This window comes from Protomyctophum bolini (genome assembly GCF_963924005.1).
Source record: "Protomyctophum bolini genome assembly, chromosome: 14".
NCBI lineage: Eukaryota > Metazoa > Chordata > Actinopteri > Myctophiformes > Myctophidae > Protomyctophum > Protomyctophum bolini.
In genome coordinates this window covers 17,245,442-17,306,389 of record NC_137875.1, presented here as the reverse complement: position 1 = coordinate 17,306,389, position 60,948 = coordinate 17,245,442, and the positions used below count along the sequence as shown (strand labels likewise).

General features: G+C 41.3%; 5 protein-coding genes across 6 annotated transcripts; 3 read left to right on the top strand and 2 right to left on the bottom strand.

Annotated features, from left to right (window-relative positions):
• Positions 1-212: 212 nt before the first annotated feature.
• pla2g12b (phospholipase A2, group XIIB) lies at positions 213-22,564 on the bottom strand. The gene is made up of 4 exons (XM_080782609.1): positions 22,484-22,564; positions 1,882-1,958; positions 1,045-1,210; positions 213-522 (listed from the first exon to the last, which is right to left on the bottom strand). The coding sequence occupies exons 2-4, from the start codon at positions 1,924-1,926 to the stop codon at positions 404-406; spliced, it is 330 nt and encodes a 109-aa protein (XP_080638735.1). The 5' UTR covers positions 1,927-1,958; positions 22,484-22,564; the 3' UTR covers positions 213-403.
• LOC308328633 (nectin-4-like) lies at positions 16,331-24,195 on the top strand. Its single transcript, XM_080782608.1, has 7 exons — positions 16,331-16,423; positions 18,728-19,075; positions 20,350-20,655; positions 20,861-20,954; positions 21,269-21,423; positions 23,356-23,467; positions 23,568-24,195. The coding sequence occupies exons 1-7, from the start codon at positions 16,402-16,404 to the stop codon at positions 23,611-23,613; spliced, it is 1,083 nt and encodes a 360-aa protein (XP_080638734.1). The 5' UTR covers positions 16,331-16,401; the 3' UTR covers positions 23,614-24,195.
• Positions 24,196-25,961: 1,766 nt separating this feature from the next.
• On the bottom strand, positions 25,962-29,111 carry LOC308328179 (uncharacterized protein). Of its 2 annotated transcripts, none has more exons than XM_080781910.1 (4): positions 28,993-29,111; positions 28,296-28,389; positions 27,103-27,190; positions 25,962-26,524 (listed from the first exon to the last, which is right to left on the bottom strand). In XM_080781910.1, the coding sequence occupies exons 1-4, from the start codon at positions 29,036-29,038 to the stop codon at positions 26,069-26,071; spliced, it is 684 nt and encodes a 227-aa protein (XP_080638036.1). In that variant the 5' UTR covers positions 29,039-29,111; the 3' UTR covers positions 25,962-26,068. The 2 variants fall into 2 exon arrangements, with proteins under 2 accessions (XP_080638036.1, XP_080638037.1); XM_080781911.1 differs by having other exon boundaries at positions 28,296-28,414; positions 28,987-29,060.
• A 991-nt stretch (positions 29,112-30,102) lies between these two features.
• sft2d1 (SFT2 domain containing 1) lies at positions 30,103-51,026 on the top strand. The gene is made up of 8 exons (XM_080782432.1): positions 30,103-30,315; positions 32,411-32,497; positions 34,136-34,221; positions 42,507-42,588; positions 44,250-44,285; positions 44,709-44,767; positions 47,614-47,643; positions 50,311-51,026. The coding sequence occupies exons 1-8, from the start codon at positions 30,250-30,252 to the stop codon at positions 50,348-50,350; spliced, it is 486 nt and encodes a 161-aa protein (XP_080638558.1). The 5' UTR covers positions 30,103-30,249; the 3' UTR covers positions 50,351-51,026.
• A 2,527-nt stretch (positions 51,027-53,553) lies between these two features.
• Positions 53,554-55,490, top strand: prr18 (proline rich 18). The gene has a single exon (XM_080781855.1). The coding sequence runs from the start codon at positions 53,836-53,838 to the stop codon at positions 54,712-54,714; it is 879 nt and encodes a 292-aa protein (XP_080637981.1). The 5' UTR covers positions 53,554-53,835; the 3' UTR covers positions 54,715-55,490.
• The last annotated feature ends 5,458 nt before the right edge of the window (positions 55,491-60,948 follow it).

The following is a 60,948-nucleotide window of genomic DNA, read 5'->3' as shown; positions in this document are numbered from 1 at the left end:
TGGTATCGGTCCGATTAATCGGTCTGTCTTTACAGACAAACAAGCCCAAAGTAACAGCTTGAACAGATCTACAAGCTCACAATATTAAATATAAAGGTATTAAAGTTAAATCTGACTTGCCTAAGCCTGCAGTGCAGATATACTGTTACATGTATTTTTCAGAATGGACAAAGTTTGTATAATTTTTCAATACAGAATGAGATACACATATCGACATCGGTAATATCGGTTATCGGCCATAACAGCAATTAATTATCGGATATCGATATCGGCCAAAATGTCTCATCGGCACATCCCTAGTACGTATGGAACCAAATGGACCTGTCAGGGTCCATTTGTACACTGTCAGAGTTAAAGGGAGACTTTGAAATTCAAACATTTGAGGAATACTGGTTTTCAGTCTCTACAGCTCTTCCCTCGTCTCTTCTTCACAGTAGCATGCTGCCCTCTGGCTGTTCATGTAGGGGTTGCAGCCCAGGGTTGACACTGTCTTGTATAAGACATCGGCCATCGACTCGCAGGCTGATAACAGACACAAGGGAAGGGAGGGGGAACAGGGTTTAATGTCAATATTTGGTATTTTTTTAAACATTTTATTTTTTAGACAATCACAGTGGTTCTCAAAATAGGGACTCAAGGGGGTCCCCAGCTAAATGAAGAACAATTTATACCCTATTTGATACTTTGTACAGGTTTGAAAACAACCTATATACAGGCTCACCAAAGTGTTTCAAGTGTTGCATGTTATGAGCTTGCTATTTTTTTTAAACATCTTGAATACTGTGGAGAACATTTTGATAATGTACTATATCTTCCCTCACGGGGGAGTGACCCTGTCACAAAATCTTTTCAGAATGTTGGTCTGCGGCCAAAATAGGCCACATATCAATGTGGTGGTCCTTTACATGAAAACGTTTGAGAACCACTGTTTTAACTTTTAAAGGCATTTATACTTTATTTGAAGTCACATTCCCACCATGCAGTCTTGACTAAATGATAATACCTATGGCTAACTTAGTGGGAAACATTGTGAGAACATCTTACCTTGGACCTTTGAAACAAAGCCCAGACTCTGCTCGAGGTCAGAGCAGATTCCATGCATACACCAACGGAACTTGGAGTCACAGCGGATCTTGCTTGTGCCACATGTGTCATAGCAAATGTCAAGCATGTCACAGCACTTGGTCATCGCAGGGACTCCCAGATCAATCTGTTTCAAGAAAACATTGTCTCAGTAGAATCCAGCACATATATTCAAGGCTGGAGCAGCATTTCCTAAGCATAATATCAGAGCTTTGTCTCCCCCCGTCCCCCCCAATTTTAACAAGCAAGCAATTAATGTACCCTTCTTGGGGTGCATACCGGTACTTAGTTTACACTAGTCATTGGTTAGACATGGGTTAAGGTTAGGTTTAGCCGGTGTGCTGCCCCGTGGGAGGTTAGTCAGAAGGACACATGGACCTGAAACCCATTGGTTGTCAAATAATTGTCAAAACATTAATCTTAAGTAAACCTTGACAAATAATGCTAATACATAATACATACATGCATGCAATTTATACAGTGCTTAGTAAGTACTCCAAATTGCTTTACAGAAACAAAATAAAAGCAACTTTGCTAGTAAAAACTTGTCTAAAAAGGTTAAAAACTAAGAATTCAAAGACAAAATAAAAAAATAAAAGGTAGAAAGGGGGGATTAGAATTAGGCAGGGAATGTGAGTCTGAAAAGGTAGGTTTTGAGTGTGGAAATTTTTGTTTTCAATCTGATAAAAAGGAACTTAAAAGTATACACTACGTTTTACGTATTAAACATTCATCAAGTAATTGTCCTGATAGTGTTAGTAGATTGTGTTTAGTTAGTTCACATACATTGTCGTATACCTGGAATCCCATTAGAGAGTTAGTGCAGCCATCAGGCTCTGGCATCTGGAAGTCAGGGCGAGGCTGAGGTGTTTCACCTGTGGAAACAGCAAGGCTCCATTTAGTTTAGTTAGTAAAGGGGCAGAATACCTGAGGTGCATTAATGAAGTAATCCTCATAGCCTCAGGCCTCTTTAACCCATTTTGACCTGGGAACGATTCTACAAATGTCTTCTAAATCCAGATAAATAAATAAAAACCCTACATTTTCATGTGAAGGACTCCAAAGATTATATGTAATTGGCCGCCGACCCCCATCTGAAAATATGTTGTTCCATGGGACCCCCCCCCCCCCCCCCCAGAAGCAAAGATTTGAGTTAAAAACACACTTGAAAACACATTTTCACGATTTTTCAAAAACACATGGACCTGAAACCCATTGGTTGTCAAATAATTGTCAAAACATTAATCTTGTGTTAAAAACCTACAAGCTTGTGGCTAACAATGCTTAAAACACCCCGCCCAAAATGGGTTAAGATTGTCCTCAATCGATTTTGATTACGTTCACACAGGGTGTTACAATGCCACGTACACAGTGTATTCATAGATAAAGATGTACCCATCTTTATCTATAGACTATAACCCCTGTTAGAGCAGCTTTGTGTGAATTGTGTAACTTCTAGCAATGTGTTCACAGAGCTGCCTCCCTGACTGATAACCACAATGTATGTAACATGTAATCTCAGAAGCCATGTGGCCTTATCAATTATCTCAGACCATGGTTTTAAAGGGATCAATCACAGATAAACAGCCATCACAGGAAAAAAAGGAAAAACCCTCAAGCAGGGTTGGTGTGTCAAGAACATTAGGCCTAACTTATTTTCATGACAAAGGCCATCTATAGATTTAACAATTTAGCAATAAGAAACACCGTACTGCAATTACTATGTGACAATGACAAGGCACTATAACAAAGTTACAGCTGTTGAAGAACATCCACAGTCAACTGGCTCGAACATACTGTACCATCTTTGCAGCGGTACTGACATACTCCGTCCTGCCCTCCAACCATCTCCACCAGAGAGTTAAAGTATCCGTTGAGAGCCTGAAAACCACTTCTGACTGAACCGAAGCCCCAGCTGGATTCCTCTTCCTCTTCGTCCCCAAAGGAGTGTTCCATCTCCTCCAGAGCCTGCATCATCTGAGCCAGCTCTTCATCAGTCACATCTGGTTCAGGGACATCCGATTCTAGGACTTCTGCAATGGGGACATATTCTTCTGGGACATCTGGTTCAGGGACTTCTGGGACGGGTACATCTGCTTCAGGGACATTATCTACTGGAACATCTGCAGCTGGGACATCTGCGGCGGGGACATCTGCAGCAAGGTCATCAGCGGCAGCTGGGATGTCTACTTCAGGGACAACTGCTTCGGGGACAACTGTTGCAGGGACATCCGGTTCAGGGACATCTGCAGCAACTGGCTCATCTGCAGCAGGCATATCCTCCATCATAGCATCAGTGTCGGGCCCTACCAGAGGGCTGTTCATCTCAGGTTCCTCAGCCACTGCATGGTCATCGGCTGCAGGCTCAACAGCTACCTTCTCGTCAGAAGGCTCCTCGGCAGCAGGAACGACAGCTTCTGGCACGTCCTCAGTCTGGACATCGGGCTCAGCTACATGCTCTGCAGCTACAGCCTCCTCAGCCCCTGGCCCGCCATCGACAAGGGCTTCTGCTACAGGTGCGTCTGCTACGGCACCGTTGCTCTCCACGGTTTCTACGGCAGCAGCATCCACAACCAGGGCCTCCACAGCAATACTTTCCCGCTCCTCGGGGGCTACTTGAGGCCTGTAGAGCACGGCACACATGGACGCCGACAGGCAGAGGATCAGCAGGGTGGCAATCTGGAGCTTCATTTTCAGGGTCCGAGCAGAGGAAGCAGTCCACTGGACAAGGTATTGTTAACGCGACGAGACGAGCTCGGGTAGTAGTGAACGAAAACAAACTGCTCATTGTGACTCCACTGAGAGCCACAGTGCAGACTTTAACCTCTGATTAGTTCAGCCATACAGCGAGGCAGTCTGTGACGCTGAGGCCAAAGGGCATCCAATATCTCCAACAGAAAAGGGATGGCTCCTAACATATAGGTGCACAGTAAAATACTGTTAACATAACACAGAGAGTTTACAAATGTGACCAAATTGTCCGTTGGGTCCACTTGGTTGCATTTGTACACTCTCTCTCTCTGACAAATGGATAACTCCTGAAATCAACTCCAGCATGCAGTTTTAATTTGAACACCTACAGTAGCAACTCTAATCCTGGAATTTCAGTCTGTGACTTTCTTAAGACATAATGAACTCCATTGTGTTTTGATAAAAGTCATGCTGCATTTGTGCATGTGTGTTGATTTCTGAGTTAAGTAGACGTTACATTTATTAGTATGCTACAAGTTGTGGCAGAGCATTGGTGGGATTTTATACCTAAAGGGGAAATTGAATGTTAACATTTTTATTTATTTATTCACATTTGGCATAGAAAACAAATTGGGCTGTGTCCAAAACCACAAACTATCACACAACCTATTTACTATTTAGCACCTATACGCAGTAGGGTTTTACAATTTGGCATACTAAATAGTATATTATAGTGATGGGAGATTAGTCGGCAAACACATCGGTATTGGCCGATTTGAGTTATTTTTAGATTAATCGGCATCAGTTTGATTAATCAATCAGACCGATTAATTAATCGGTCAAATTAATCGGTCTGTCTTTACAGATAAACAAGCCCAAAGTAACAGCTTGAACAGATCTACAAGCTCACAATATTAAATATAAAGGTATTAAAGTTAAATGTGACTTGCCTAAGCCTGCAGTGCAGATATACTGTTACATGTATTTTTCAGATTTCTTTTAAATAATCTTTCAATACAGAATGAGATCATATCGACATTGGTTATCGGCCATAACAGCAATTAATTATATCGGATATCTATTTCGGCCAAAATGTCTCATCGGCACATCCCTAGTATATTAGTATGCAATTTTGGATGGGGCCAAAGTCTGAAATCAAATCACAACATACTGTTTATACTTCTTAGTTCTTAGTACTGTAACCCTACTGCTTAGTAGATGTATAAAGTTTTGCAGCTAACGTTTCATTCGGAGAAAACATGGAGATAAGAATCCATTCAGCCAAGCCTGGCATATTTTATTAGAAGGGCTGCACTCATCAGTCTCACGGTGACAGCGTCCACTGAAGTGAACTGTTTCACACATATATGAATGTGATTAGGACATCTGCACATAGGAGGCAGGCATGCATTCTATACCTTGTGTCTTGACGCCTCACAGTGGCACAATCATAACATTACACATTATAACAGTATTGCATACAAATGAGGACATTATATGCCATCAAATCTTAACAAACAGTAGCCTGAAAATAGCATACCGGTACATTCATTCCAACCTATGAAATTATGTGAATATTGGGAACCACATACTGTTGAAACAATGTGGATCTCTTTTTGATTGAGTCTATAGACTCTGGGCTTTTTCGTCACCGCTAAAGCCCTTATCCCTAAACTTCTTTGCCTTTTTTTTTTTTACCTATTTTGAAAACATTTTTGAATAGTTCAACTAGCCAAAATGTTTAGCAAAATAGTAAAAAAAGGCAAAGAAGTTTAGGGATAAGGGGTTTAGCAGTGACAATAATGGAGCCCTTTATGCTTATTAGAGGATAAAGCTCACATGTTACCCAAATAGTTGAATACACAAAAGCTAAGGCACTGGTGTCGTACTTCTGGTTTACCGGAACGGGGTTCAACTCCCTGCAGTGCCCTGCTCAATGTGTTGTATTTACCGGAAAAATTGAGTGTTGTGGAGGATGAGAAACATTAGCAAATTACGGAGTGTTGCGGAGGATGAGAAACATTATCAAAATGCGGAAATTGCGGAAAATTGCGGGAAATTGGAAATTGGGGAAATTGTGGAAATTGCGGAAATTGCGGAAATCCGCAATTTCTCCCCAATTCCTCCGCAACACCGCAATTTTTTTCGGTAAATACAACACATTGAGCAGGGCACTGCAGGGAGTTGAACCCCGTTCCGGTAAACCAGAAGTACCAGTACCAGTGCCTTAGCTTTTGTGTATTCAACTATTTGGGTAACATGTGAGCTTTATCCTCTAATTCATGGGCCTGGATTTTTTTTCTCCAAAAATTCAACGATGGGCTATAACCCATCGTTTTTTAATTCACATTGCACATTGTTGTACTTCGCCCAGCAGATATGGGAGTTTTTTGTCATTGGTCATGTTTTCAAAATCTCCGTGTGTGGTTGTAATCTGTGGGAAGTATGTGTCTCTGATGTCTTGGTACAATGGACAGATGGTTAGGAAGTGTAGCTCGGTTGCACTCATGCACTATCCATTCCATGCACATTATTAGTCGCCTATATTTACTACAGTAGACTATGCCTACACGCTGGCCCCAGTGTGTGTGTGTGTGTGTGTGTGTGTGTGTGTGTGTGTGTGTGTGTGTGTGTGTGTGTGTGTGTGTGTGTGTGCCCCTCCACCCTCCCCCATGGCGCTGGCGCTGTGGAATGTCCATCTAAAAAGGAACAGTGAACCTCACGACAGCCATTTACACAAAGCACGCCAATTGTTGCAGCCTACACAGATCTATTCAGGCCCATTCAATTAATCAATCACTACATTAGTTGCCTGTTCAATCTATCATCTTTTGTTTTACTGCCCATTATATGAAGCATTAACACATGTATTATTTTGTAAAATGACAACCATCTGTGCAGACTTTTTCTGGTTGGAGGACTATGAAAAACTGGAATTATGTTTTAGGAAAGGTACTTTTGCTTTGGCAGACTTTTTATGCAGGGCGTGGGAACGGACCAGGCTAACAGCCAGGTTTAACCTAATCCTGATGTCTTTACTGTTCATTAAGCAGTCAAACTGATCACAAACCAATGATGTTTTCCAGATTTATTAAATTATTATGGGTTTATGTTGCCTTATTTGTATCGGTCTGCATTAAAGGACTAATTTAAGCACTATATAAAATCAAATAACCAAAATATATAGGCTGCACAACATCATGACAGCTTGTGAGCTTGTAGATCAGCTGCTTTTGGTGAATGTTCCCCATGAATAGGTTTGCTGTCGTGCAAGTGCACGGTTAAGAAGAATTATTATATTTTTATAAAAGTGAAAACCACTAAATATTACCATTACTCATTGTTTTACAACATATTACCATTATAACGTTTCACCCATAGTCCTACATACTTACACCTAGAAACCCCATTCAAACCTATTTAGGTTCATCCTACGGTGGACATGTGTGCCTGAAAAGGAATCTTTGAAATGTTTCATAGTTTTAGAAATATAGTGCTTTCAAATTTGAGACATTTATAGGCAGATAGTGGCACTTCGAAAAATCACTTTCACCTAGAAACTCCATTCACACTTTGTAAAATGCAGCTTACTGTGGAGACACATGCTGGAACTTTTTACTTTGAAATGTTTTGTAGTTTCTGAGTTATTTAACTTAAACGCCCAATGTATTCTCAATGGCAATAGCACAAATTTTGGCATGCTACATGAACCCATGACCCTCACCAGTCTGGCCCCTGTCTGGACAACAACCCCCTTCCCCAAAGGTAGCTCCCTCAGAGGAGGGAGTTATGGCCAAATATCACAATGCGACAATATCATTATGCTTACAATATTAAGAATTCTGTTTTAAGTTAATAGTAGTGGTAAAATGTAAACTATATTTTTGGCCAGGCTTGCTGATCGCGGCTCGCCAAATCCGCCAATTCTGAGCCTCGCTTGGCTTTAGTGGAACGGAATAAACCAGGCTGTAAAGATCAGGATTTAAAAAGCCTGGTTTTGGCCTATATCCTGGATTAGTTAATCCAATATTCGTGAAATAGGCCCCTGATACATATATAGTGTGGTACGATGCGTCAAAAAAACAGCTCCCGTAGGATTTTTGTGCTAAAATTGATTTTTTGCAGATCTTGGTTCTATAGAGTCCAAACTATGAGAAAATGATGGGGTTCAAATTTTCCCGACCCCCACCCCGTTTCTGGGGGGTCATCTATATTTGGGACCTCCCAGAACACTATGCCAGCCAGTTAATGTCCGATTTTCATTATATTAGAATGGTTTTGTATGTTTTAAAACATTCTGAGTTGATTTCTTAAACTTTTAAAGTGGTCAGAAGAATCTTTTTTGACTTTTGGTAGGGGTGTTTCCTCACCTGGGGCCTCCCGGACTGACCCCTGGGCCTATCCCAGTTCTCATAACATTCCTTGCTCTGCTCCTGCTACAGAATATTGTCAAATTAGATCATAAATTAAGCATAAAAGTATTTGTAGCTGGGCTCTGATATAAAAAAAAATAGTAGTAGCCTATACCAGGGGTCTTCCACAGGGGGCAAATGACCCCTAGGGGGTCCTCAGAGTTAATACAGGGGCCCACCAATTCATTGTGGGATAGGAACTTTTTTTTTTACATTAAACCACTTAAACCATCACCCCCCCCAACAATAGCTGATGGTTGTAGTTTGAGCTTGTAGATCAGCTATTTTCAAAGTAAGGTGCCTCAGACCCAAGTGTAACAAATATTGCTGCTAAATAAAGATCCGTTTCTCCTGTCTCATAGATTAGTGTAATTAGTGTAAGATCTGCAGGATGCATTCAACAAACGCATCAAAACGATGATGGCTGGCTATAATGAGGGACGCATTGTCTTTGATCGGTACATGGATCAGTCTTTAAAGAATAAGACTCGACAGAAGAGAGCAACTTCATCTGTAGAATACGAAATCCATCCAGAGATGAAGCTCACCATGTCCATCAAGGAAATCCTGTCTGCATCATCAACCAAGAGGAAGCTGACATGTGTGTTAAGCCAGGGACAGCTTGAGTATTTCTCAAGGGACAGCTCTTTCACGCTGGTTGTCATAATGTTAACTTAATCAAGGGACGTGATTTTGAGGAGGTGCACACACATGAAGAGGCTGATACCCTGATTCCTCATCAAGTCCTTGCCTCTGCTGCTAATGGTGCTTTGCGAGACATATATGTTTGGTCACCCTTTACTGATGTTCTCCTGCTGTTACTTGACTTGGTGTCTTGTGATTGCATTGCAGCTCCAACTTCTCTGACATTTTCAACAGGCAAAGGTACAAACAAAAGGGAAATAAATATATTTTAACGAGTTCAAGTTCTTGGACGTCACAAAAGTCAAGGATTCCTGGGCCTACACAATTTTTCTGGTGCTGACTGGGGAAGAAAATTTGTTGGAATCTCAAAGAAGACATGGGTCAATGCCTACTTGAGGCTTGATGATGATGATCCTGCCATTAACTGCTTCAAGGACCTTGGAAAGGGTTCCATTCCTCCTGAGCTTGTTAACGGCAAGCTTCCATCACCATTGGAGTCATTGGAGCATTTTGCATGCCGTGTTTACAGTCCAAAAGGTCCAACAACCTTGCCATTACTCAGATGGGAACTATTTCGGTCAAAGAACTTGGAGGGTGAGATGCTACCTCCAACTCGTGCTGTACTGCTACCACATTATCCTCCGTGCCAACTACATCACAATGCAGTATAAGTCATACCTGACAAATTGCCCTGAGCTATAGCTTCCACCAATCGAACAAAATGGATGGAATTCAGATAGTGGAGGGTATGTTCCAGTCAGGTTTCTTGCCCTCCCTGCTCCAAAGGCAGTACTTGAGCTCATCGTATGTGCATGCAAAGCAGGTTGCAAGGGACGGTGCAGCTGCTCAAACAATAACCTGCCTTGCACTTGACTGTGTCAACACTATCAGGGAGGACATTCAAGATGATGATGACGAAGATGAATAGATCCTGCAAATAATGTATTGTAGGCATAATTGACCATGGGCTCTTTAAAGGACAACTTTAGTTTTTTTCAACCAAGGTTCATGTTTTAGGTTGTTATTAGAGAAAGTAAAAGATGAGTGTTATTTTTTTCCATTTGCTGCTTTCTTTCGTTTTAGGGATTTTAGCTGTTTTGTACAGGGGGGGCGGGGGCATTCGAGCATGGTGCTAAATATGTATTTTTTTTTACAAAATATTACAGAGATTTATTTTTTTATTATTTACTATAGCCCTAATAAACCCCAGGAAATTACATCTCATCTTTTAGTTTCTCTAATAACAACCTAAAACATGAACCTTGGTTGAAAAAAACTAAAGTTGTCCTTTAAGAGGATAGGTGTGCGTGTTGTGTTGTTAGTGTGAGTGCAGTGTGTGAAATTAATGGACACTTTCTGCATGCATAAAGTGAGAAGTTGCAATACTTTTATTCCCTGCAGTAACATCTGTCAACCATAATGGTAGAATACTAATACACTATCAAAGTAGCCTACTTTACATAAACGCAAGATATTCTAATTATATTCTAAATACTTGCAAAACACATACATGGGTGCAAGAATAGGGGCAAAACTGGTCCCGGACCCCCTGTGGAAGACCCCTGGTATTAGCTACTACTCATTTTTGTAATCAGTGGATTCAGTGCCCAGCTACAAAAACTTTTAATGCTTATATTATTATCTAATTTGACCCGGGTGAAGAAAGACCCCAACCAAAAGTCAGAAAATATTATTCTGGCTACTTTCAAAGTGTAAGAAATCAACTCAGAATATAAAAAAAAACTATAAAACAACACTAATATTATGAAAATCGGACATTCATTGTCTGGCGTAGCTACTATTATGGGAGGTCCCAAAATATATGACCCTCCAAATAAGGGGTCGGGGTCGGGAAAATTTTAACCCCATCATTTTCTGACAGTTTGGTCCCTATGAAAGCCAAAAAAGGAAAAAAATATCCTACGGAAATACGCATCGTACCACACTAATAGGCTATCTCTGTGTTGTTGTTTTGTATTTACTGTCATGTTTTTCCCTGTTGTTTGTATATGGACCCATTGTGTGTCCAGAGCGGGACAAAGACTAGGTTTCAGTTTGACGCTCGTTTCAATTTCGTTTTCTGTCAAGGCTTGGCTTACCTTAGGTTTCGATGAGACAACCGTTTTGGTTTCGTTTATTTCCATGTACCCCTGAATGCAGCCCGCAGATCGGGGCGGGGCTTCTCCTAGGAGGAGTGGGCGGGGTTATGGAGGAGGAGTGGGTGGGGTTTTGAGAGGAGTGGGTGGGGTTACACCCAGCCCCTTGAGTGAAGGGTACAATACTTATTCATTATCAATGTTTATAAGTTAAATACCGAAATTAAACTAAAAATAATTATGTATAAATTAGCCTATATTTTATTTAAGACATAGTAAAAATCGCTAATCAAAAAATCATAGGCTACTACTGATTAAAAGTCTTAGTAATAATGAATGTTTATAGTTTAATATAATATAATAATACCGAAATTCTTTATAGGCCTAAATGGTAAATGGTGAATTTATATAGTGCCTTTATCTAAATAAATCTAAATCTATCTAATCTAAATCCTGATATAAAAAGCTTGTTTCATGGTAGGCCTACAATGTCTTATAACAATGGAATCAGCATGATATAACGTAATAATGGAAAATTCCATACAGATTATGACATCAATAGTCCAATAATAATAATACTAATACTACTACTACTAATAATAATAATAATAATAATAATAAAGTTGTGCAATTGCTATAGTCTGGCAACCAGATTATTGCCCACTCACAATATGTTGCGTATTGAGATAAACACACACGCACACACACACACACACACACACACACACACACACACACACACACACACACACACAAGCTGTGCCTATTGTAGAGCAGCTGTATATCAAGGTGAGTTACTGTACCAGTGCCAGTGTCTGTTTACTATGACAAATGAAACACTATAGTCTGTCTGTATACACTATGTACACTAATGTTTTTAATGCGACTGTACATTTTTTTATTGTGTTGTGTTATGAATACAAGGGACCTCAGACATCTTGGCACCTTTTTTGGGATGACTGGATCCTTACAATTACAATTTACAATTTAGGCATTTAGCAGACGCTCTTAATCCAGAGCGACTTACATTAAGCAAGAACAAAAGCATGGGAATACATCACATAAAAACATTCATCATGAAACATGCGTAAGCTAAGAAAGTAACAGTGGAATATCTATATAATGAAATTTATACGTATAAACTTTACATATATACTACTATGCTATACATATGTACTATGGCGTGCTATGACTATATACAATGCAATTCTAGTGCTGTCTACATAACATGCTATAAGTCTGTTTCAAATGCTATCTAAGTCTACAGAAGTGCTATCTAGGGTAGAGTAAGTGCTATGGGCCATGATGGAGTCTGAAAAGGTGGGTTTTCAGACTACGGCGGAAGATTGGGAGTGATGCTGCAGTTCTGACTGCCATGGGAAGTGCATTCCACAGTTTTGGAGCCAGAAGGGAGAAGAGTTTGGGACGTGTGGAGCGTTGTCCCGGCGTTTTTAGTGAGGGTACTTCCAGCTTCCCTGCGTTAGCTGATCTGAGTGCGCGGGAGGGTTTGTAGGGTTCAATCATACTTGCAAGATATGGGGGAGCCATACCTTTGGTTGCTTTGAATGCCAGCATCAGAGTTTTGTATTCTGTGCGGGCAGCGACCGGGAGCCAGTGGAGGGAGCGGAGCAGGGGGGAGACATGTGAGAATTTTGGCTGGTTGAAGACCAAGCGAGCTGCGGCATTTTGGATCAGCTGGAGAGGCTTAAGTGCACATGCTGGTAGGCCAGTAAGGAGGGAGTTACAATAGTCAAGTTTTGACAAGACTGTTGTCTGGATTAGGAGCTGGGCTGATTCCTGGGTGAGGAACGGTCTAATTCGTCGTATGTTATAGAGTGTGAACCTACAGGATCGAGTGACAGCTGTGATGTGAGCTTTGAACGAGAGCTGACTGTCCAGGACAACACCAAGATTCCTGGCTGTTGGGACAGACGTTACCAGGGCGTTGTCTACGGAAATAGTTAACTCCCGCATAGGGCAGGACTTAGCTGGGAAGAAGAGAAGCTCAGTCTTGTCTGGGTTCAGCTTCAGGTGGTTGGAGGACATCCACTGTGAGATGTCAGCCAGGCATGCCGTGATGCGCTCTTCCACCTGAGTGGCAGAAGGGGGGAAGGATAGAAACAGTTGTGTGTCATCGGCGTAGCAGTGATAGGATATATTGTGGGCAGAGATGATAGTGCCAAGGGATTTAGTGTACAGTGAGAAAAGGAGGGGACCAAGTACAGATCCCTGTGGGACCCCAGTTTGGAGGGTTCGGGGGGATGATAACAGACCTTTCCAGGAAACCCGGTAGGTCCGTTCGGTGAGGTAGGAGGAGAACCACTTTAGTGCCGTTCCACCGATGCCTAGATCCGCTAGGGTGTCTAGGAGCAGCTGGTGGTTCACTGTGTCAAATGCTGCCGATAGGTCTAGGAGAATCAGTACTGCAGAGTGGGAAGCAGCTTGGGCAGCATGTAGTGCTTCTGTGACTGCCAGCAGGGCAGTTTCTGTGGAGTGGGCCTTCTTGAATCCGGACTGGTTGGGATCCAGCAGGTTGTTCTGTGAGAGATGGAGAGAGAGCTGGTTGGAGACAACACGTTCAATGGTTTTAGAAATAAATGAGAGGAGTGATACCGGTCTGTAGTTCTTGACATCTGAGGGGTCAAGAGTTGGTTTCTTGAGGAGTGGTGTTACTCTGGCTGACTTGAGGGCAGATGGGACGCAGCCTGAGGTTACTGAGGTGTTGATGATGGAGGTGATGAAGGGGAGCAGATCAGGTGCGATGGTCTGGAAGATTGGAGACGGGACAGGGTCAAGAGGACAAGTGGTAGGTCTAGAGGATGTTACTAGTTGTAAGACCTCGTCTGGGGAAAGAGGAGAGAAGGAGGACATGCATGGTATGTTGGGGTTAGTGTTGGTTGAGTCAGATGCCACTTTATGTGGGAGGGGAGGAAAGGAGCTGCTGATATCATCAACCTTCTTCTCGAAGTAGTTGACAAAAACATCAGCAGTGAGGGATGATGGTTGAGTGGGGGGAGGGGGTTTAAGGAGGGAGGAGAAAGTGGAGAAGAGCTTCCTTGGGTTAGAAGTACAGGATTGGATTTTGGTGTGGTAGAAAGAGGTTTTAGCAGTGGTTAGTGAGAGGGCGAAGGCAGAGAGGAGTGAGTGAAAGTGGGAAAGGTCATCTGGTAGCATTGTCTTGTGCCACTTTCTTTCGGCTGCCCTTAGAGGTGTTCTTTCAGATCTGAGAGTTTCAGATAGCCAGGGAGCCGGTGGACATGAGCGAGCTGGCCTGGATGAGAGCGGGCAGTGTTGGTCGAATGCAGATGAGATAGAGGAGAGGAAGGATGAGGTTGCAGTGTCAGGTGAGAGGGAGAGGAAGGACTCCAGGGAGGGTAGAGAGGAGAGAATGGAGGATGAGAGGGAGGAGGGGTTTAGGGACTTGAGATTGCGTCGGGAGGTGACGTTCGGAGGGTTAATAGGTTTAGGCGGGAGGGTGGAGAGAGAGAGGGAGAAGGTTATGAAGTGGTGGTCAGACCTAATTAAGGGGGTAACAGAGAGTGTGGAGGGAGAGCAGGCTCTGGAGAACACAAGGTCCAAAACATTACCAGCCTTGTGAGTGGGAGGGGAGGGAGATAGGGAGAGGTCAAATGAGGCCAGAAGGGATGTAACGGGAAGATACTTCTCTGCGGTAGGAAGGTTGAAGTCACCCAGTAGAATCAGAGGGGTGCCATCTTCCGGAAACGAGCTCATCAGAGAGTCTAGTTCTTCCAGGAAGTTCCCGAGAGTTCCAGGAGGGCGGTAGAGCACAATGAGGATGAGGGGGACTGGCTGTGATATTGAGATAGCATGAAATTCACATGTGGACAGAGAAAGGTGAGAGAGATTTAAGACACGGAGATTCCATTTGGGGGATGTTAGTAGCCCTGTACCACCCCCTGTACCTGTTTGGCGAGGGGTGTGGGTGAACTTGTGTGAAGTAGAGAGGGCGGCGGGAGTTGCAGTGTTATCTGGGGTGATCCAGGTTTCAGTCAGAGCAAGGAAATGCAGAGACTTGAGGGAGGCGTGGCCTGAAATGAATTCAGGCATGTTCTTTTTGGTAGCTGCGTGGCAGTTCCATAGGCCTCCCTCCACCACAATGTGGTGACTGGGTGAACGAGCTGGATAGATGAGATTTGAGGGATCTCTGTGACTGGAGAGGTAGTGTCTAGGGCGGCATGAGGAGGACAGTATAGGGACGGTGGGAAAGCACATTCTAAACAGATATAAGAGATAATAATAATAAAGTAATAATAATAATAAAGTACAACTAATAATTATAACATAATAATATTAATAATAGGAAGTAGGAAGTAAGTTGATACAGAACCCCTAGGACGGCCTCCCTCGCTGTGTCTGGATGTCCGGGTCTTTGGATTGGACACTAGGCTATATTAGTCAGCCTGTGTGATGTTTTGGATTTGAAATTGGAACGATACAGCGAAGACAAAAGACAAAAAGAAAGAAAGGAAATGGATAGAAAAAGTTCGGAGTATGTGTCCTGCACTCACTGTGTAGCAAAGGTTAGCAGGCAGCAGATGCAGAGTGAGACCGCTAGTCTCCTTGATGAGTACCTTCTAATTCTAATCTTCAATATGATTTAATTTATAGCACTCTGAGAGTCCCTGTGAGTGACAAGTGCAATACAAATAAAATATGAACAACAAACAACAAATTACGCAACAAACACGCACGCGCGCGCGCGTGCGTGTTTATCTCAATACGCAACATATTGTGAGTGGGCAATAATCTGGTTGCCAGACTATAGCAATTGCACAACTTTATTATTATTATTAGTAGTAGTAGTAGTAGTATTAGTATTATTATTATTGGACTATTGATGTCATCTGTATGGAATTTTCCATTATTACGTTATATCATGCTGATTCCATTGTTATAAGACATTGTAGGCCTACCATGAAACAAGCTTTTTATATCAGGATTTAGATTAGATAGATTTAGATTTATTTAGATAAAGGCACTATATAAATGCACCATTTACCATTTAGGCCTATAAAGAATTTCGGTATTGTTATATTATATTAAACTATAAACATTCATTATTACTAAGAATTTTAATCAGTAGTAGCCTATGATTTTTTGATTAGCGATTTTTACTATGTCTTAAATAAAATATAGGCTAATTTATACATAATTATTTTTAGTTTAATTTCGGTATTTAACTTATAAACATTGATAATGTAATAAGTATTGTACCCTTCACTCAAGGGGCTGGGTGTAACCATAGGGGGTGACCCCACCCACTCCTCTCAAAACCCCACCCACTCCTCCTCCATAACCCCGCCCACTCCTCCTAGGAGAAGCCCCGCCCCGATCTGCGGGCTGCAATCAGGGGCTTCTCTTTATTTCGGACAACTAAAATGTCGGACGCAGCAAGTCAAGACAAAGCGACACCATGTCGTGGACGTGGAAAAACTGCACTGCTACTGTGGCTGATGTGGACGAATACAGTTCAGAGTAAGTTTTTTTGATTGATTGATTGAAATATTTACTAACAGTTTGCAGAATTACAGTAGCCTACATTTAAAGCACAACTCAATACAAAGACTGTTAACTGTGAGTGGACGACCCAATAAAGCATTACACTTGTTTACAAGAGGGTCCACCTCGTTCAAATCATCAAAACATTTATTTTAGAGACATACGTTTCTATTCTTCATTGCTAACATTATGGTCTTTCGACTCTTTCCCTATGGCCGAAATATATTATTATGACCAAAAAACATTGTCATCGTCATTGTAGCCTGGACGGGGGAGGACTCAAGGGGAAACCGTGCCTACTTCGGACTGGAGATAATTTGTAGGATTTTAGTCCATTGCGCACTCTAGTGGCTCCAATGAAGTTCGTAGTTTCGTACATCTTAGACAATCTAGGCCAGCCAGAGGCCAGAGCCTTAGATAGGGGGCGCGTTCGGAATTCAGATTTTACGGTGGCCAGTTTCGAATTGCAGCCGTCTGTAGGTGCCCTTTGAGAGCTGTTTTGAAAGAGTCAAGGGATTCACATGTCTTAATGACTGTTGGTAGGGCGTTACACATTTTGGTGGTATAGGAGTGAAAATAATTTAGTCCCTTGTTTGTGCCTAAAACGAAAGAAAGCAGCAAATGAAAAAAAATGAACACACATCTTTTACTTTCTCTAATAACAACCTAAAACATGAACCTTGGTTGAAAAAAACTAAAGTTGTCCTTTAAGGAAGTATTTAGACAGGTACATGGGTATCTTGGTGTTGTATCGAATCTTGTGGACCAGACCCATTGCAAGATGCTGTACTCTGTCGTCGACCCTAAGCCATTCCAGCCTGTCAAATTGGGCAGGGGTGAGGTGGGTTCGGGGAGTGAGGCCAAGTAGGAGCCTTTGTTTTGGGAAGTCTGGAGCCTAGTTTTAAGGGCCTGAGGTGCTGTGGTACCAGGAGGTGCATGCATAGTCAAAGAAACCTTGTATACGAGGGCTCCTGGTAAGGTCTTCAAGGTGTTTTTGTTGACCAGTGAGGAGATCCTGTAAAGGAATCTTGTTCTTTGGTTGACTTTTTTTATTACGTTGGTGGCCATTTTATCACCGGAAAGATTAGTCTCCAGGATGGAACCTAGGTAGGTAATTTCATCTTTACGTTTGATAACATTGTCACCCATTCTAACCAATAAGCCATTTGTCTTGCTGAGATTACTATTAGATCCAAAGAGAATGGATTCAGTTTTTCCCAGGTGTAAAGATAGTTTGTTATCAGCGAGCCAAGTGCAGATTCTACCGAGTTCAGAGCTGAGGGCCTTTTCAACCTGCAGTTTGTTTCTGTCTGAGACTAGCAGTGCCGAGTCATCTGCAAACAGGAACAAGTTGCAGTCACAAGCTGATGTCATGTCGTTTACATATAATATATGTAAACGACATGACATCAGCTTGTGACTTTTTTCCATCACTTTCGAGATGGAGCTTAGAATAGAAATAGGGTGATAGTTGCCGGGGTCTAATTTGTTCCCTTTCTTGTGCAAGGGGGTTACTTTGGCCAGTTTGAAATCTTGGTGGACCTGTCCCTGTTTGATGGAGAGGTTTACTATGTGGGTGATGATTGGAGCTATAGAGATGGCTGAGTCTCTGAGAAATTTGGAGGGAATATTGTCATGGCCAGTGGCCTTGTGGGGTGGGGGTGTGCATTTCCGAACGCACCCTTAAACTGAACAGAGCAAATGGAATAGCGCACGGCATAGCAGCACTGATCGATGTCTTTTAAAAGTCTATCATCTTATAAAAAACACAATCTACACAATTAATTGAGAGTTGAGACTGTCATGTCTGCTGATTGCAATCGTAGAGTCATCTGCGTGCACGGCTGCACGCGTGCACACACACACACACACACACACACACACACACACACACACACACAGTCACAGTCACACACAAACGTAGGTGAAACCGTTTGTTAATAATAAATAATACATTATAATGTAATGCATTTAAGGACTATCTGTACCAAGTTGACTGCTAGAACTACTATGTGCACACACACACACACACACTCACACACACACACACACACACACACACACACACACACACACACACACACACACACACACACACACACACACACACACACACACACACACACACACAAGTAGGAGTTGCATGGAGGAGTCAAATAAATTAGTAATTATGCTAGAGGTGTAGTTGTTAGATGTGAAATAAGATCTCATCTGCTGTTTGTCTATCAGATCTTGCACTTTATAAGTTACCTACTGTAACTTGTAAATTGTGTTGTCCAGGTATCAAGGTGATTGGAGGAACACAAACGGCAGTACAAGGACAGGATGTCTCCCTTCCCTGCATACTGACTGAGAAACCTGCAACTGAAGAAATTGCTCAGTTGTTTTGGAAGAAGACAACCCGAAACAACACCAAAGTTCATGATTTCTTCACCGTTTCGCCTGAATACGGCCCAGAGCTCGTCAACGATCATGACAGTAGATTCAAGTTCATCGGGAGCTTAAAAGAAAACGATGGATCTATCCATGTCTCTAATGTCACACTGTTGGATGAAGGAGTCTACACCTGCATCTTCACTCTCTTCCCAAGTGGATCATACAGGACAGAGATAACTCTGACTGTGCTTGGTAAAATATACCTTTTTTATATTGTAGTATTGTATAATGGAGATAACTCATGTCTATGTTATGTTTTAGTTAGCAACAGGTGTTTAAGGCACAATACACTTTAGTGTATATAATTGTGGGGTCGCTGTAAGCGAACCCCACGTATGATATCGTCAAGAGAAAACTTTGGCTCCTAACTCGTCCTACAGACTTAACTCACTTAACTCCATTTAAACTTGTTTATGTTCAACTTACTGTGGAATCGTGTAGAGTCTCTTGAGTATTTGAAATGTTTTGTAGTTTCCGAGATATTTTACTTTTCAATGGGGGATTTTGATACGTCAAAACGTCTTCATACCTGGAGACACCATTCCCAATTTAAAAACATCTCCTTACTGTGGACACACAGGCCTGAACCTTTTACTTTTAAATGTTTTGTTTAACTTTTAAAACTCAAGTGATAAAACGTTGGACCCTCCATATTCCTTCATACTCACGTCACAGTTTAAAAAATCCGCCTCACTGTGGAGTCATGCACACTTGAGATTATTACTTTGAATTTGAAATATATGGCATAATATAACTTCAAGCACCCAATGCATTGTCAATGGCCATGGCATTTATGCGCTCTGACACACAATGATTGACAGGTGCGGCTGTGCTCCCATTCCCTTTTGCAGTGTACGTGTGACGTGTGCCTCTCCAGTCAGAATAACTCAGAGACGAGAGTATTGTTTTTAATTCTTTGAAATGGGAACGCTTCCTCCTCCTCTCTCTCTCTCTTTCTCTCTCTCTCCTTTTAATTGAGATATAAACTTTTTTATTACACATTTAAAATACAGTTAAAATCTTCAAGTCTTCAAGAACCCTGCCGACCCTGTCACAGTTACACGTTGTATGGCCTTCTTTTTCTCAAGTTCAGTCTTCCATGTTTCTATGGCTTATTGTGCATGTTGTTCTTATTGCCTTCTTGCTTTGTCCCGCTTGCAGCTATATTTTGTCTACTTGTTTGTGCCAATAGAGCGCCGCAGGCCCGCCCCTTTCAGAAAAGCGAGTGGCCCAGGAAATGAAACCCCAATGCATTCTTCCATCGGCACTTCTAATATAATTTATTTAAAGACGGTTACGCCGGACATTATCATGATTCGTCACGATCCGAATTGGCTTTGTCCGCGGCGTAACCGTCTTTAAATAAATTATATTAGAAGTGCCGATGGAAGACTGCATTGGGGTTTAATTTCCTGGGCCACTCGCTTTTCTGAAAGGCGGCGGACCTGCGGCACTCTATTGCTTAGTCCCTCCAGTTACCAGCCTGAATGTTGAAGTTCCCGCTCTTGTTGAGAGGGAGGATTTAGTCGCATATGCAAGCTGCATAGCGTCTGGTGCCAAACCCCCTGCAGATGTGACCTGGGACACTGGGTCTTCTCAAGATTTGAGAGTTGTGACCAACTCCACTCAACATGTGAACGGCACCACCACCACAGTTAGCCATTTGGCTGGCATATCAACCCGAAATATCAACCACCTCATCGTCCAGTGCGTGGTCAAGCAACAAGCCCTGGCAACAGAGGAAACCCTACCCTTCACCATTGAGGTCCACTGTGAGTTATACCTTGCCCTAACAGCTAATACACTGTCATATTTGTAACAACAGGGAGTCACTTGTTGAACCACACTATACCACTTAGCGGAACAAAGTGTATGTTGTCTCAATGTGTAGTGCATGTTTTCCCGAAAGAGATCACAGACAGGTAATTTGTCTTTTATATAATTTATAGCAAGTCCATTTCATCTGCTTTCCTACAGATGCACCTCTGCCAGTGGACATCCGTGAAACATCCAAAGACGTGTTTGAATGTATGTCTGACTCCAGTCCAAAAGCTACGTATACCTGGAGCAGGTACAGTAGTTTCCAACAAACGGGTTTAAATACTGCATGTCTTCCCCCCATCTCTCTCCCCATTTCCTGTCAGCCTACTGTCTGTCCCTCCATAAAAAATAAAAAAAATAAAAAAAATGAATGAATGTCATTGGACCGAAACTACATTTGAATCCTGGATATACATTTTTGGAATAGTATACTATGGCCACTCAATACGGGGGTTTCTCCAAACATAGATGTTGTTGTCCATTTTATCAAGCATTTCATTTCAAAACATAACACTGTGTGAGATACGGCGCTCTGACGCGAGTGTTGGTGTGTGTCTGTTCTAGAGTGAACCAGTCATGGCCCAGGGCTGGGATCAGTGCAGAGGGAGGCAGGCTGCAGTTCACCAGCCTCACCTCTGACCTGGGAGGTCTCTACGCCTGTGAAGCTTCTAACCCTTATGGACAACAACATGTCTCTCTCTATGTGTACCATGCCACTGGTGAGAAATGTGCCTGCACTCTGTCCATCAACATGCCTATGGTTTTTCTGTGTGGAGTTCTCCCCGTGTCCCCTAGGGTACGTACCCTCACAAAAAACATGCTGGTCTGGTCCTGGTCTCTAAACTGCCAGGCGGGGCGCCTGATGGAGGGGAAAGGGACTGGTTGGAATAACGTGTTCCTTCCACATGCTACGTCCAACCGGGGAAACTGGCATGTTAGGTGAAAAGAAGTGGCTTGGACTCTTCATGCATTGAAGGAAACGTGAGATCAGACCGTTGCTCTCCCCAGGTTGGCAGAGGGAGTGTAGAGCCCAGGAAAACATGACTAAAGTTCACTAGACCAGTGGTTCCCATGAACTGGGGGTCGGTCTGGACAATTTGTTTTGGCATCTATTAAGTATGACCTCGTTATAACCACTATGTTCTAAAAGTTTGGAAAACATTTAATTTCATTATGCCTTTAATAAACAGTAATAACACATGAGTAAGTAAGTAAGTAAATCGCCATGCTCAAAAGACTAACTTGTGCAAAACTTGTGTGTCGTCATAGTTTATACACAACATCGAAACTGCTGTCATAAATGGAAACTAATGTTATCTTTGATTATGCATTTTTATTTATACACTATTCTGCATTGTATAAGTCTGACCATTAGCATGATGCACAATATGCACACTGTCAATACCGTGATCTAGAGTTACATACTGTATAGCTAAAAGATAGTAATATTAACAGTAATAGTAACAATAGCTAAAACAATGTTAACATCCTAACTATAGACTGACTGACAATGCAGGGGGACAAAGCTAAGCAATATACAAGCATAAGGCCACAAACAGTATAACAATATTAGAGATCATTTCAATGCTGATAGACAATGGTAAGCCTAAGAAGAATCAGCTACTGTATGTTAGCCATCTAACATAGCTGACAAGTTCTGACTCGAAGAGAGAAACAACAGAGTAAACATAGTCTCCAGAGTACGTTGTAGTGATGAAACAATAGCACACACCTAGACATATTGTAAATACTCTAATTAGAATTACGTAAGGCACTTACCTATGTGTCCTTGACACAAAGCTTCCCTGAATGGAAGAAAGTAATCAATGCTCCACAGTAAGCAGACCCGTCCAGGACAGACTGAGAAGTGCGTGTCAGAACAGGAGTCTCATAAACAGAGGGCGGTGTCGTAGCAGTCATAAGTCAAACAGGAAATACCAGCAATTTAAATGAGAGTTTGCCTACACCGACTACACGCAGTAGTGTGAGAAGCAGTTGTGTTACATTCCAGTTGTGGTTATGATTGTCACTCTAAAGGTGGTTGGTCATGGAGCCCTTGTTGCAATTTACAATCAATTTACTATTTAGGCATTTAGCAGACGCTCTTAATCCAGAGCGATTTACATTAAGCAAGAACAAAAAGCATGGCAATACATCACATGCAGCATCACTTTTTAAAACAGAAGTTACAGAGTGCTTTACACTGTAAAAATCTCTATAAATGCATGGATACACTGATTGCATATCTGTTATGTGTGAATCTTGAGAACTATGTGACCCATCGACTTCAAACTTAGCATGTGTAACTTAAAAAGTTCATATAGCAAAGACGTTTACAGAAAAGCCAATCCAGCATGTGCTAAAGGTACAGAATCAGCTAATCTGAGCTCTTCAGGAAGTACTGTACATTCCATAGTTTAGGGGCCCTGAGAGCAAATGTTCAATCTCCACTTGACATTTTGATGTAGGAACTGCTAGATGATACGTTACTGCCGACCTCATATAGGCACCTTGTGCCTCATATAGGCACAAGGTTGGAAATGTAGCTTGTGGCCTGTCCAAGATGTGCTTTAAAAATAAGTAAAAATCATTACTCATGTCATTTTGTCCTTTTGTGTCGTGGTCTTTTATCTCTGTCTTCTGTTCTTTAGGAGTCTGCATGACCTGCTGGACTTTATTCATTCTTCATAACAGCATCGTTGCTGTTACTGTTGCTGTTGGTACCTTCTTGTACTACAAGCGTAATCGCAGAACTTTCTCCTGGTAACTATGAGTAGCATATATTATTTAAATTTTTAGATTTAGATATTCGGAATATTGCAAAATAATTGTATTTTTCTAAAGCTGATGATTCCTAAACCAGGAATCTCAAGAAGTTTCAGAGGGCTCAGTCAGACCCAAACACCTAATGATGAGGACCTCAGACAAGAAGAAAGAGAGACATGATCATGTAAGCCATTGTCTTCTTAAAAATGTCCCACCAGACAGTCCTCCGAGACGCGTTACTCCGTGGTGGGAAAGTACAGCTTGCCAGCTTTAGCCTGGCTAATAAGCCAGACTCAAATCACACTGTCGTGTACCGGCAGGCAATTGTTTTTTGCCAACGGCTGATTCGCGTCTGGCTTTAGCCAGGCTATGCCAGCTTGGCAAACTAATATTGTTTATGCCGTTTGCTTTGATTGAATGATTGATTGAACGCATATTTGTATGATTTATTTGGGTGTGTTCTAAATTAAAGTGTTAGTGTTGATTATCTTATCGTATATTAATCTAATTATAGTAAACTAATAAAAAAAGATAAAGATCAAGGGAAAATGCCTTGTCCAAGGGCACCTCAGCGGTGGTAATTTTAACGTGCCGGTCCGAGGATACGAACTAGCGACCTTCTGATATCAAGACCGCTCCGCAAACCGTTCGGCCACCGCTGCATACACTGCTAAGGCAGTGTCAGTAGGCCAATCAGAGGCAGGCGGGGCGTTACCATGACTATGCTCGGACGTAGAATAGATATACGCTTTGAGAAGCGTATATGACCCTTTCATGGGAGCCAAACTCACACCACAATTAATTGAGACCTTTGTCATATAATCGGTTCAGGAATATAAACTAAGAGATATCACAGAGTGCACAGTAAATCATTTTATCTGAGGATCTAAACAGCAGCAGGAATTGTTTCTGGCTCGGAGGTATCGCAAGATTTGGCCTCGCGATATTTGGTACATTCAGAAAGGTACATTGTGCTCTTTAGATACCATACCTCTATAAAAATGACATAGTGTACACATCGAAAAGCAACACAGCAGACAATAATGTGTTATATGTCTTTAGTTGTTTTCCAGAAGCGATTACTTTACAAAAGGTCTCAGTCATTCAGAAATAGTGTTTGTTCATGAGCTGGTCACTGAGCTCTCATTGACTCCAATGAATTCTGCCGAACCTCCGGGTGTAGTTTGGCTCCCATGAAAGCATCCATGAAAGTGTCATGGCGCAGCCCAGTCACGTGACCATGTCCGTCCCAGAGATACAATATTTGATCGGAGGGGTCCATCCATGGTCTAATCTATATCAAATTGGGTGTCCTTGATTTTCGAAAGGTTGAGAATCACTGACTGGCTCAGTCATACTGGGAATTTGGCTTCCTATGCAAGTGTTCTGTACTGTACACCCTGTTCTTCAGTTTTGTATCACTACATTTATTATATTGTTAAAATGATTATGTATGTATCAACATAAAGCATTTCACTGCTACAGATACATTTGGGATGGCAATCTACCTCTAAATAGGGAAGTGCATTGTTCAGTTTTTCAATGATGAAAGCACAGGTGAATGTTATTGGTATTGTCTTGTCTACTATAATTGAAGCCTGCTGTTATTTATAACTACTGTACACCCTGTTCTTCAGTTTTGTAACACTACATTTATTATATTGTTAAAATTATTATGTATGTATCAACATGAAGGATTTCACTGCTACACATTTCTCCCATATTTTGTCCTGTAGTAACGTTAATTTTATTTATTTATTTAATAGCCTTTTTTTTGTTGCACCAAATCATTTGTGATTAAACATGCACTATAGTAGCTCACTATACCTCAGTAGGTTTTGTATGTTAGTTGTGTGCTTGCACTATGGTAGCTTACACTGGTTTTGTATATTAGTTGTGTGCTGTTAGGGTGCTTAAAGACTGGGTGCGTTTTTCTGACAAATGCCACGAAAAATGCACCAGTCTTACTTTTCAAGGACCTTCCTTAAGTGTTTGACTGTCCTCACTTGTGCTTTTGTTGTGATCCAGGACCCCCACTGGCTACTACTATGTTTTAACTAAGTACAGCATTTATTTAAATAGTTTGTTATTGATCACACCATTTTCAGATGCATATTTGTTGCTGTACCGTTTATTTTTTTAGTTTTACAATTTAAAAATCCTACATTGACAAAGGCCTGCGTGCCGAAATGCATCTGTTTGTTTTAATATTCCTTTACTCTTTTTTTTTAAAGGTAATGTTACCAAATAAAATCAATCAATCAATCATGACTTTCAGTGGAAAATTCAGTGAGTCTTGTACTGTAGTCATTCTACTCAATGTTTCATATACATTTCCACAAGTGTTTTTCATGGATTTTCTTAAGAAATGAGCCATACTTTTAATTGCCCACAATAGTGTGAAGATATCACTGTCATTCAATCGTGATGTGAAAGGGGGCTGCTATATATCACTACTACCAATAATTTAGCTGGGGAACCCCCTCAACACTGCAATATACTGTATAATAACTTGCAAGTTAATGTTCTTCCATTTTGAAAGAAATGAAACGCAAAACTATATAAATGTTGGGATCATAATCAAAGGTTAAAGAGATCTCAGCTTTTCTTTACTAGATCCTCAAAAAGTTCCAGGAAGCGTTTGGTGCTCTCCTGTGTGGCCTGAAAGCGTTCCTCTTCCCTGGCCGCCTCTGCCTCCAGGAACTGCAACACGCTCTTCTCTTCTTCTTTTCTTCTTCTCCTTTCTCTTTTGCAAGGTGGAGGACCGGTAGAGGTGGACGGCTCACTGTCCTCCTGTGTGAGGTTACTTGAGCCAGGCTCCTCCACATATGTCTGGCTACTAGTGGCCTTCACAGGTGTAGGAGGAGGTGACACTCTGCTACCCGAGTCCATGTCAGGAGACCGTTTATTCACCACACACAAGGAGTCCATCACGACAGGATACTCAATGGCTGACCCATCCCCGACAGCCTCGTGCATGATTTTAAAATATGCCCAAGTGGTTGGTGTGGCCTCTTTGTCAGTCCCTGCTCCAGAAGGGGCGAATCTGATTTCCTGCAAGAAAATAAGCGTGGGTGAAGATGAGTTGTAAGCCTGCCTGTTAATATGATTATTTTTTCCTCCCGTAAAAATGTATTAAGTAGAGAAAATAGTCGATCACTTGTAGAGTTTGGGTCCTGGCCTGGGCAAAAATCTCTTTTGGTTCTCGACCTGAAAAGTTTGGGAACCACTGCTCTAACGTCTGGTTGAACCTGAGTGCAGACATTTAATACCTGAACACTCCATGTCGGTTTGTTGTTAATTGCGTATAGGAGTGAACTTGGATTATGTTCTGGACGGTCATGGATATCCACTGGAGAGTGGTTTGAGTGGTCTCCCTCCCAATAGAGGCCGAAAACCATCTCCTCTGAAGAGTTCTGAATTTCATGTTTGCACACAAATGTACAGTATCTGCTGTGTTAAACACGAAACCTAGAATGGCTGTGTCATTCTTTATCATGTAGTCAACAGTACAGCATGCTAGTGCAGATGCCAGTACTGATGGTCAACGGTTCAGATAAGGTCCCGTTCACCTTGAATTTGTTACTTTCAACAACATGATGCACGAAATATTAAGCACATTTTAACCACACCTTATATTTTCTCTTTAAGTTGTCCCACTTCTTGGACAGTTGAGTTGCGGTCACAGTGTCATCTATGGCCATTTTCTTAAGCATCTCCCTGTGGAATGCAAGACAAGTTAGTTCATACATATCAAACTCAAGTGGTCTCAAATAATTACTAATAAAAAACTGCCAGCACTCACAAACAAGTACTTCTGGTCATTTTAATTAACCACTTGAATCCAACCATTGCTATTCTGGGGAGAACATTCATGTCACAGACGTGTTGTGAGCTTGTGTGAACTTGTAGATCGGCTAGATGCACCAAAGAGATTTGGTGTATCGGGAAAAATCGGTCCAATTACAGAGCCAACTTTAAAGCAGTCAAATTTACTGTTCGATTGATCAAATACTTTATTAGTCAAACATTGTTGGCAGGAGTACAGTAAAACATTTAGGCTAAAAGTATAGAACAAAACGAGTTGGGGACTCGTTTTCATTGTGGTCCTATATGTAAGACAATTCATTAACAGAGCATTGAATATGAATACATTGATACACGTCATCAACAATAGATTTACAGAGGAGAAAACAGAAAAACAGTGGCATTATGACCCATTTCATTGGGAATTAATATCTAACTCCTACTGATAGTTTAGGTGATTAAATGTGTGCCTGCCCACCCGTGCCATGTACATTTAATAGAAATTACCAGAAGGACTTGTTATTACTTGTTTTTGATTGAATACTTTATTAACATGATTATTAACAGTACAGTATAGTCAAAGGTTATGCTACTCAATCAGTAATGCATATAATACATACAATATAATGTTTGTGAGTTACATTGAATTCTGTTGATCCATGTACCGGCGGTAACCAGTGTATCTAGTATCTACTACTTTTTAACTTGGACGGATTTCACCTTTTTGTTTCTACTTTGCTCAAAGAATTGCAGCCAGGATGACATTTATGTGGTAGTCATTTACACAAAGGCATGAATGTCAGAAAATATAATTTGCATACAACCAACAGCTCTAAATATAATATAATAGGGAACAAAACCATTAAGATATTAATCACAACCAACATTAAGATACTGTAAAAAATATACAGTATGATTTGGGATTTATTAAAAGCTAATAACAAAGAACTGAGTGTGTATATAAATTGACATGATACTGGCTGCAAGTTAAACTAAAAAAATGTATCATGCAACTCACTCCCAGGCTTTTTTGGCAGTGTGTCTTTTCCCTGTAAACCGGTTGTCATACTCCATTCTGAGCTGAATGAGCTTGCGGGTCTCATCATCAGTCCCTGTAAGACATTATGTCCTGTCAATCTCAAATGATCTCATCAAAAGTAGAATATACTAATATATTTAGACTACATAAAAGGTGGTAAATACTGGCATTGATTGAAAATTAATTGATTAAACTTTTTATTAACAGTTTGTAGAATTTCAAGTACAGGTCATTCAATATAAAATCTGCTATGAAGATAAAAACAAATTTCAATTCTTCAAGACATTAAAAGGCATACCAGTAAATAATAGTAATATTAAATAAGTTAGAAAAAAGAGAATACGTGAATAGTATAGACTCATACATTTTAATCATTTTTAGTTTGTATTGTTTATTCTTAGATCTGCAAGTATGATACACAAGATTGTAGCAGCATAATTAAGAATACAACAGTAGGATGTAAGCCAAAGTAAAATAGGATATGGTGTTGTAACCACATATAGGCCTATAAAAGAAAGGCTGTCGTAACACACTAACTTTGACTCTTTGAGGTACTTTTGATGCAGTGTATAAGGTCAAGGATTCAAGTTCAAATGCATGGATTGAATTGCGTCCTTCGTTATTATAGTGTACTAAAACCGTAAATAAAGCGCCTGAATGGAATGTAAACACTTACATTTGTGAATGGATACATCTATAGGTGCTCCGTATATTTCTGCCATAGAGGTGGATTTATACGTGCCCCCCAAACAATTCCACAAAAGTATACTATCAACTAAACTCCTCGGTGATCTTTCTCCTCCTTTCCTCCTCCTTTAAAGACGAATTGAAACGTCTTTAGAGGTGTCGGAACCATTTCCGGATCGCGACGAAGAAAATTTCCGGGTCACGGCTGGAAGATAGGAACATGAAATAGTTCTATGGACTGTCTGACCCATCTGAACACTCATTACTGAACCAGGGAAATGAACGAAGTCCATTATTGTTACAGCACTTTATTACGTTAGTACTAGTACTCAATAGTATACTGTCTGGAGTGCACCGAGTGCACCTTCATCATGTGATAAATTGACTGCCTTCTTTTCGCACGTCCACGGGATGGCGACAAAGCATCTAAATATACCACAGTGACATGTCTATGCCCTGGACCCATACAATAACCATAATAGCTTTAAGCTAATAATAATAATAAGAAAAATAGGGGTTTCAGGAAAAGTGTCCATATTACCTTTAGGCTATCTCGTGTGTCCATATTACCTTTAGGCTATCTCGTGTAATACAATGCAAGCAAGACACGAAAATGTGTCTCATTACAAAGACTAGAGTGTCCACAGTCCAGCAACACGTACATTTTTAACTTTCTCTACCAATAAAGTTGTTTATTTTGTCTTGTTTGTTTGTAAAGCGAGTAAGGGCGACGTTGGGTACTATAAGAAAAGCGCTATATAAATTTTATGTATTATTATTTGTTAATGCTATTAATATTATTGGCTTTAATTAATATAATGTTGACAGTCTTGACTTCATGTTCAGGGCCCAAGCCATAGACAATATTTCTCGTCCGTCGTACGTCCGACGGTGTCGCACGCTAAAATCGCCGATCTACACGCTCACAACGCGACGCCGCGGCGCGGACGCGTCACGTTGTGAGCTTGTAGATCGGCGATTCTTCGGGGCGCTGCTCGGCTAAGCTGATCTGCGGTCGGTCTCGCGGCTTCCTCGCCGATGACGAGGCACAGCCAGCGAGATACAGCGAAACTGATCTCTGGACAGTTCAACAACACCCCCGGAAGCCAGGAGGAAGCGAATGTTGTGCTGATGCGAGCACACTGCTCGCAGTCACGGTTTACTTTATATTTTGGTGAATTTAGATCATTCGATATAATTAAATAAGAATTAATAGGTATAAAGGCAGAGCTAAACAGTTTTAACGATGGACAAGCTTCGTCGTGTATTAAGCGGCCAGGAAGAGAACGAAGAGTTGGGTCTGACAGCACAGGTAATGTAATGCTAGTTCTGCTATGTCAACAGTTAGCATCATTAACTAACTTTAACGGTCCAGCAAGCTACATAATTTAGCTCAGAGTCTGGAGAAGTTTGGTTGCACATTGCTAAGATTGAATTCCGTTTGTATAGCGTCAAATGTGTATTATTTATTTGGTCGCTAAACTAACTTTGTTCTTTTTATTCAAACAAAAAAAGTATGTATTTTTGTGCAGACACGTCAAGAAAGTATGTCCATGAGACTTAACTTGATCAGCACAGTTATGAGCTTTGCTATTATACTTTCTTTGATCTCCCAATCCCATCGAGTTGTCAGAAGGCCTGTCATGAGTTCTCCACTCTCTCTTCTTTCTAATCACTTTAACTTATCAATAGTTAGGCTAACCATTCCAATCAATTTCACTTGTCTGTGTGTTGCCACTTTTTACATGCTTTCATGAGAAGGAGGAAATGAGGTAAGATATTGACTCATGTTTGTGATGAGTTCATCTGAATATCACTACTTTAAATGTGTTTTGATTGATTGATTTATTAACAGTTTGCAGAATTACAGTACATTTCAAGTACAACTCAATACAAAAACTAACAGTGAGTGGACAACACCATAAAGCATCACATTTGTTTACAATAGGGTGGGCTAGGGCCCACCATTTTCAATTCATCAAAACATTTAGATGTACGACTATATAGTCAAAAGGAAATCATCACAGGAGGTAAAAAGGCAATATACAGGCATATACAGTGAGGGGGAACAGGGGTGGGTGAGGGATTCAGAATTTACGGGGGCCAGTTTTGAATTGCAGCTGTCCGTAGGTGCCCTTTGAGAGCAGTTTTGAAGGAGTCAAGGGATTTGCATGTCTTAATGACTGTTGGTAGGGCGTTCCACATTTTGGTGGCATAGGAGTGAAATTAATTTAGTCCCTTACTCCCTTGTGTGTGTGCAGCATACCAAAAAGAATATGCTAGATGTTAGAACTGAGCAGCTTTAGGGAATGAGCCATAGACTGTAAAAAATATGGACAAAGCGTTCCCTGGGTCTAACATGAACGTAAAATGAAGCCTGTCAGTCCTTGCAATGGAAGTCGCCATCTTTCTAGATCCGTTTTGGTCCAGCTGGCCATTGGCTGGCCCAGACAACGAGGCGGGACTTCCCCCCTTCTTCTCCCTTGGTTTTTATTCTGACTTGAGTGGGAGGGGAATCCCTATCATAGACTGTAACGGTAGCCACGCCCCTCAGAACATACGCAACTTTATGGTAATTTTTTAATTAATGGGACCATAATTTTCCAAAAAGAATATTATGACATTAGAAATGAGACTTTAAACTAGTGACTGGAAGAAGAAAGTATTCATGACCATGTTTATTAAGGTAATACAGTGGACAGTAATACATGGACTTCTATGGGGCTATGGGTTTTTCTGGGTCCAATGACAGCGCCACAACAGGCCATTATATGAACTTTCATTTCCTTAGTGGCTTCACAAAATATCTGTCTGACTGCCCCCCTGGAATGAGCTCTATTCCTTCTATGAAACCTTTCATCTGTTAGCCACTGTCTGCATATATAATGTCCTCCGGTTGGTTTCATATTCACCTATTCGTCTATTTTATTTATTTACAGACATCTTAGAGTTATCATGGTTATACAGTATAGGATTTCTTTTTTTTGGATCCCAATCAGACCTGTGCCTAAAGCCTAAAGTTATAATAGACCGCAAATCTTCTTGGGGGTCCACATTTAAAAACGTACAGCTCGCATATCGTGAATCACCGCAAAATAAAACATCAAACATTACAGTGCATGCAAATCAACTGTAGTGTCTTCACTTATTATTATATACAATATTCACTGTCCAATCTCATGTTTTATACATACTCAATAATCTGCAGCACATACCACAAAATGGCCATCACAGGCTTATTGTGTGTGTGTGTGTGTGTGTGTGTGTGTGTGTGTGTGTGTGTGTTTTAAAATAATGTGTGTCCACCCTTGGCAGTTGTACACGTCATCAATAGGAAGTCCACGTGTGTTGTTTGGTGGGGTATTTCTGTGGGTCATTGTGACATCCTCTCATTGTTCTCTCACCAGGTCCTTGATTCTACCACACTCAGCTACAGCACCAGGGTGAAATGGTTTGTCATATGCTTTGCTGGAGGCATCCTGTGCTCGATATTAGTGAGTCTTGGTGTTTTCTAAAGCTTTTATACTTTGCCACACACAGCAGTCACTTTGCCAACATGCTTTTCAAATGGATCCTCTTTATCGCTTGAAAATAAATAAATATATATATTAGTAGTTTAGGTTTAGGTCAAACCCATACACGTTTTCCCACTGCCTCTTAATTTGTCCCATAACGGCTAAATGCTATTTAATGTTTATGAATATAAATCTTGGATTTGGACTTGGAGAATAATGTAGATTCAATCAATTAGCTAAAATTGGCAAAACCTCTGTTGCTGACATTCGACACAAATGGGTAGTCGGCCACATAAGAGTAAGACAGTTGGACAGTTGGCCCTATTCCACTGATAACAGACAGAAGCCACTGCATGCTGATAATTCACACTTGTACACATTCAAACCCCATATGGCCTCCCTAGCCCTACTAGGGCTTAAAGGGTTAGTTCAGATCTTTGGACTAAATCTGTAGGAAATACTCAACCCAGTGTTACCCCGTCTCCCATCAAATGCCCGGAACTACCTAACCCTTTAAGTGCTTGGGAGGGCGTTGAAGCCTTTTTTATGCTGACAGTGCTGTCAATTTCATCTGCCATATCCAAGTTTACCCCCTGATTGTTCTGTAAATTAGAGTTAAAGGACCACTTTTCAACCTATCTTCATATAATAGGTCCTCACTAATAAATAATCATGAAAAAAATGTTGCAATTTGTTTCTACTCGGTCTGTGTCTCATAGGAGGGCTGTGGGCAGTTCAGAAACCGTCCTCCAGTGACATCATCGATGGGGAATACAAGCTAATAGAAACGGTCCCTAGTCGGTCCCTAGTCCTGAAAAGTTGCATTGCGAAAATAGAAGCCATCGTTCTCACGTTGGCTTCAAAACATTTTTGTAAAATAATCTTGTTAAAATCTGCCTAATAGTGATGTCACTGGAGGACGGTTTCTAAACTGCCCACAGCCCTCTTATGAGAAAAAAATCACACCCATTTGAAGTGAGTGGTGCAACTCCATGTGGGGGTCCCCGGAAGTTATAGACCCACAGGACCACGGCCGGGGTGCCGGCTGATTCCAGCGAGCCGCCCCACGTCTGAAACGGTTGAGAAATGACATAGTTACCGACCTTGTGGGGGTCCCTCTACTATACCCTCTACTGTACTGTACTGTACTGGCACACCCGAAATCATCATATATACAGTTAATATGTGCGTGTGTGTTTGTGTGTGTGTGTGTGTGTGTGTGTTAGGTTGCTCACAGGTGGTGAAAAACAACCATGCTGTTTTCGTGCTCATACCCACCCAGGCACCCAGCCACACACACAGCTCCGTAAGAGGGTTGCACCACTCAAAAATCGTGCCATTTTATCATGATTATTAGTGAGGACATATTATATGAAGATAGGTTGAAGTGGTCTTTTAAATGGTATCCAGGAATTGGCTTTACAGAGCTTTGGCACCAGGGGGAGCCCATGTTCTGTCATTATCACTGTCATAATCAAATGTCTAGAAACTTAAAGAAAGTGAAGAGTTTGATAGTGAAATGATTGTATAAAATTATCCAAGATGAGGTTAGTTAAAAGTTGCATCTGGTTGGAATGTAATGACAATATGACATGTCTTTATTTTCTGTTTTACCAGGGTTCAGCCTTATTGTTCTTGCCCAAAGCCGGCATTAAGCTCTTTGCTGTCTTCTACACTATCGGGAACCTCGCAGCACTCTCCAGGTAAGACTGCTACCTGAAGCAGATATTACATAGTACATAATACATAGATAGTACATTTCCATCCTGTGTGGGACATTATCATGATATTCAAATAAATATTAGGACAAGGACAAATTCAGTGCTGCTGATATTAGGACATGTACACGTAACTCTAAAGTTAACACTTTATTTTGGGGAATCCATATTTGTGTCTGTCTGACTGTCTGTGGTGGCTAATCTTAAAGATTATGTTTATCAGCATCACATTTATGAGCAGACCGCCAGGAGGCCAAGGAATTACTTCAACTATTTTTTCCCCACATACTTACAGTATACGTTTTTAATGATAGTGAATTGATTGATTTAAATATTTATTAACAGTTTGCAATTACAGTACATTTCAAGCACAACTCAATACAAAGACTGTTGATAAAAAATAAGTTAATTAAGTCCTTGGCAGACATTGAGTTAACTGCGAGTGGATGACCCAATAAAGCATTACACTTGTTTACAAGAGGGTCCACCTTGTTCAATACATCAAAACATTTAGAGACGTACAAATAGACACTTCTATATAGCCAAAGAACAAAACAGGAATTCATCATAAAGGAGCTAAAAAGGGAAAAGAAACATATACAGTGAGGGGAGAAAGGGGTGGGGGGGGATTCAAATTTTACGGGGGCCAGTTTCGAATTGCAGCCGTCCGTAGGTGCCCTTTGACAGCCCTTTGACTGTTGGTAGGGCGTTCCACATTTTGGTGGCATAGGAGTGAAAATAATTTAGCCCCTTGTTTGTGCTGAATCTGGGTTGTACTGGGTTTGTTGCACTCCCTCTGGTGTTGTGGGTCTGGACTTCAATCATTCAATTCAATTCATTCAATCATTCAGATCGGGCTGAAACCTTGCCCAAATTTAGGATCAGACATCAATCAAGGTATTGAAGTTACAGATGACAGACGACGTACGCCACATGACGTTTAAGATCCATATGGGAGTCACACCATTACACTCAGTCTCAGTCTTGTTTCAGAACAATTGCAACACGTCTCAGATTTGAGTGAATCCCACCAAAGTATATACTGTATTACAAAACCATATCAAATTGTTACATTTTTGGGTGCATCGACAACCTATCTCTAACCCTAACTTAAACATAACCGCAAGAATGGGAGCAGCGCAGTTTGAGTGGTATTCTGACCATTGTTCCCGCATGTCGGTCTGTTGGCGGGTCTAATCTTAGTACGCATCCCAACCTATGTGACTATGTCCGGCTCGCCGGAACCGGGCTGGCACCCTGGGCGCATGTGTTCCTGTGGGTCTGGAAGTTCCGGGGGCCCCCACACGGAGTTGCACCACTCAGTTCACACGGGTGTGATTTTAAAGTATGCTGTGGGAAGCTGAAATTGACAAGTATTTTTACTCAATTTAAATAGTTCCTTGGAAGTGTGCCATTCATAGACAGAGTAGACCGTAACCTTAGGATCCTCCTGGAATTGGGAGGTTTCACATCCTATACAGTGTACAGACATCTGTTATTTATTTATTTTTAATATTTATTATATTTAGTTTTTAGATACTACTTTGCGTCTATTGTGTGTGTGATGTGATTATTTTTCTATGACATGTTTATTCTTAAGCAACTTCAGACAATTCTCATTATCTCATGACATTAGCAGCTTGCATTTGACTATAAATGCAGACACCAGATTGTACCATCTACTTTGGACCTCAGATGCTGTGACAAACCACATAGTGTTTTCCATTGTTGACTGTTCATTGACGGTGGTATTGTTTCCAGCAGGGGGCAGTATTTCTTTGTCTCAAGTGTCATAGATCTACCAGTAATATGTTGACAGACACACAAGACAATGACAAACTGGGTCACCTTGGGTTTCCAAACCCCTGGTTACTGCTTCAAAGACATAACAGTGTTGTGTTTTAGGGCTTTGAGCACGTCAGTGACTTGGAATGAGAAGATCATTATAAAAAGCCAGATAGTTTCACCACTGACTGTCTCAGGAAGGCTGTATCAGAGACATGAGTCAAACACAAAACACACAGAATGAAATAGTTTCTACAAAGAAATATTTTCTACAAGCTCACAATTCAATGTATCGTGGCATGTTGTGAGGTTCTAGATGCGCGACAAAAGATTAAACGGGCCATACATTTTTGAAAAAGCATGACAAGATGGAATAATAAGGTTTCTGCCTGAAATAATATTAAGCATTTTGTGCAAGTTCATTGTTTATAGAGTTTTTATGAAGTTTGGCCTGCTTCCTACTGGGGTATACTGTAGATATAGGACCGTAGGCATTCACTACTGGGGTATACTGTAGATATAGGACCGTAGACATTCACTACTGGGGTATACTGTAGATATAGGACCGTAGGCATTCACTACTGGGGTATACTGTAGATATAGGACCGTAGACATTCACTACTGGGGTATACTGTAGATATAGGACCGTAGGCATTCACTACTGGGGTATACTGTAGATATAGGACCGTAGGCATTCACTACTGGGGTATACTGTAGATATAGGGCCGTAGGCATTCACTACTGGGGTATACTGTAGATATAGGACCGTAGGCATTCACTACTGGGGTATACTGTAGATATAGGACCGTAGGCATTCACTTTTTGGAGATGTTGAACCAAATGTGGATTACTCTGACCCTATTTTGACGTCTAACTTCCTCACAGCTAAAGTCAGTGATGGTTAAAGCTCATACATAGTCTGGATTTTCGGTGGTGAGGTGACCATCGAACTACAACATGACGTCACGAGCCGCGGTGAAGAGAAAACCACTGCCCCAGCCCTTCTCTCTGTTTTTACTCACCACCGCTCAACGTTATTTCAGCTCCGGTGGTCACCTCACCACCGAAAATCCAGACTATGAATGAGCCTTTAGACGCACTGATGTAATGGCCCACACTCCCACAGCCAAATCAGTAATCTGCCGTGTGAGAGTCCATATCATTACTGTGTCTTTCGCCCTGAGCACTTGACAGCCCTCACACAGAACTCTGCACACCATGCTGTAATGTACACTCTGAACAGACAGCAGCCCACTCAGCCCTACTCAGCACTTTCTGGCTAGATGGAGATAGCCTGTGTTTTTTACTCTGTTGCTGACGTCATACCTGCGATTCTTCAACCTGGGTATTAAGAAACTGCAGTGGAGTTGTTGATCGTGGTTTTGAATGTGTCATCGAGTACTCATGATTATTACTGTGTACCATGACCAGTGTTGGGGGTAATGGCGTTAAAAATAACGGCGTTACTGTAACAGAATACTTTTTTGGTTAAGGGAGTAACCTAACGGATTGTTTTGCAATTGGATTAATCAGTTATTTCGTTACCTTTTCCCAAAACAATGGCGTTTCTTAGTTACATTTAAGACCTATATTTCCCTGTTTTTTCTGTTGGAACTTTGACAGGAAAAGACTCGCTCACCGTATAAACAAAGAAGTAAAACTCCTTAGACTTGAGACTTGGAAAAATATATTTTCTTTTATTTTAAGATGCTGTGCTCATGGTGCTCTGTGCTCATGGTGAGATTAAAAAGCAAAACGTTTTCGGTCCTCAGACCTTCGTCAGTGCTATGGTTTTTTACAGACAAAGAACTTGCTTTTAAACAGCTTCCAAATAATACAGCTGAGGTGCTGTGCATTACTAATTGGTGACATCACCAGATTGTGGGCGTGGACATTACAGAAGAGATAAATATACAAAATCAAAGTTATATATGAAACAAAAATATTGCATACATCACATGTTGACAGACTTATATAATCACTTTTTGAATATAACTTTTTACTCTATAGGTAGCACTGGAGGGAGAGATCTTCATTCAAGCCACCTGGATTGACAGACTTTAAATTAAAAAATCCATCTAGATTCAGTTTGGAGGAGTTTGGTGTCTAAATCACCCCCTCTTCTAGATTTCTTAACTTGATCAATAACTGTGTAAGACAGATCTGCTATGGAGTGACCGGCTTCATTGAAGTGTCTGGCGACAGGAGATTTTATGTCCTTGCGTCTGATGGCACTCATGTGTTCTATGATGCGTGTGCGGACTGCCCTGGATGTTTTGCCTACGTACTGCAGATTACATTTACATGTAATCATGTAGACTACATTAGAGGAACTACAATTTACAAATTGTCTGATAGTGTATTGTTTGTTAGTAACTGCACTAGTAAATGTGTTAGTTTTCTTGGAGTTTTTACAGGCCACGCAATGTAGACAAGGGTAGAAGCCGGTGACTCCATCCAACCGCCCGTGTGTTGCTGGGGGGGTATATAGCAGTCTGCTTTCACGTCTCTGATGCTTTGAGATCTATAATGAGAGAAAAGAGGAGGGTCAGTAAACACTTTAGCACCTTCAGGATCAGCTGACAAAACATGCCAGTGTTTCTCTATGATGCTACGTATATCATTGCTCAAAGGATTATAAGTAGTGATGCAGGCACATGAGTGTTTCTTTTTGGTCTTTGCAACCTGGTTAGGATTATTTAATTTAGTTAAAGCAGAGTCAAGCCATTTTCTGGGGTACCCTCTATCAACAAAGTTTCTGTACATGATGTCTCTCTCTTTTTCAAAATCTGACTGACTGTTACAGATTCGTTTCAGTCTGAGGAATTGAGAATATGGTAAACCTTTCTTTAGAGCAGAGGGATGTGCACTGGTGGCATGTAAAAGACTATTCTTGTCTGTTGGTTTGGTGTACAGAGTGGTGGACAATTTGCCATCCTGAAAAAGTACACGGGTGTCTAGAAATGGAATTTCATGTTTGCTGAATTCCATGTTGAATTTAATGGTAGGTGCCAGATTGTTCAGGTAGGACACAAAGCTATGAAGCTCTTCCTCAGTACCTTGCCAGATAAGGATAATATCATCAATGTATCTCTTAAATAACAACATATTGTGGGCATAAGGATTGTTGTGCCACACTGAATTGTGTTCAAGGAAGCCCAAGGCAATGCCTGCATAATCTGGACTGAATACTGAGCCCATTGGTGCCCCCTGCAGTTGGAGATGATAGGAGTTCTCAAATAGAAAATAGTTTTTGTGTAAAATCATGGATGTCATTTCTACCAGAAAGTTAGTTGGAGGTGTCAATTCATCCCTTAAGTCTAAATAGAATCTTAATGACTCTGTGCCTAGATCATGGGGGATATTAGTGTATAGGGAGACCACATCAAGGGTAGCCAAAATAATATTGGCAGTGGAATTGAGAATATTTACCTCTGAAAGTTGTTGTATGAAGTCTCCTGTGTCTCTTAAATAAGAGGGCAATTTGGTTACAATGGGTCTCATGTGGCGATCAACAAACTGAGAGAGGGGCTCTGTAAGGCTGTCATTAGAAGCCACTATGGGTCTGCCTGGAGGGTGAGAAAGAGATTTGTGAATTTTTGGAACACAGTAAAATAGAGGGACAGAGGGTTTGTCTTTGGTTAGAAATTTGCACTCTGCCGGAGTTATACAACCCTCCAGCAATGAATCCTGGAGGAAGTTGTCTATTTCCTTCTTATAGGAAGGTGTAGGATCTTTGTCTAATTTGACATAGTAAGAAGTGTTAGAAAGTTGAGACAGAGCTTCATTGACATAATCTGTTCTATTTAGTACACATAGGCCTCCACCTTTGTCGGCTGGACGACAAATCACATCTTGTTTTTTAGACAAAGCTATAAGCATATCACGTTCCTGTTTTTTCTGTTGCCACAAAGGAAAACACATTTGCGTTTCCTGAATGAATGATCTCTCTGTCAACCGAGATGTGAAATGCTGCAAGCAACAACATCGTTGTGCGTGTTAGACAAAAATGAGTGACCTGCTTTGCAGTCTGACTGTAACTGACTGTAATCACCATTGTAATCTACCATATTCAATAGGTCATCTTCAAGACCATAGATTGCCAAATATAATGTATTTATATTTGTCAATCTCAGTTGAGACACTTTTCACAGCATCAATGTACTCATTCTAACTGCAGCTGTCAATCTAACAGCTGACCTGACTTCTTCATGCTCACTATCACTATGTCAACGCATGTGTACTTGTGTAACTATTTGTGTGTCGCTCTTATCTTTAGAATATATCCTTATATGACCATTTAGTATAGGATCTCTAAGAGTGTACTATAAGAATGGTCTGAGAAGGGAGTTGGAAAAGGCTTGAGCCCAGGGGTGCCATTTGGCTCCTGCGAGGGCATGGAGAGAGGACAGGTCTAGCACACCAGTCTATTATGATCATGATCTTTCAATAAAACGTTGTCAATCCTTCATTTTTGGAAGATTATTTAATCCACAACATGGATTTGAGCTGAGAGGCCCTTTTAAGTCACCTTAACCCATTGATGCCTGAGGCCAAATCTGGGAACGCCTTCTAGAGCCTGACCTAAGGTTTCTGAAAACCTTCAAATTCTGATTCATTCTTTTTTAATGTATAGCAATAGCTGATGAGACACAGAGAGCGTGCCGGCATCAAAGGTAGTACAACGTATAGGTTGCACCAGGTGTCATTAAGTGGCAGTTCTTTACATTTACATTATATTTTTTACGGCCATGGTCTGTGATCGAATACTGGAGAACTCGGGTCGCCGACTCTTCTTCATCTTTGCCGAGATTTCTTCCCCTTTCGCCGACTCTTCGTCACTTTCCGGTCCGAGTTCTGTCTGAGAACTCGGACGGAAAGTGACGAAGAGTCGCCGAAACGGGAAGAAATCTCGGCACTGGAGCGCGCATCTAGCTACTGCATGATGATCATGCACGCTGATCAGACAGCAGATCAATAAAAGCATGCAAAAGCATTCAGCTTTCACAAGTGTGCCCATATAGAGAGTCCCTCGCAGGGTAAACAAAACGTCATATAGCACATGGCTAATTGTACCGTGCCAGGGAGGAGGAGGAGGCGGAGCGGCTGTAACTTTCTCCAGGCCAATAATGGATTTAATCATTCCAAATAGGTCTCCATTCATTGCTACGGTCGACATGCTCGTCTCACTGTCACTCGCTTTTAGTTTTGACTAACGCAAGCGCAAAGCAAAGCTATTGCTGCGCTGTGCAGAAGTGCCATTGAAGTTGAAGTGAATGCGCAAGATTTGCGACATTGAGGGGGGCAGAAAACTGAGCGCTCGAGCACTGTTCATGCAGCCTGGAGTTCAGAGGAGTGGGACTAGCTGGAGTTTGATAGTTGAGATTGTAGAGCTTGTAGATCTGTCTGTTTTTGCAGCTCCGGTGTCAGGGTAACAATAAGAAAAAATTATAGGCAGAGATGAAGTGAAGTTGAACAGCCAAGCAGCAGCAAGCTACGCTACGCTAAGCTAACATCACCACCACCATGGCTGGTGTTGTGTTAGCTTAGCAGCTAAGCCTTAGCTTCTTGCAATGCTATAGCGTTCTCACTGCGGTCTCACGGTGCAGGCACTGTGGGCTGCTGCTTGGAGAGGAGAGGCTACAGGCGGCTCAGCGGCTGCTATGACCAAATTGATTGTGTGCAACATGACAACTGTAAAGTATTGTACAGTGACAACTATTGAAACTTTATTGTAAACAAACACTGCGGTCCACCCAGCTCCACCCCCCTGGCTACAGCAGGCAGCCAGGGGGCTAGCACAGTAGCTAGCAGTAGCTAACATTCAGAAACTTGCAGCTGCAGCTGCTGAAAGTGCCCCGAAACGTGGAGAATATTCGGCAGAATCTGAAGATGAGTCGTCGCGCGGCGAATCTTCTTAAGAGTCTGCCGAATATTCTCCACGGTTTGCCGACTTGTCTTGAGAAGTCGGCAAAAAGGGTAAATCCGCCGAGTGTTCTTGTTACCCTGTGATCTACCGGCACAGCCTTTGTGATCTACTGATAGATCGCACTCTACCTTTTGAGCACCCCTGTGACTAATGTAACAGAATACTTTTTAATTGCAGTAATATAACGTAACGGAATACTGTTAAAAGTAACGCAGGAACCCCTTTTGGTGTTTTAAGCATTACGTTGTAGCTGTTGAAAAATAGCAGATCTACAAGCTCATAGCACGGCACCGAGTGCCGCGCTACGAGTTCTTAGGTCTGCTATTTTTGAAAAATCGTGAAAATGTGGGTCCAAATGTTTGAATATATTCTTTCAGAGCGAACATTTTGAACTAATCTTTGCTGAGAACGAATGACACAGAAACATGGGTTTTTCAGAAAACTGTCAGGATTTAGAAGGCATTTGTCTCAATGGGTTAAACTTACTGCTGCGGATATGTTTTACATTTCTACATGTTTTATGTGTAACTAATGACTTTTTCTGTTACATTTCAAGCACCTGCTTCCTGATGGGACCATTAAAACAGTTAAAGCGCATGTTTGAACCAACAAGACTGATAGCCACCATTGTGATGCTGGTAAATACATAATTTTTCTTCCATTTTAGTTACTGTTAAGATCTCTGTAAATCGTCCTTTGTAGCTGTAGGGTGAACAAAAGAAACAAAAAAAATGTGACAACATTCTTACAGGGTTCTTCAGCAGTTATTTGGGATGGTTGAGGTGCAATATAGCACCGCCGCCATTCAAAACCCATGTGTGGTTCTTGTTTAGTTTTGGCACCTTTTTAATGGTTTTTGATTTAGCAGAATTAGACAAAGGTGCTATGTAGCACGTTTAAGACAGGTGCTGTACGCATTTAAGACAGGTGCTATGTAGCACCCTTAAAACAGGTTCTGTAGCACCAAAATAAGGGATGATATATGATTCTGATCCAAATAACCACTTTTAATACTATTTAGTACCGTATTTGTCAGTAGGGAACTGAATCTGTCAGTACTGAGGACAAGATGAACGGACTGCTTTGTGGCACTGTTAGGGACCATGCCATTGTCTATGATGAGTATTTGTTAATAACGCAAGATGTTTTAATGCCAGCGTATCTTTTCCGACCTGCTGACGTCACGTCAGATTACGTCTGCATGACGTGCGTTTTGTTGACATCTGTTCCTCCGGGTTTATTTACCGGTAATCTTTTTTATTTAATCTAATCGAGGGGTATCTAATCTATTTATCTATCTGTGTGCTTGTTTATCAATAAATCTGGAGGAACAGACAATACACAGAGTACACAGAATAATAGAATGTTATTAAAAAATAAAGCTGTCAAATGATATACGGTAAGGTAATCTCTTTTTTTTTCCAAATGGCATTGGGTTACAATGGGGAGCATGCCCCCCAAAAGGTGTGAGGCTTTGCTGGTGACACACTTGCTGGTCTGGTATATATGTTATGTGTCGAGGAAGGGAACCAGCCGCTCATAGCTAGCTCGTGTCAAAAGCAATACCCAACATTTTGATTGAGAGTTTACCTCCTGCATTGCTTACTTACTCTATCCATGACAGTCGACATGTCATGTGTGAGCAGACACAACATGGAATTTTTCTGTGTTCCATTTGTCTTAAACCCTGGATTAAGTGAGGCTCCAGTTTATTGTCATCTTTATTGACTTACTCCTTAGCCGGAGGCCTGCGGCTGGCTAACCTTTGAGTGTGCATACCCGATTATAAGATTTGGAATCCTTGTGGTATTACCCACTTTGAACCTGGTGTCTTTTTTTGGGGGGGCATGTTTCCGTTTTTTGTGGAGGCAGTTAATGCCTTTTGGTCGGGTGTTTTCTGCGGTTCACATATAACAAAGGTGTTTACACTACATTTTTAGGGCGGCTATGGCTCAGGAGGTAGAGCAGGTCGTCCAATGATCCATGAGTTGGCGGTTCGAATCTCGGCTCATCATGTCCACATGTCGAAGTGTCCTTGGTTCAAGACACTGAACCCTACATTGCCTCCAATGAGTTTGTCGGTGTGAGCTTGCCACCATTGGTGTGTGAATGTGGGAAGTGAGGACGCTGGCGTTGACTTTTCGCCGCTTCACCTCCCAATGTATGAATGAATGAACCATTGTAAAGCACTTTGAGCACTTGAGCGCTATAAAAATGCAATTCATTATTATTTTTCATCTTGTGAGTTTTGTATTGTTGTGCAAGCTTGCCAGATATTTACTTTTTTTTCACCCTCCAGCTCTGCCTTGCCTTGACACTCTGTGCAGCGTTTTGGGTAAGTAAATATATGGACTGAAATAGGTTGGACTATGTAGGTATATATCTAGGGGTGCTCCTGATCAGCCGATACCGATCTTGTGCGTAAAGGGAAATTTCAAATATTTCCCAAATGATTAAATGTCAAAACTGTTGCTTTCTGTGTGGGGAGGAAGCGAAGAATGTTTAGGCCTGTCACAAAGATACAAAGTGATATTATACTATATATCTGATTGACTTTCATACCACTTAACTGGTATAAAACATGTTTCTCCAGATCGGGAAAATTACTGATCAAGTTATTTGGAGTGAAAAGCGTTTGATTTAAATTTAAATTTAAAATCTGTGGCCGATCGATTAGAGCACCTCTATACTGTATGTATTGGCATTGGGTTGCTGCAGAGATTTTCACATCACATCTGTTTTGTATTTCTTTGCACAGTGGGACAAAAAGTTGTTGGCTCTCATCTTCTGTATTCTGCAGTTCTTGGCAATGACATGGTAAGTGTTACCTCCCTCAGCAATGTTTGCACCGTAGCACAGTTGCCTAACAATTATTTTGTCAATGATACCAGACCATTCAAATCAAGATGCATTCACAGAAAACTGTAACTATCTTTAGTCCAGCTGCCTCAGCTTATATTATGTGTCAATGACTTGAGATAATTTGGCTAATTATAAGCTAATCTGATTTTCTGCCCTGGGCACATGCTTGGCCTAAATCCTGTAAATGGTTAAACTTGAAAGCAAAGCAAAGTGACCATGTTTACCCAGGGTAACTGGACTAAGCTCAATAACTTGTTTACAGCCAGGCCCTGCTCATAGAACATTTCATGGTAGGGGTTCAGTGCCTTGCTCAAGGGCACTTCAGCAGTGGTAATTTTAACGTGCCGTTCCGGGGATACGAACTAGCGACCTTCCGATATCAAGACCGCTCAGCAAACCGTTCGGCCACCGCTGCCCGAACTGTAGTGCACACTTTGGGTCTCATGCACATGCTAGGTCTGAGGAGTAAAAGCTACCTTTGAATGTTTTGAATATTATAACGGTATGTTGTTGATAGCTTATCAATTAGTTAAACTTATCAGTAAGGAACTACAGTATGAAGTGCCATATAGTTTATCATTATTGTGACTCTAGGTCGCATTTACTATGAAAACTTGCATCTCCCGTCAGTTGGTTGGACATGCCTCCATATATTGTCACGCCTCGTCACATCACACCTCCATATATGGTCACGCTCGTGACACGTCACACCACCATATATGGCCATCTCCATTTATGAAGATCACGACACTGACCTCATCTAACCCTTGATAAGATGACATCTGACCTTAAACCCTTAGATCTCAATATATGGAGCTGACCTGTTCTGACAGTCCATATGTTGATCCTCCCCACCCGTCCTACCTGTTCTGACAATCCATATGTTGATCTGACCTCATCAAACCCTGTACACTCAAGGCACGTTCCATATATGGCCAGTAAAGAATTCATTCCATATGTTGATCTGACCCCCAATGCCAAAGCGCCAGCGCTCGTCCAGCAGTCTGCCGCCACCCAGGCGGATACGTGCACGCGACCTTGCCCTTAGGGCGAGGTCGCTTCTCGCCTCAGGGCATCTTACTGTTAGTATAATTGGAAATTAGTATTTAGTGGTATTAGAAATTTGATTGGCTTAGGATTTCCCTAGTATTTATGAACATTTTAATGATTTGACGTTTGGTTTAGGTACCTGTGTTTAGTTTAGTGACGATGAGCTGCGTCACCTTTCACTTTATTGCTTGGGAGAAAAAGGGATGTCAGGGTGGACATAATTTCCTGTCATTTGTGGATTGTTACCTTGCCAACTAGTGCTGGATAGTACTGATTGACACCTTGTAGGTTAGTGGGGTCGACTTGCAGCACGGCAGCAAATAAAAAGGTCCAGCTGGTGATGTGTCTTGGCGTGTCAGTGAGTGTATTTGTTAATGTGAGCATATTTGCACAGCGGCAACAAAGACTTTCTGTATGAGAACACGTACCTCCAGCAGCTCAAGTGGAACATAATGGATGGTCTCTCTGGGCAGCGGAAACCTGCGTCATTGGACAAGACATGATTGGCCTTAACTTTGCTGCTAGAATGTACACGGTGTACTCTCTCACTCTGACTGTACTGTGAGAGTATGAAGCATCACCTTGGCAACCACAATTGCACATTCAAGCCTAGTCAAGGACACGGTCCATTTTCATACAGACGCACCTGTCTCTGTTAACCTGGATACCAAACGATATACAACATATAATATATAATTATGTTCATAATACGTATTTATCGTTTGTGATATGGAACATTACGGCTGTAACTTGCCAAACCCTACACTGTGCGGTACCCAGGACCTTCCATTACCTCAGCCTTGTAATTATTACCACACTGCCTGCTCATTCCCACATCTACGGAGTAGAAGAGCAGTGCCTGCGCTGTGTGATGGTTGAATGAGAGGGCAGCCATACGCAGTTAATTATTCATTTATTGTACTACATGCCTACATGTTTCAAATATCTGGGATGCTTGAAGGGATTGATTTGGCATCGTCGTTTTGGCTATACCGTGGTTGTAATCACAGTCAACACAAGACTAATAAACACAATGTCTTTATTACATTTAGTGTAATCCTTGGTTATCCCTGTAGTTCAGTTCATAATTTAAAATGTGTTTAATGAGGTGATCCAGTGTTTATCAAATTGTCCATTCCATATGTTCTTGTTTCTGATGCACTGTTCACAGCTTGAGCATTGTCCTTTTTTAACCCTTTAGAATGTTCTATAGTTTATTTAGTTAGTTAAGTCCAAAAAGCAAATCCAAAAATTGTGCAAGTCAATGAGATACAAACCCAGGCTTGTGTTAAATGTTAAAAGAGCCAGGCTGAACACATTAGCCTTGTTGTTGATGATTTAATCCTCTGTTGCACGTCTGTCAACGATGCTGGGGTTAATGACTAATCCTTTTCATTTTGTTGATGTTGCCTCAATAAAGAACATGTTTACGCTTTTTGTGTTAATCATCAAAATGCCTTTGTTAGAGAAAGAGACCGATGCTACAGGGTAATGTTACTGTTTTGGGCAAGCTAAAGCCATGTACCTAAACAACATTTTAAGCATTCTTCATGATTTGTATATGGCATGGGTTTTGGTCATGCCTTAAGTATTGAGAAAGCACACTGAGAAAGCCTTTAATATGACTACATTGGTCTTTCAATGTTGTACAAGTGTATTTTTAGTGCATTTTATCTATTTAGATCTTGTCTTGTTTGTGAGAATAGGAAAAAGACAGGTGCACTGACTCTTCTTTCTTTGTTCCTTTTCAGGTATAGCATCTCATACATTCCCTTCGCCAGGTAAGACAGCACAGCAGCAGCATTAGTGTTTGAGCCCAGTGACCATGGTTGCCACTACTGTGAATCCAAATGCCAAACGTAAATAAGTGACACTGTCAGTCACATGCCCACAAATGTAACTTGGGAAATTATACGTCGAGGCAATCCTTGAATGAAAACATGTTTGTGTTTACTGCTAAGCACCGTGCTGTTTGTCTTCAACACGTGGTCGTAATCCCGTGCTAGGAATAGACAGACGTCACGTCACTGGCCATCCCTGGTCACCCAAATGGCAGCATGTTACTTCACACCCTCAGTGCTTTAGCCTTATATGGCCATTTGTTTGGATGCACAAAAAGTCAAAATAACATTCTGAGCGTAAATGGCACTGTATAGTCAAAACTTGAGTGTTTTGGCTTGCATAATGTTCACTTTATGTGCGCTGGGAAGGTTTTTCCTCTCTGAGGACATACAATACGTGTAGTTGTGTAATCTAATCTATATATGGAGGAGGAGAGGGGCCATAGCTGAATGGTATAGAGGCCACTTGGGAAACAGAAGTTTCCAGGTTCGATTCCTGGCCCCAGCAATGTGATGAGGTGTCTCTAAGCATGACACTCATCCCTAGCCCTAAACTGCTTGTCTTACCACTTGGGCAGCAATCAGCTAGGTGAAGATGAAAACAGAATTCCCCTTTCAAATTCTGTCACACATATTCACAAACGTTCAGAGGCACTGGAGCACACAATTCTTTTATGAATCTTGAAGTGGACTGAGGGTCAGGTTTTTATGATCCCCGTATTGGCATTCAAGAAATTGATTGTAATCATTTGAAAAGTAAAAATAAAAAAAGTCCTCAAAATGTTGCTTTTCCGTCCGTCTAAATCAAGCCATATGTCCCCGGCACCTGAGTGAGATACCCCTCAGTATTTTGATATTAACCTGCAGGCCGCATTAAGTGAGGGTGGGGCCCGCCAGTTGCCCATGTACGTGTATGCTTTAATTCATTCTGACAGCTGAGAGTCGTCCCACAACATCCCTCATTACCCCTCCCCCAGCCCAGATGCTAACACAGTCCAGACAAAGACCAATGTCTGTGCTGCTAACCTCCCAAAGTCCAAATCTATACAGAGAAGTGTACAATTTTGCCATATGTTGTTGACTGTTTTAAAAACGCTGTGGGTTACACGTTTACACGTGATTCCTTTTCGTTTCGTTTGTTTCTTTGTCAACAACGGTTTAGCATTTTCCTCTTGCCTTAAACCCCTTGCACTAATCCATTTTTTTAATTTAGTTGGGATTGGATTATTTAGCTGTTTTTTGTCTGTTTTTCATGTTATTATTTCACAGAGGTAAATAGAATAGCTAGCATAAACAGTTGATTTATACTTTACCATGTGAGGGTGTCACGCACTGAAAGTAGCTGATCTACAAGCTCACAACGATGCGAGTATAAATGATCCCTGCCCATGCTCAGTCAAACTGTGACATCTAGTTAGCCACAGCACCACAGGTCATTGGGGAGTTGATGTATTTTACCCCATTAACTCTATTTAAGACCTGCCATCCACACACACCATGTTAAAACCTACTGCAAGTGATCCTCTGGCAGACAGAGCAGTCATTTTGATATTTCTTCAGAATTTGCACACATCTAATTACTGATTTTTCATACTGTGGTTTTGGAAGCGAAAAAAGCCGCACCTCAAATGACGATCGAGAGTGAATCTTTGGGTATTTTAAGTAATGGCAAAAAGGAGAATGCTGAGGTTGGATATTTGTGTAATGTACTATGAATTATGAAAGCACAAATCAGGTGAAGGTGTAGGTGTGAGTCACCAGTCTTATCGACCAACCCCCTCCTCCTGGGTTTGGCTACGGTCGGCTCTCCTTTTAACCTTGAGTGGGTTCACACCTCCTCCACTGAATTTTGAGTGTGGCAGGCAAAGTCTGCATAGCAACACACTGATGGTGATGGCAATGGTAATGGCAACAATGAAAGGAATGGAAGAGGCAGCTGTCTGGCGTTGCCTTGGCGATAGTCTCGCGTTGCCAGACTGCCTCTTGCAATTTTCAAATACTTCCGTCATACAGTCTGGAGCAACGGAAGCTCTATCATGAGTAAAATATAAAGCGGTGGAGCCTCCTCCCCACTTCCATTTCGTCTTTACAGTTGTCTAAATTTATCCTAATATAAATAAAAATATGTCTCAAAGCATATATGGCTCAAAGCATATATATGGCTTGCTGCTTAGCCAAAATGGAAATAAAAAAAGAAAGCTCTAAAGATATTTTAAAATATCTTTTTGTGAACCGAAATGACAAACGGATTACTCTGATTTGGGAGGTGTAGTTCCAGACTATATATAGCATTCAGAGATTGTGGAATAGTTGTCTGGCTAAACAAGACTAACTTAGCGATGGCTTGCCTTGTGCCGTCCGTCAATGCACAGCACCTTGAAAGAGGTAGCATGTGCTGCTGCCTCCCAGCCAAAACACGCTTACTTATTCATGATGAGCCTCTCCCTAGCCCTTGGACAAAATGAGTTGTGTCATCTTCACTTGTGTCTGCATGACAGAAACTGACTTTGCTTCAGCAAATATATGGTCGAATGCCAGCATAATTAGAACTATTTTGCCCGTTTATCTTTTTTTTTAATTGCTATTCATGTGTCTTTGTCTTTACAGGGATGCTGTGATGAAATGCTTTACTACCTGTCTGAGTTAGAAAGGCTGAGTCCTTGGTTTCACATGAAGACCGGTCCCAGTATGCAAACTGCAAGCTCAGTGGCTCTGTAAAAAACAAATCTATATATATATATCTAAATTGTTTTATACGCTATCTCTCTACATTCTTAACATTGCTGTTATCAAACTGTGAATTCTCACTTTTGCAATTAATTTAGCCATTAACTAGATTGTTTTCTGTGGCTACAATCATAACACATCAGCTGTGTATTGCTTTGGTTGTCAGCAAGACGACTTTTAACGCTTAATATGTTTTAAAAAGATATTGCTATTGGTTTCTTGGCCATTTTGTACCATTCAAGGGCAGGGACATCAAGTTTGCTTTGCAGTGCCTGTAAAATACAACACAATTGCCTTTCTACTTCATGCATTTGTATGTCCACTATGTACAGTAACACAATGACTACACATGCATGTTTATGTAAATTGATATTTCTATCGGTCAATGTGTTCAGTGAAGCACAAACAAGCTGATAATACACTGGAGTTTATCATAGATTCATGATATTGAGGTTTGATCAGCCAAAGAAGCAAAGAACCACATAGTCTGTCTATAGCTCTGCCACATGTTAATATCTCAACCCCCACCCCTACATACGCACAGATCACCTGCATTAATAGTCTGTCTATAGCTCTGCCACGTGTTAATATCTCAACCCCCACCCCTACATACGCACAGATCACCTGCATTAAAAATATATATATATTTAATGGCCAACCAATGCAATAATGACTTGGTCCATTCCGCCTTTGTGAGCGTTGTGATTTTGACGTGACCTGATAATCTACCATAGCCTGCATAGGATTTCCCATGTTGCTTCTGCTTCAGCATGATGGCATAGCCATAGCCTCTGAGGATGCAGTTGTCATGACAACCCCGGGAACATACATTACAGCCCACCCCCATCTGCCATGCTTATGATCACATACATAGTTCCTTGTGTTACTGCAAAAATGTGTTCTTCCATGATGTCAAATACCTTGGATGACCTTGTGGTCAGTCTTGGACCATGATGTTGTTTTGCTTTACAGTCAAAGGATTTAAGACCTGTGGTCTATACTTATTCACTTAAGTCTTGTTGTAGCATTTAGGATGGGAACCCCTTTTGGATTTTACTTATTTTTTTAATCTTTCAAGACGGGAACCCCTTTTGAGGTTCTTGTTGGGGTTCTTGTTGCTATGTACAGTATAGCAATATTTTTGTATTTTTTAATACATATTTGAAGTTTCTCAGAAAAATGTAGGTCAGGATTTAGAAAGCGTTTTTAGAATCGGCCTCAGTCCTAAATGGATTAAGGGGTTTCTCCAGGCCTGCTAAAAAAAAGCATGAACGGCATGAATCTTTGTTTGTTTGTTCACACATTCGCCACATTTTATTTAATATTAGTTACCTCCCCTCTGCCTCATATACGACCCCTGCATAGTTTCATTTGATGGTCCTATACTGTGACTGTGGATTATCCTGAACAAAATCTCCTTTCAGTCGTACTTGTTCAAACATTGGCAGAAAAACAACAAATCGAGAAACAAAAAGATCACACACCATCAGTTTCAAGGGACACAATAATTCAAGGCTTTGTTCTCTTAATTGAAGGGGTGTTAGTTGAAGTTTCTTAACCTTCCTTCCAGTGAATTTATTTGATGGTTGGGCAATGTTTCTGAGCTCTGCCAACAGTTTCCTGGTGATATAACCCACTGTTTATTCAATCAGAGCAGAGTGCTGCTATGCCAATGCATTGACTCACTCCAAACACTCCTGATTCAGTGCACCACAAATTAATATGAACTATAGGCAGTGTGCCACAATGTCGTAGTTAGGATTCCATGAGTTATATATCTTTCTTCTGCTCTTGGTTTACTCGCTCTCCATTGGCTGAACAAAAGCAGAAATTCTTAAAAAGCTATGTGTATACACAGAATTCCTGGCCAAGCCCCCTACTTCAGTTTTTGTTCTTTATTTTGGCGCGTGACTTGCAAGGATTTTCCGGTAACCGTGTTGACAGTTTGTTTATCATCAGACCGTCAAGACGTGTTTGTTTGATTCTCGTACTATGGATTCTCGTACATTGTCGGATTGATGGATGGATGGATAGAGGGGAGTATTCACTCACCTATTACTAAGACGCTAATTTGATGATTGGGTCAATAGGAGACTATACTGTCTTGGTCATCAATTTATTGGCTTAGGACTTTTGCAACAAAAACAATCTCCATGAATTCAAGGCTTGGGGTGTGTAATTGATAAAATACATTTTTGGGTGAACTACTAATTAGAATGACTGAAGATGTATTGCCAGAGGAAGTTCCATACAAGCACTCCCTATTTTTCTAGAGTTTCCTATTTATGTAATTCTACACTATTGTGTTAAAATGATGTTAATACGTAGAGGAGGTTAAACTAATGTAATGTCAGTAACTCAAATTTAATTTCAAGTTACTTAAATGTACCACTGGCCTTCTTTTAATATAATACTGTTGTGTCCCTTTGTAGAGCAACAAAGGATTTGTGCGTAACATTGTAATATATATTTTTTGACTTGTGATTGTAAGCTATTTTGTGATGTAACTTGTTAAAAAAGTGATGTGAATGTTTAGGCTTGTCATTTGATTGACCAAATTGTCAAACTATTTATCCCCCCTCCGATCATAAACCTCCTCAGGCAATAACAAATAAAAGGATCTGCAGTGTGTAAATGGCTATTTATTGATTTCTCTATACACTACACATACACTATTTATTTTTTTCAAGGACCCCCACCATAACTGAGTGTTGTCTAAATGGAACAACATATTGATCATATCAAAATATTTAATTTTATCTTACCCTTCTTGACTTTGAAACGTGGCCAGAGAGAGACTAACAGTATGAGATATATGCCCTAATCACCGCGATTTGTGTAATTTCTTCAATTCTTTGAATTATTAAATTATGCCATGCAGGTTTACTCTGGAGTCTGTACTGTAGATAGAACTGCCAAATGCCAAAACCATATGGAAGAATGGAATTGTTCCTGAACTGAACTAACACTAGCACTGGGTTTTTGCTTGGCTTCTATAGGAGACTTTTATAGTTACCCGGTAATCATATTGTTTCTTCAAAGAGAACTTTATATATCGACTCGATAGTGTGAAAATAATGAAACTACGTCATCCCATCCATGTGCTTTCATTTATTTCTCGGCTTTGTTTAGCAGCTTGGCCACGCCTCCCAGCCAATGGGGTAAAACCAAAAACGCAGGCTTTAGTATGCTCTGAGGGCTCTGTCACAATGAGTCACTGTCATCAGTGGCACTACACTTACACTAGTGCGTATGATGAGTGACTGAGAGGACAACGGGTGCACTTCTGGACCGTCAGATCATCATGAATTATGTCCTCGTCTCTTTGCATGAACTTTTCAACTTTGCACTTTGAGGACTGCAGCTTTTTTTCATACACCAATTCTTATTCGCAACCCCGAGAATATGCCTTTTCCACCGATCAACCTCCACCAGCGGATCTCTTCCCCTGGCAGGGAGCTGTTCAGGAGAAAGAAAGCTCCACAGCCCGAACTCCTTAAAAGCAAACCGGGAGAAGAAGAAATAAAGCACTTCTCTGAAAAGCTGTCCGCGTCTTGGACATCAGCCAATTTCAAGAATCTGGGTCGAAAACCCCAGCAACACAAAACGAAGCCTTCTCCTACTAATACTACTACTACTCGGGGGCTAGTAGCTGCCGGCCAGGAGGCTCGTCGCGGTGGTGGTAACCCCTGGTTGACTGTCCCCAAACCTCAGGACTCTTCTTGTGACGCCTTGGCACTCTCCAGCTCCATGGAGGAGTCCTCCGCGTCTCGCCGGAGCAGCAGGCAGTCTTCGTCGCGGGGCTCCCTCGGCAAGGATCCGCCGGACATCCAGTTCACCCTCAGCCTCACGCCCGAAGCTATTCTCGTCATTCAGAAGCGCAACCTAGAGAAGCAAAGGACCGCTAATAACAAGCAACAGAAGACGTGCTGCGCGCCGGGCGCCGGAGACTTCAGGCACAGGCGGGTGTTCCCTTCGTCGTCCTCGTCCAAAAAGACGCACGGAGGTGGAGCGCAGCAGCACCGGAGCGGGATCCCCGTGGCCAGCAGCAACAAGCAGCCGTCCGGCTCCGCGGAGGAGCAGCCGGACATCACCGCCATCGTGAAGATCTCGCTGCTCAACGACCAGTACAAGTACGACGACGTGGAGTACGAGGAGGAGGATGGCGACGTGGACGAGACGGTGGTGAGGAAGTGCAAAGAGTGGCTCAAAGGGGTCGAGAGCGCCGCGGCGTTTGGAAAGGCCGACAAACTTTGCGCACTGCCGCACGTTAAAGGATGCTGATCGATACCATACCTCACATTGACACACGCATATATATATTTATTTATAGCCTACATAAGTCTTGACTCGATGTTTATTTGACTCTGATGCCACAGGCTGATGGTGAACGGAACGAAGCGCATAAATAGCCAAACTCGTGCACGCACGGGGATGTTAATTGCTCTGCGGGTGTTATTCGGTGTAGCCTTTATTTGGCGAAGTTTGAAATGGGTACTTTAATGTACTGTACTTTTTTTTTTTTTTTTTTCAACCAGTCGTTTCAGTGAAGGAATGCCGTGCGCGCGCCCGCGGAGCGCTGGAAACGTTCCTTTGTGTCGGAGAACAATAGCTGTCAACGGCAACGGGGTTCACGCGCCTTTCTTTTGGAGCAAAATTGAGACCGTCATTTTATATCTTTTGTAGAGACTAGAGAATAATCTCTTTTCCACTAGGCCTATTTAATATTATGCGGAATATTTGTACTGTACCTTTTTGCTGACATTTTTATGTCACTAAGTCACTTGAAAGTAAAATGTTTTAATCTATGCAAGTGTCAATGAGCCTTCTGAAATATTTTTTGTGAAATTTGTTTGTGATTTGCAGTAGGCTATACTTGACTACCGTATACTTGACTTCAGTTGGACAGAGCAGTTTTTCTCAAAGTGTTGGGGGACACCCAGGGGTCCTTGAGGGCGTTGCAAGTGAATATCCACCTCAAAATCATTTTAATCAGCTGATCTACAGTACAAGCCTACATGTCATGATGCAACACGTGAGCCGGTGAGCGTGTAGATCTGCTATTTCCAAGAAATCGTTGAAAAAAATAATATTTATGAAACATTTTAACAATTTTACCTTGTTGAGTCCCTGGCACAAAATATTTTCAGATGGGGATGGGGCCCGGGGGTCAGAGGCCAAATTTATTATGGTTCTTGACATACAAAAATATAGAGTTGTCTTCCACTAAGGAAGTTAATAATCTACTCTTGGTAAAATTATGTTTGACAATCAGAGACCTGCCTCTTCAGGTTTGGAGGTTGTGATATGCCTATATTAACTGTTGATTTCACAATGTCTACTGGCTATCTGCTCTGTTCTGTGTTGCTCTTGCTAATGTAATAACCCAAATACTAACTTAATTTAACTCTTGAGAGTGAATGTAATCAAATGGATGGACCATTAAGGGTCCATTTGTACACTCAAGTTACAAATGCACACATTAATACTCAGGATTTTACGGTGTAAACATTGCACTTTCGTTGACACTTATCAGCCAAGGAACTTGGAACACTATACTGTGTACAGAAGCATCTAAATGACCTGTCAATCAACCTTTCCAAAGCAGTTTTAAATTATCCATTCCTGCTGCAAAGAAAGCAGACCCGAAGAGAGAATAATTATTCATTACATGTAGTCAAGTACTGTACTTATGTATCATTTCAAGGTGTTCAATTCAATTCACTCTTTATTTCAGACTCAGAAGAATCCATATCACAAGGTACTTTTACTTAACTTGAGTATTTCCATTCTTGACACTTAATACATCTACTCTATAAGGGCCGTGCAAATATCACTGAGGGGGCAGGTGCCCAAACCCCAGAAAAGGGCACATGTGTGCATAGAGATTTTTGGGGTGGTCTTTTTGTGGGGGTCCCTCGTGCCATTTCACACCAGAAATGTAGTAGGCCTACATTGGATGTCTGACGCTAATGCAGCAAACTGTTCCACAATAACTTGGCCCATGTCATTGGACAGTAAAATAAGCAATACGTTCTCATTAGTCATGTAAACATTAAAATATGATATGTTTCAGGGCCACGGATGTTGCATGGGAAGGCCCTCTGCAGGTGCCTGACTCCAGTACATCGCAGAGGTAAACAGTGTTAGCTTTAGTTACTTAGCAGTTAGGTAGAATTATGACTATATATCTTCAATATCTTTCAAAAATCTACTTGCATTTATTCGAAAATAGCCGATCTACAAGCTCACAATTGTGAGCTTGTAGATATTTTCGAATAGCTGGGCTTAAATGGTTATTATAGTCTAATAACATGATAGATATGATTATGCTATTTTCAGTAATTTCTTATACTAATGTGTTTGTGCTTTGACATAAGTAAACTTACAAATGCAGGACTTTTACTTGTAAAAAGTATTTTTACACAATGGTTTTGCTACCTTTACTCGAATCCAGTCTATATGTACTTCTTCCACCATTGGCAGAAAGACCTTTGAACTAACAGCGAGGCAACGTGTTCATAAAAGTAAATAGCAGAATAACAGTTGGACTAAAAGGTTTATTATGTTAGATTAAACACCCAAATTAAACACACATTAAAATATACAGTATATGGCTGTCACAAAGGATACCAAAGAACTCGCCAGTTTACCAACTTGCCACAGCGAACATTCTGCATCGTGTGTGTGTGTGTGTGTGTGTGTGTATGTGTGTGTGTGTGTGTGTGTGTGTACGTGTGTACGTTCGTGTGTTTGTGTGTACCGGTATGTATATACACTACATTGTTTTCTGTAACTTGGTAACCAAGTTTTACTGAGAGCCTGTGCCACTCTAAACTTAAATCACACATTGGACGGGTGAGTGTGAGTGAGAGAGACAGACGTTTACAGTAAAATAACCTGTATCTTTTCACACGTTGACTATAATAGTAAGAAGCTATACTTTTTTTAAACTTCCCATTTTTTCGCTTTATACAAGGACATTGTTTAGAATGGAATTTCACATGCAATTTGCTATATAAAGTGTGTAGCCTTCATCTTAAACAGTTGAAAGGCTGTTTGTATTGGCTTGAATAGGCATGATCAAAATGCAGTTTTAACAAAATGTCAATACTCACCAACCCGTCTTTATCTAAGGGTGTGATGTTTGCAAAATCTATCTTGTTCTGTTTTCCTACATGTTATATTGACAGTGGAATCATCATGAGGTTTAAGTGTAAAGACATTTACCACTCAAGCACTCTGCCCTCCATCTTGGAAACATACCAGTCAACTAAGGTATCTCTTATAGCAATATCACAAATATCATGTATTCGTTGCATGCGCTGTAAAGATCCTGAGTGTCAATCTAACCGAGAGAGTCAAAATGGACTCTCAAATGGCATAAAAATTGAGGTAATTAATAATATCTGGTATGGGCATGTAAATGACATGAGCTAAATGTCACAGTCTCATCTACAGTACATACTAACAGTAACATTGTTCCATTTTTGCTTTAAAATAACACATGATTTTACAGTGCAGCAACAGCAGTTCTATCCCCTGAATAGATGTTCACATCCAGTGTCACAAAGAGGTTATATTGTGACACCACGTAGAATGACATCACAGCCAGTACTGTTTGTACCCAGTTACGTTTGGTTCTCCATGGCAGCTTTTGTCTAGTAGTGACAGTAGTGAGCACAACTTGTGTAATTGTGTCCCTGTCAATTATGTTATTGTTTATAAGCCCCAACCATTTATTCTCTGTTATTAGTGGTGTTCTGACCCGTAAGGGTCCATTTTGACACTTTCAGACTCAAATGAGCACCCGGGGTGTTGCTGTGTAAGGCCTGTTCACAGCTGGGAGTGCAGGGAGCAAATTGAATAAGCTAGTATCAGCTCCAACTTAAGTTGACTAATGGAATCAAACACTGCCGTTTGAGTCCATTATTGGAAAAGGAAATGTAAAAGGAAAAGCAGGACCTTGGTTGGCAACCTTTGAGAGTGTCGTCTTGGTTACAGCCAGAAACACTTTCTCCAGTTTGCCCTTCTGTTCTTTTATTCAAAGTTGTTAACCATGCAGCATGCCTCACTTCTCTCTTTTACTTCCTTCTTCTTTTTCTCACACATTATCTCCCTTTCCAAAGACCAGAACTCCTTTTTTCATTGACTCTGATGCTTTCTCTCTTTTATCAGCACCTGCCTATTCCACCCACAATGGGTTTTGAGTCTTGACACGAGTTCAGACTTGAAAGGGAATAGATACATAGACCATTATTGTTCGAGTCGGCATAGCGGTTAAAGTACAGGTACAGAGTAAGAGAAGTACTGGTAGATAAAGTGAGGGTAGCAATACAAAAGGAGTCAGAAAAACAGACTAATAAACAAAAGTACACACCCTACCGTACCCCATGCCATGCCATGTCCTGAGCAAGACATTTAAGCCCTAATTGCTGCCTGAGGCCCAATTAGGGAGTGGTGCCCACTGCTCCTGTTACTTAGGATGGGTTAAATGCATATACGTCATTTCACTAGTATGCAAATATACAGTGGCAAATACCACATTTTTATCTCTGGAACACGAATCTGAGAACATCTTTATTGTTAGACATAATTTGCTCCAATATTTTCTCTCTTTTGGCCCAAACTTTCTTGTTATGGGGACCCCCTGGAACCCCCTCAACGACCCTTAGGTGTCCCCAGACCCCATGTTGAGAACCAGTGCCTTATCACAGTCTAAATAAGGCTCAGTGGGCATTGGTGGATGGCAGCGTATTATCCACTGGTGATTTATAGTGGATGACTAATGACGCTGCAGATGGATGCTGCCGTTTCCCGTCACTCCTCCCTCACCATCACACCCACACAGTCAAATATTGAGTGTTCATTTAACTCTCAGAGTTACAAATGGATAAATGCACATGGAGGATTTCACTGCGCACCAGGCCAGCCTCCCTGCCAGCCTGCCACAGCCGCAGGCCTAATTGCTGTGGCAACGGAACTGATAAATTCAGTCTCCAACAGTCTTTGTGAGAACAGACAAAGCGGCCACTTCCTCAACAGTCTCGGCCCATAAACTTCAGTAATGTGGCCATTCAGTGGCCGCCTGTTAAGCAACAGGCATTTCCCAGAGGCAGAGCGTACTCAGCCAAGGAGGCGTATTAAGACGTCCAAGTAATAATAATAATAATAATAAAACTTTATTTGTATAGCACCTTTCATGACATGAAATGCAGCTCAAAGTGCTTTACAGAAAAATGGAGAATAAAAGAAAAGCAAGGCAACAACATTAAAAACAAGCAGTAATGCAATACAGTGAGGACATGAATAACAAAAATAAAAGATCAATTAAAAGCAATGTTGTAGAAGTGGGTCTTGAGCTGAGCTTTAAAAATGTCTACAGAGGCTGCCTGACGAAGGTACAGTGGGATCTTGTTCCATAGTCCACTCCCATTAGGCTAATGCTGCAATACGGAACTTATTTGAATGAATGACTGAATTGATCAGTTTGTTTGTTTGATTGATTGAATACTTTATTTGTCAGAAGAAAAACAGCTGCAGCAGGTGGTACAGTAAGACATTAAAGCTAAAGTCCTGGGCCATTGTGGTCCTATGTATTAAATTCGTCAACATCAGCATACAAAATTAACACAATAATACATCAGACATCAACGAATACAAAACTAATATGTAGAAATATAATGCTATTTTAACCAATCTGTAATGACTATGCTAATACAATATGTGTGTTTGGTGATGGTCTCCCTACTCTTCCATTGTATATATTGAGACATTTAGACGCTGGGGTCAGATTGGACATAGAGGTATTTTAACACAGTGAGACCCAGGGTTCAAATCCTGGGCTGGACATGAAAACGACACATTGCAGCTTTAAACCTGACCTGTTTAGCTGGTGTTCTGGTGTTCTTCACATAGCAGAAAAGCTGACTAAAGGTTGTAGATGTGTAGAGGGCAGAATGTTTGGATGGTTGCTGCTTTCAGTTTTTGCAATATATCTGCATTAACCTACCGTATCCATCGGTACAAGGAGTGAAGTCTGGTCTATTTGTCCCAAGCGCATTTGCATCTCATATCTGCTCTAGAGTTTATAGTCCTACATTTTCAGTTGGTCTGTGGTTAACATAGGCATAGTGGAGCTTCACACTTTTGCTATACAAATGATATCCTGCTACCCTAATAGACAGGGGTACATGAGCACCTGGCCGTTCATTCGTGCTCTATCTCCGACCAAGCCACACTTCCACCACACATCTCTCTATGCAAAATAAAACCTGCACACTCCCACAAAAGACATAGACTACATTGCATTCGCCAAAAATGTCTTCTTTACTGTTTAAATATTACTTTTCTGAAACACGCTATTCTTGCTCAACCTCAACAGCCTACGTCAGAATCGTCATGTTGGCGTCTACTACGCCAACTACGTTCACTTAATGGGGCCAGTCCTTCACAGTGACACACGCGTTAGATGAACCACGCGACCGGGATGGTTTCTACCCCTCAATGTCGTGCCTA

Coding starts and splice junctions, on each gene's coding strand:
- LOC308328633 (XM_080782608.1), top strand. CDS start 16,402: ATGTGGACGAATACAGTTCAGA. Junction 19,076..20,349: donor GATAACTCTGACTGTGCTTG/GTAAAATATACC, acceptor TCTATTGCTTAG/TCCCTCCAGTTACCAGCCTG. Junction 20,656..20,860: donor CTTCACCATTGAGGTCCACT/GTGAGTTATACC, acceptor GCTTTCCTACAG/ATGCACCTCTGCCAGTGGAC.
- LOC308328179 (XM_080781910.1), bottom strand. CDS start 29,038: ATGGCAGAAATATACGGAGCACCTATAGATGTATCCATTCACAAAT. Junction 28,390..28,992: donor AGATGTATCCATTCACAAAT/GTAAGTGTTTAC, acceptor AATGTCTTACAG/GGACTGATGATGAGACCCGC. Junction 26,525..27,102: donor ACTTAAAGAGAAAATATAAG/GTGTGGTTAAAA, acceptor ATTTTCTTGCAG/GAAATCAGATTCGCCCCTTC.
- prr18 (XM_080781855.1), top strand. CDS start 53,836: ATGCCTTTTCCACCGATCAACCTCCACCAGCGGATCTCTTCCCCTGGC.
- sft2d1 (XM_080782432.1), top strand. CDS start 30,250: ATGGACAAGCTTCGTCGTGTATTAAGCGGCCAGGAAGAGAACGAAGAG. Junction 32,498..34,135: donor GCATCCTGTGCTCGATATTA/GTGAGTCTTGGT, acceptor CTGTTTTACCAG/GGTTCAGCCTTATTGTTCTT. Junction 44,286..44,708: donor CACTCTGTGCAGCGTTTTGG/GTAAGTAAATAT, acceptor TTCTTTGCACAG/TGGGACAAAAAGTTGTTGGC.
- pla2g12b (XM_080782609.1), bottom strand. CDS start 1,926: ATGCCAGAGCCTGATGGCTGCACTAACTCTCTAATGGGATTCCAG. Junction 1,211..1,881: donor ACTCTCTAATGGGATTCCAG/GTATACGACAAT, acceptor TTCTTGAAACAG/ATTGATCTGGGAGTCCCTGC. Junction 523..1,044: donor CTTTGTTTCAAAGGTCCAAG/GTAAGATGTTCT, acceptor GTCTGTTATCAG/CCTGCGAGTCGATGGCCGAT.